Source organism: Orcinus orca, chromosome 17 (assembly GCF_937001465.1).
Source record: "Orcinus orca chromosome 17, mOrcOrc1.1, whole genome shotgun sequence".
In the NCBI taxonomy this organism is placed as follows: Eukaryota; Metazoa; Chordata; class Mammalia; order Artiodactyla; family Delphinidae; genus Orcinus; species Orcinus orca.
The window spans coordinates 74,918,821-74,990,909 of record NC_064575.1 but is presented as its reverse complement, the minus strand read 5'-3'; the positions used below and the strand labels follow the sequence as shown (position 1 = coordinate 74,990,909).

The 72,089-nt window shown below is 43.4% G+C and overlaps 2 long non-coding RNA genes across 4 annotated transcripts; both read right to left on the bottom strand.

Annotated features, from left to right (window-relative positions):
* Positions 1-36,915: 36,915 nt before the first annotated feature.
* LOC125961638 (uncharacterized) lies at positions 36,916-40,700 on the bottom strand. Of its 2 annotated transcripts, none has more exons than XR_007472615.1 (3): positions 38,833-40,700; positions 38,038-38,252; positions 36,916-37,268 (listed from the first exon to the last, which is right to left on the bottom strand). It is a non-coding gene; the product is annotated as an uncharacterized LOC125961638 (long non-coding RNA). The 2 variants fall into 2 exon arrangements; XR_007472616.1 differs by having other exon boundaries at positions 39,397-40,700.
* Positions 40,701-40,713: 13 nt separating this feature from the next.
* On the bottom strand, positions 40,714-57,398 carry LOC125961640 (uncharacterized). Of its 2 annotated transcripts, none has more exons than XR_007472618.1 (3): positions 57,288-57,398; positions 54,872-54,925; positions 40,714-44,376 (listed from the first exon to the last, which is right to left on the bottom strand). It is a non-coding gene; the product is annotated as an uncharacterized LOC125961640 (long non-coding RNA). The 2 variants fall into 2 exon arrangements; XR_007472619.1 differs by lacking the exon at positions 40,714-44,376 and adding an exon at positions 53,489-53,614.
* Between the last annotated feature and the right edge of the window lie 14,691 nt (positions 57,399-72,089).

Genomic DNA, 72,089 nt, shown 5'->3' with positions numbered 1-72,089 from the left:
AAAGATACTTGATATGATTCAGACTCTGTCCGCTGAAGTTGTGTTTATGGTCAGGGAGAGAAAAAAATAAAAAGTGAAATCAACAAAATAAGTGAACATTCTTATGGGAGGACAAAACAGGAAGACTATCTAAGGAAACCCATTCTTCTGTGTGGTCTCTCAGAAGGGTATTGAATGAACAGAACATGGACAGTAGGTGAATGCAAAGTGGGACATGACATCTAAGCACAGGATAAGGACAGCTAGAGTCTTTAATTAGCAGAATATTTCAGACTTGCAAAAGTTATACAAATAGTTTTACAGAGAGTGGTTTAGGATATTCCAAGGAGGGACGAGGCAGATGTGGCCCAGTAGAAGGAGCACAGAATTCAGTCAGGATTCAGGAAGCAGACTCATAATCTAACCCTAGTTCTGTCTTCTACTATCACATACATCCTCAAAGTCAGTTACACACTTTGGGTCTTGGTTCCCTTTCCTATCAAATAACTGTAAGACCTCACTTGTAAGCTTTCAATAGGTAAGTGGCCTGAGCATTCAGAACCATTAAATACCAAGCTTAGGCCTCAAACGTGACTCCTCTCATTTGGGTTGCTCTCACCTTGTGACCTGACTTTTGCCATCATAATATCTTCCCTAGATTTGGGTCAGATTCTGAAAGATTTTGAAAGCTTGGCTGAGGAATTTAGACCTGACTTTCGAGTTAAAGAAGAAACTTCAGACAATGGAGACCATTAAAACCTTGAAGATTGGGTTTGTTAATCCCCGTGCCTAGAGCATTTTCTGAATTTGTGTCCTTCATTTCATAGCGTTTAACCTCACTGAGTAGTATGACTAGAGTCAGCCCCCCTGGTGGGTTGTTCTGAGTGGCTGTGACCCTCCCCTAGTCCAGGGAGGGACTCTTAGGTAAGGGGATCTGAAAGCGGGAGGAGGGTAGAGCCAGCAGGCAGGAGCCCAGGGCTATCCTTTGGGGTCTGTCAGTCAAGAACTGTGGGTGTCAAGATGTCACTTTTCCTCTTAAAGACTGATTTGAATGATCTGCAACCTGATGTTTTTCAAGTTATCATCTATTAACAACTTATCATGTGCCAAGAATTTAGGGGGTTACAGAGCCTCTCCAGGAAACCCAGGCACCCGTTCATTGTAGCACTGCCCAGAGATTCCAGCACAGGATGCTTCATACATACATAACTATTTCTCAAAATCATATGGATGGAACTTATGTCCACACAAAAACCTGCACATGGGCGTTTATAGCAGCTTTATTCATAATTGCCAAAACCGGAAGCAACCAAGATACCCTTTAGTTAGTAGGTGGATGGATAAATAAACTGTGGTACATCCAGACCATGGAATATTATTCAGTGCTAAAGAGAAATGAACTATTAAGCCATGAACAACATGGAGGAAGTTCAAATGATTATTACTAAGTGAAAGAAGCCAATCTGAAAAGGCTACATGCTGTATAATTCCAACTACATGACATTTCTCGTATGAGCAAAACTGTGGAGACAGTAAAAGATCAGGGTTTGCCAGGGGTTGGAGGGAGGGAAGGCTGAACAGGCAAAGCACAGAGGATTTTTAGGGCAGTGAAACTGCTCTATAAGATACTATAATGGTGTGTGCATGTCATTATACATTTGTCCAAACCCATAGACAACACCAAGAGTGAACCCTGATGTAAACTATGGATTCTGGATGACTATGATGTGTCAACGCAGGTCCATTGCTTGTAACAAATGTACCACTCTGGTAGGGGATATTGATAATGCAGAAAGCTGTGCATGGGGGGGAGCAGGGGGTATATGAGAAATCTCTCTACCTTCCTCTTAATTTTGCTGTGAATCTTAAACTTCTGTAAAACTAAAGTCCATTAAAAGAAGGAAAGGAAGAAAAAGAAAAAGGACATTGTGATGACAAAACCACAAATTCATTTATACTTTACACGATTAAAAAAATGCCATAATGTGCCAATAAAATGACAATATAAAGAAAAGCAAAATTATGAGGAGACTATGTTAAATGGGGTTCTCATATCTGGAAAGTTGGTGAATCACTGAAGTAGATGGTCTTGGAGACCTCTCCCATCTCTCCCATCCTGAGGCCTTACTAAAACCTGTAAGGATGCTATCTATAAATATAGTGGCTGTTGGGCGACCTGATGAGGGTCGCTGTCTATTTAGCTTCATCTGCTCACCTCGTTTTTCTTAAGGGGGAAGAGCCAGCACGTGTGAGCAACTGCACTGGGTCAGGCACATATTTCATCTCCACTCCAAATCTTCGCGTGTGAGGTTCTCGTTACTTAAAACCCTCTTTTCCTTCTCAATTTGTCAAATCATGCCCACTCTCTCCTGTCCTGGGTCCAGCTCAGGTGCCTCTGCTCCTTGACTCCTTGTATACTTTCCAGTCCACCGGCCTGACCCCCTTGGAGGTACTCCAGCTCTCACTGCCAGCAGCACTCCCTCTGCCCTGGAACTAGAGAATTCAGCATCCCCTGGGGACCCCTGAGCCCCTTTTCTTCTTTTTCAGAAAAGCCAATGGAGGCGACTTGCCCAAACAGTGCTGGTTAACTGGGCAGAGCCAAGATGGCATGAGGTCTCTAGACACCATGAACATGTGTCCTCTCCCACACGAGTGTGTCAGCTCTTGTGGAACAGGAAATACATAGACCTCACTTTTCCTGTACCCTCTTTAGAAACAGAGTGGGATTTGGGACCTCTTAGGAATGCAGATACTTGAAGATTAAAAAGTGGCAGGACAAAAATGCCATGATAACTTGCCCTTTATTAGTAGAAAGATCTCTCTTTCCTTTTCTTTTTCTTCCATTCTATAAAGCTGGGTTTCTGAACCTCAGCACTATTCCATTTTGAGCCAGAGAAGTCTTTGATGCGGGGTGCTGTCCTGTACATTGTGGGATGTTTAGAAGAATCCCTTGGCTTCTACCCACCATATGCCAGTGGCCTCTGTCCCCCAATCTGTAACAATCAGAAATTTCTCCAGACTTTGCTGAATGTCCCCTGGGGAACAAATCACCTGTGTTGAAAACCACAGTTCTGAACTCACAATGAGTACCTGCTTTGTGCCTCGTCTTCCATTCTTGAAACCTGCATGGGGTCCCCACTCCATACCAAACAGTACTCTAATTGCTAGGAAGCCGCTTGGTCTTCCCTTCCCAATCCTGGACCCCTACTTTCTTTCTCTCGCATCATAAGAAATCATGGCTTTGGGGAAGGCTACTTACGGGAAGCCATAAAGTCATTCTACACTCTCTCACCTCGGCTGCAAAGATAACACAATCACAATACAGAGGCAGAGTTTGGGGAACTTCAAAGCTGAGCCAGAGGGAGTGGAGGGACAGGAGCTGGGGAGCTGAGGTCTTATCTATGGCTTGAATGTTCTCACCCTTATCAATCCAGAAGGAGGGGTGCCTAGGGGACAGGAAGGGGGAATTAAAAGACCAGATTGCTTTCTTTCTCCCACCCATCATTAGATTGAAAAGGACCAGGGAATAAGGAAGGACAGAAGGAAGAAAAGCAAAGTAGGAAGAATGCTGACGGGAGAGTGGATTTTGGGGGAGTGTGGAGGGGGCTTTTCTGACCCTACGCTAACCCATGCTGACCTGGATTGGACACCAGGGTTCTAGAACCAGAGGACCTGAGAGTTAGAAGGTCTTGGCAACAGCTTCATGAGTATCACCCAGATGACAACTGGGCCTCAAGCCCAGTTGACAACTGGACCTTCACTGGGGTAGGTGTGGAATGAGGTGCAGCTGCTTTGAGAACATCTGCCGTAGAAAATGAAGGCCTGAACACAGACAGCAGCAACTGGAATGCAGAAGTGAGAATCTGAACAGGATGAATTTGCTGGAGTTGAGGGCCAATCATTTGTGGGGGGTTGAGGGAGTAGGAGGGATCTAAGACAGTAATAATTGCAAACCCTTATATATCACTCCCTGTGTTCCAGACACTGTTGGATGCCCTTTTTATAGATGTTAACTTGTCTCACCCTCCCAACAAATTTATAAGAGAGTCCTACTAAAGCACTCATTTCGTAGGCGAGAAAACTGAGGCACAAAGATGTTTACGCATTTACACATCACAGGGCAAATCGGGCAGAACTGGGAACTAAACCCAGATAGGCCAGTTGCTAGCACTTGTGTTTTAACCAAGTTAAACACAAGTTTGTGCTCTCTACCACTTGGTTAAGAAAACTTGGGCAGCTAAATGGACAGTAAAGTCATGAACCTGGGCATGGCCTGAAGGAGGAGTAGGTTTGAAGGAAAAACAATGGATTCAGCCTTGGAGATATTGTGTCTGGCGTGTGTGTAGGGCACCCAAGCATTGTCGCCTGGAAGGTGGAGTGGCAGTTCCATTCTAACCTCAGTATGGAGGTCCAGGTAGCTGTCCATGGAATTGGAGCTGTGGATAAGGAGCTATGTGCAGTGAGAAGAAAAGAAGACCAAAGAACCCTGGGGAAAACCAACAGTTAAAGACATGGAAGAAGAACCAGGAAAAGAGGCTGGAAAAAAATGCATCAGCATGAAGAGTGGCTCCCTGGAAATTAAGGGTGAAGTGAGTTTCAGGAAGGAGGGCAAGGTCACCAGGGGCAAAAGCTATAAAGAAGTCTAAGATAAGAAATGAAAAGAGGTATTGTTCTTCAGTGGTTTCATGGGTTTCTGATTTATCTCCCCAACCAGACCGGAAACTTCTTGAGGTCAAGAGCTGCATCCAACACTTTGCTGTGTTCTTCTTTGGGCCTCCATCCTTTCTGATGCAGGGCTAGGCAGGCAGAAGGCAACCGCCGAATACCTATGTGCTGATGGTTGTTCAGGTTCCTGTTGGTTTTTCTCCTTGTTAAGTCAATGCCACTATTTATAAACCGCCCTCACCTGACAAAGAGGATGTATGATGTTCCGAGTCTTCCACAATGTTGGGTAGCCCACAGCCCCTGGACTTGGCATTGCCAATGCAGATGATTAGCAGATGCGGCATCTCGGTCGTCTATTCTTCAACAATAGGGATAAACATAAAAGCTATTGTGCATGTACATGGAATCTAGAACAATGGTTCAGATGAACTGTCTGCAAGGCAGAAATAGAGGCACAGACGTAGAGAACAAACATAGGGACACCAAGGGGGGAAAGGGACGGTGGGATGAATTGGGAGATCGGGATTGACATATGTACGCTAATATGCATAGAATAGATAACTAATGAGAACCTGCTGTACAGCACAGGGAACTCTACTTCACTTCGCTGTACAGTAGAAACTAACACAACATTGTAAAACAACTATACCCCAATTAGAGAAAAAAAGCGATTGTGTGTGGAGGACCTCCTGCGTGCCTGACCCTGTACTGGACATTTGACATTTGTAGCTCAAATCCTCACAATCTGGCAAGCTGGGCATTATGATCTTTTTCCAGATAAAGTGCCGGGATTCAAAGCTGGTTGCCTTGCCCAGGGCCACACCAGTAGGCAGAGCACTGTCAGGATAAGGATCCAGGTCCATCTGACTCCAAAGATGCTCTTGACTAAGCTCTGCTCCCTTCCCTCAGCCGCACTGCCTTATTCCAGGTGTCACCATCATTTAGGTGGGTTTTATCACAGCTCCTTCTTTGTTCTCCAATCTTCCATCAAACCTCCTTCCCCAGAATCCATCCTCCAAACTACAGCTGAAGAATTTAGCTATTTAATTTAAATGCATTTAAATGCAGCCCTTATCACTTTTAAAGTCCTTCAGTGGCTCCCTTTTTAGGATCTAGGGGATATGCCCCTTTGTTTTATGACATCAACCCCAACCCTTCAGCACACCCTTCTAGGCTTTCCTTGTCTGACCCCATTCGATTTTCCCAGCCCTCCTTGGCTGTCGCCTCCTACTCACCCTTCTCGCAGCCAAACCAACCTCCTTCACTTCCCTGAAGATGCCCTACTCTCATTTAGCTCATTCTCTTCTCTGGGGTTGCAGCGCCCTTCTTCCCTTTTGTCCTGGGTTAACACACACTTGTTCTTTAAGACTCAGTTCACCCCCTCCCGTCACATGCCTCCCTGGACCTTCTGAGACCTTCCTGCATGACCCTCCTCAATTTTCTTCCTCTGAGCACCTCGGTACCCCAGGAATAGCTGCATCACCCTGCTTCCTGCTTGATGTTTTCTTGTTTCTCTTACTTGACTCTGGGGTCTTGGAGGACACGATCACGTACGTTCCCAGCTCAGAGCAGAAGCTGAACCCCTGCTTGTTAAATAAGTAACTGGATTTGGATGTTTGGACCGCACCGAGGTCGGAAGGTAGGAGAATGCCGGGCGGCAGCTGGAAGGGCAGGCAGTTGGGTTGACTGGAGTGTGGGCGTCGCGGTAGGGAGCTGGTATCATGCTTCTTCCACATTTCCTTCTTCCCACCACTGCTAAAGGCACAGGGCATACCCCGCCTCTGCTTCCAGACAGTGATAATACTGCTCGACCAGTCTAGGCGAAAGCTTTGCCTTGAGTCTTATCTTTGGAGTCTAGTTTTCTTTTGGCAGGACTGCAACAGGAAACACTTGCACTGTGAGGCTCTTCTCGCATGGAATGTGTGCTGTGTGGGGACTGAGAGCCTCGGAAGTCCTAAGCCAGCCTGGAAAGATAGGTGGATGACAGTGAAGGCCATTCCTCCACTTAAAGAAGAGACGGCCGTGAAAGTAATCCAGGATCCTGCATCTGAAGTGTTGCAAAAATTAACAGGACTTGGGGGCTGAAAGGAAGGAAGCTGAGCAGAAGAGAAAGAAAGCTATCTTCTCCTGCATTATCTCTACCCTCCTGTCTTCACACCGAGGGAAGCGTTTCTGTTTTAGTGGAAACACGATGCCTTTACTGAAAGGAATGTCTAATGGTGGAATTTTTAGACAGTCAGACAGTAAGGGAGAATCTTTCTGGGCAATCGGGCTCTTCAAATCACACTCAAGGGGCAGCCACTGGCTTTCTCTGCTTGTAGGACCAGCCCTGTGGGAGTGTTATGGTACCATAACCATGAGCATTTGATGAAGTTATTAGCTGGTGATGTACTTCCACAGACGTCGTCTGAGTTGACCCTTACAACAGCCTGGTGAGGAGGGAATTATTGTCCCCTCTCCCCATTCTACAGAAGAGGACAGCAAGGCTCAGAGAAGTTAGGTGATGTGTCTAAGTTCTCACAACCACTTACTTATTCTTTCATTCATTCTCTCATTGCTTATTAAGCACTGCCATTGCACCAGGGCACCATTTCAGCCCTGGTGATACCACGCTCCACAAAACAGGCAAGGTCCCTGTGCTCACAAAGCTTCTATTCTAGTGAAGCGGACAGACAGTAAACAAGAGACTAGAGAGGTAAACAGAGCCATGTGCTGTAAAGAAAATAAAGCTTTGGACCTGGATAGGAAGTGCTGGTGGATGGCGGGTAGTGGTGGGGTGTTTGTGCTGTTTTGGGAAGGAAGATGGGGAAGGCCAGTGGAGAAGATAAAGACGGAATTTGGAGGAGCACAAACACTATACTTCTTTCATCACACCCACACTGCAGTGGGGTGGGCTCCTGAAGGGACCTCCCTGCCCCACACCTTTCTCTTTTTCTGTTAGAAGTCCCCCAAACCTCTCATAGGAAGTGATACAGCCAGAGGCATATTTCTCAGGGACCTGTAGAGAGGACGCTTGAACCCTTACCAGTGACACAGAGATGGGAACATGCAAGTGCCGGCCTCACCCTGGCAGTGTATTGGCAGCTGTTCTGAAAAATAAAAACACAGGCTGTTGACCGATGCAGGAAGCTGAAGTGTTTTACAGGCACAGTCATCGAGGACAAACACAGCCACGTTTCTTGACGACATCTCCCAGAAGCCATTCATCTGGACAATAGCAGGCTGTGAGGAATCTTAACAGTCTTCAAATATTTGAAAGACTCTCAAGTGGCAGGAGGCAGGAGGGAGGTCGGTGTCAGCCTGGTGCTGGGAAAACTTTTCTAACAATCTCCACGGCTCAACAAGGGAACCAGATTTCCCTGGGTGGGAGAGGAATGCTTCCCTCCACCACCAGAAGTGTTCAAGGAGGGGCTCAAAGATCCCCTTCCACCAGTTCAAGGAATGATTTGTTGATTGATACCTTCATTTAGCTAGTATTTATTAAGCATCTTCTGTGTGGTTGGTATACGGATGCAGTGCTGGAAAAGACGTAACAGGATCCTTGCTTTCATGCAGCTTCTATTCTCGTGGTGGAGACAGTCAAGAAAGAAGTGAAAAATAGATACGAAGATAGTTGCAGTTAGTGATGGGTGTTATAAGCAATAAAAGAAGGGGGTGTACGAGAACAACTGTGTGTGTGTTAGTCTGTGCATGTGTGTGCTTGTGTGTATGGAGTGCATCGTACTTTATATCACGTGGTCAGAGAAGGTGTCTCTGAGGAGATAAACTTGAGGCAAATCCTGAGTGACCAGAAGGGCCAGCAAGATCAAAGGCCCAGACTGATGGGCTCAGGGATGAAAAGAGGCCAGTGTGATTGGCTTAGAGAGCAGAGGGATGGGGCAGTAGGAGGTGAAGGCAGGGGCAGATCACACAGGGCACTTGTAGACCATGGCAAGGCAGGTGGGTACTTTATAAAAAGGGCCATGGAGAGCCACATCAGGGACATGGTTTTTGGATGAGAGCTTGGACTAGATGAGTGGTTTTCAACCCTGGTGGTACATCAGAATCACCAGGAGATCCAGAGCTGGAATCCAATGGACTAAGTGAGCTCTACAGTTCCTTTCATGAGGAAGATGTAAAGTACCAATATGAGCTTCCCTGTGGGATCACACATTTTGCTGAGGACATATGAGAAGGTCATGGCCCAAAGGAATTTTGCTAACATATTGTCTGTCAACCACTTCGTTAGTGTGGCTGGATTCTAAATCAGTTTAATTCACTTCAACAATTACTTGGTGGGTCCTCTTCTGTGTGTCAGTTTCTAAGCATGCACAGGGGGGAAAGGGCTGTGTCTGGCACACAGCAGGTGCTCCGTAAATACTTATTGAATGAGTGAATGTTTGAACATGTCTGATATTCCACTGGGCACTGGGGAAAAGACATGGGGGGAAAAGACGTGGGGAAAAGCTAGTAAAGATGCCTCTCCCTTTCCTATCTCATAGGAGGACTGTAATAGGATTATTTGCAAATTGCTACAAGGATGAGCAGGTAGAAAGTGCAAAGGAAAGGCTTTTGGTTTGTTCTAGCAGCAGGATTCCACAAGGTGCTCACGGGGAAGGCAAAATGCAGAGTCAGCCCTGGGACCATTTGGAGAATCTGATTTCTTCACTTCCCAGGCTCCTGGTTTCCCAATGGAGTTTGCCTCCCAATTCATAGGGACAACAACAAAAAAAACCCTGGATGGTCAGAAGCAGGGACGCTGAGGCCCCTCGGGAAGATCAAGCAGCTTAGAACCAGAGTCTCCCGTTTCTCTGCTTCGGCAGGAAAACGAGGGTTTTGCCAAGGAGCTCAAGGCTCACAACATTAGCAGCTGGTGTAGCCTGTCACAGGGCCAGACCTCTGTGTGCTGCAGCCTGTGTTAACTTAGTCAGATTACCACCAAGTGGCTGGAAGCCACAGCCAGATCAGCCCCACTGTTCCCCGACCCTATTTGAATCATCCAGGAGCAGATTTCCAGAACTGCCCCTAAACTAGTGAACACGTGTTAAAGAATCTAAGCTAAACAATTAACCCCTTTCCAGGGCCAAGGAGCCATTTATAGAAGGTACAGTTTTGGTTTCTGCAACTGGATTTAAACTTGTTGCAAATTCCAGGAGGGAGGGAAGGAGAAGAGCTTTTGATCGCTCCTATGATGGTCCAGAAACTCTGCTAGATGTTAATATCCATGACTTACACACACCAGTTCTAAGATAAGTATTACTATCTCCATTTTAAATACAAGAATCCAGAGCTTCAGAGAGGTTAAGGGTCCTGGCCAAGACTATGCAATTTAGTAAGTGGCAAGATTTGATCCCAAGACTATCATCAAACCCCAGGCTTTTCTCATTATATCTCTTTCTGGTCCAGGACTGTCCAGTGATCACAGACCCTTTCTTTTCTTTTCTTTTCTTTTTTTTTTTTTTTTTGCGGGGGGCGGGGGCAGTGGTGCGTACATCTTTATTTATTTATTTATTTATTAGCATCTTTATTGGAGTATAATTGCTTTACAATGGTGTGTTAGTTTCTGCTGTCTAACAAAGTGAATCAGCTATATGCATATGTATATCCCCATATCCCCTCTCTCCCACCCTCCTTATCCCACCCCTCTAAGTGGTCGGAAAGCACCGAACAGCCCTTTTCTTATAATGTCTGCACAGTGGATTGAGCCCTATGGACGATCTTGAGGATTTCAAGTGTTGTGGATGGGGCAATGCCATTCCTGAGTACTTATGCCCTACAGTAGAATGCCTAGGCTTTACTCCTAAGAAATTCTGATTTAATTGACTTGGGGATGCAGCCTGGACCTTATATATATATGTGTGTATATATATATATATATATTTTCTTTCTTTCTTTCTTTCTTTCTTTCTTTCTTTCTTTCTTTCTTTCTTTCTTTCTTTCTTTCTTTCTTTTCTTTCTTTTCTTTCTTTTCTTTCTTTCTTTTTTGCGGTACGTGGGCTTCTCACTGTTGTGGCCTCTCCCGTTGCGGAGCACAGGCTCCGGACGTGCAGGCTCAGCGGCCATGGCCCACGGGCCTAGCCGCTCCGCGGCATGTGGGATCTTCCCGGACCGGGGCATGAACCCGTGTCCCCTGCATATGCAGGCGGACTCTCAACCACTGCGCCACCAGGGAAGCCCTGGACCTTATATTTTTATAAGCCCCATTGTTAAGGATTGGAGGCATGCTGGTCCCTCAACCGCAACCAGGAGGAAAGCGGGAGCCTAGTGGAAGGAATGGGACAGAGGAAGCTGTGGGGCTGCAGAGGGTCAGCTCTGTAAGGGCATCAGGGTGGTCTAGGACATGGGGTCCAAGGGATGAAACAGGATCAGGACCCCAGGTCTAATATCTCAATAGTTGGTGGGACCCAGAAATGGGAGGCTTCAAGCGGCTGGTGGTGATGAAGGAGAAGAGCTGCAAAGGTCCAGTGAGAATCCAGTTAGGAATGGGAGTGGAGAGGACAGGGCACACCAGGGGAGCTCCAGCCTCCTCACAGCGGAGGTGGCCACCAGTGGGTAAGGGAGGGGGAGGGATACATCGGGAGATTGGGATTGACATGTACACACTACTATATGTAAAATAGATAACTAATAGGACCTACTATATAGCACAGGGAGCTCTACTCAATACTCTGTAGTGGCCTATATGGGAAAAGAATCTAAAAAAGAGTGGATATATGTATATGTACAACTGATTCACTTTGCTCTGCACCTGAAACTAACACGGCATTGAAAATAACTATACTCCAATAAAATTTTTAAAAAATAAATGCTATCGAATGCATTAAAAAAAAGATAATAGGACTTCCCTGGAGGTCCAGTGGTTAAGATTCCGTGCTTCCACTGCAGGGGGCGTGGGTTTGATCCCTGGTCAGGAAAGTTCTGCATGCTGTGTGGTGCCGCCAAAACCAACAAACAAAATACATAATAAATACAGTAAAATATGTGGAAAAAAGGAGGTGGAATGTGTGTGGCCTGAAGGGAGCTCCTGTGAGCTGAAGATTTTAACCGGCTGCTGTCCTACTGTCCTAGGACATGGCCTAGCTGATAATGAGGATGACAGCCGTGACAAGGATGACGACAATGATGATCATGAAATACCTGACGTTTACTAAGCGCCGAAAAAGAGATCTACCTGGATTATCCCCTGCACTAAGTTGAATGATGACCCCTCAAAAGATACGTTCATGTTGTAATTCCCAGAACCTGTGGATGTGACCTTATTTGGAAAAAGAGTCTTTGCAGCTATAATTAAGGGAAGATCATCCTGGATTATCCACCTGGGCCCTAACTCCAATGACGAACGTGCTTATAAGCAAAAGGCAGACGCAGGTTGAGACAGAGAAGGACTGGGGGAGGACCATGTGAAGAGAGAGGCAGAGACTGGAGTGATGCAGCCACAAGAGAAGAAACATCTGGAGCCAATAGAAACTGGAGAGGCAAGGAAGGACCCTTCCCTATTGCTTCTAGACGGAGCACGAACTTGCCAATACCTTGATTTCGGATTTCTGGTCTTCAGACTGTGAGGGGATAAAGTTCTGTTGTCCTAGGCCACCTGGTTTGTGGTCATTTGTTATGGCATCCCTAGGAAATGAATGCATCTCCCTTGAGTCCTCACAACAACGCTGAGGTTGGCACTGTTATTCTTTCCATTTCAATGGGGAGGATTCTGATGCTCAGAGATTTTGAATGTGTTGCACAGCGATCACAATGACACAAGATGCACACCCAGAGAAGCTAGCTCTGGAATTTGGGAGTGCTGTGACCATCTGTGAACTTCACAGGGTAGGAACTGTTTTCTGTATTTCTGCTGGAAACTGAAGGCTAGACAGGTGCCCAGGACTCCTGCCTGGCACTGTGGTTTCTAGGACACATTTCAAGCCAACCAGGGCCAGGAAAAAAGTGAAACCTGACTTATGAAAAATTCACATAAAATAAACCATTTTAAAGTGAAAAATCCAGTGGTATTGAGCACATTCACGAAGTTGTTCAGCCACCATCTCTATCCAGAGCATTTTCCCAAAAGGAAACCCTGTACCCGTGAAGCATTTGCCCCTCACTCCTCTCTCCCCCAGCCCCAGGAACCTCCAATCTGTGTTCTGTCTCTACGGGTTTACCTATTCTGGATATTTCAAATTAATGGAATCCTACAACACGTGGCCTTTTGTGTCTGGTTCCTTTCACTTAGCCTATTGCTCTCAAGGTTCCTCCATGTTACGGTATATGTGTCAATATTTCATTCCTTATTAGGGCTAAATCATATCCCATTGTATAGATAGACCACAGTTTGTTCCTCCGTTCATTGTTGATGAACATTTGGGCCACATTTTGGCTGTTGGGAATATGCTGCTGTGAACACCCATGTCCAAGTCTCTGTGTTCACATGTTTTCCTTTCTCTTTGGTATATACCTAGGGGTGGACTTGCTGGGTCATATGATAACTGCTAACTCTATGTTTACCTTTTTGAGGAACTACCAAACTCTTTTCCACAGTGGCTGAATTTTTTCTTAACCGCTTAAATTGAGTCCTTATAACATGCCACACAGTGTACTTGAAGTCTTATTAAGTTGGATCTTTGCAACAAATCTATGAGGAATGCATTATGGTCTCCATTTTACAGGTGGAGAAACTGAGGTTGAGAGAGAGGTGGAATAACTTCCTCGAGATCACACATGTAAGGAACAAGGACGCAAACTTAAGTTTGTCAAAGCCAAAGCTTGTATGCTTGGTCATGATGTCCTATTGTCCCCTGTGCTGTGCCCACTGAGGTGGACATGTTTAAAGTAAAGGACAGGATTGAAGGCTGACCTTGTATTTTCTGCACAGAGTTGGATATTGAATAGACTCCCAGCAAACATCTGCTAAAAAGGGCTAAGAGTTCATTTGCTGTGTAAAATAGCATCTAAAGGTGCAATATTTTGCCTATAAACCTGTGGAAATCTTAACAGAAATTAGGACTAGGCTAAACCTCCTTGGAGGATGACAAATCTGGTCTTCTAGAATAGTTTTTTTTTTTAAAATAAATTTATTCATTTATTTATTTTTGGCTGTGTTGGGTCTTCGTTGCCGTGTGTGGACTTCTCATTGCGGTGGCTTCTCCTGCTGCGGAGCACGGGCTTCAGGCACATGGGCCTCAGTAGCTGCAGCACACGGGCCCAGCAGTTGTGGCTCACAGGCCCAGCTGTTCCGCGGCACGTGGGATCCTCCCGGACCAGGGCTCGAACCCGTGTCCCCTGCATTGGCAGGCGGATTCCCAACAACTGCTCCACCAGGGAAGCCCTAGAATAGTCTTATGGCCAATAACTTTAGGCTATTTAGCAGGACTGTGGGGCTCTGCCTACCATTTTTAAGAAACTGTTGGAGCTTTGAGTCCAGGGTTCCCCCTCAAGGTGTTTAAATGTTGAAGTTTAAGATGTGGATGAGATCCCCGAGAGTTAGAGTAGAGAGAAAAGGAAGGCACTTGACTTTTGGCAGAAACTTGGGAGACATTTACATTCAGGAATTCCAGGAGAAAGAGAAACTGAGAAAGCAGAGAAGACAATCATGGAAGCAGGTGATTGTCAAGCTTGTGCTCAGCCCCAGAGCACGAGCAAAGAAGGAGAGGTGGCCTCCAGTGACAAATGCTGCTGAGAGCAAGGATACAGAGCACAGCCTCATTTGAGTGGGTGCAATGAGCTCACGCTTGGATCAGAAATGCTCAACCTGTTCCTAAAACACAGAACTAATTGTATCACAGCCCTGCCTAAAATTCTTCCGTGTCCACAGTTGTCCTCAGGATGAAGCAAACTGCCCACGAGGCTTGCTCAGCCTGGCCCCTGTGCCTCCTCCAGGCTCACTGCTCCCAGCTCTTTTCCCAGGTCCACCATCACTGGTCTTAACGCTTCCTGCTCAGCCGTGCCTCTGGGCCTGCTTCCCCTCTCCTGGGGACGCCCTTTCCTTCCTTGTTCACCCAGTGAAGTCCAGCCCAGCTCCAGCCTTTCCCTCTGGAGGAAGTTCCCTCTGATCCCCCTTCTTGTTCCCAAAGTAGCGAAGACCTCTCGCTTCATTATCTCCCAGGGGAATCTTGGGCAAATCTCCTTTAAGACCTGCATTGCTTTATACCAGGATTATTTATTTATAGGTCCATGTTGACTGGTGAACTGTGAGCTTCAAGAAAGCAGAGCCTGAATCTCTTTACTTTTTGTCTCCTCTGTGGGTTTGTGGGTTTGCAATGAATCCTTGATGAATGAATGAATGAATAGATGAACTACCAGTGAAGATATTCCAAAGGTTAGGGCTGGTAACGCAGGACACCTCAGATGATGACAGGGTACCAGGTGCACCTGCCTGGACCTGCTCAGTAATGTGAACACACTCAACCCTCTTCATCCCTCAGACAAAAGCCTGCCATGACCTTACCTGTCCCTCTAAATCATTTCTGGAGATGAGGCAGCTTAGGGTAGCTGTGGCTTAGTGAAAAGTCACGGGCTGGAGACAAACAAACTGGGGTCACCTTATTCCTCAGAGCCTGGCAGTTGTGATGACAGGGATGATCCCAGCTACCTTTACATCTTCAGTTGACATCGAGTGGGTGCTCCAATGTGAGGTGCTGGGACTGCAAAGAAATCAGAAACCAATTTTGCCTTTCGGGTGCTCCCATTTCTTGGAGAGAGCTCAGAGGATAGCTGTGCAGATGAGTGTCAAAAACGAAAATCAGGGGCTTCCCTGGTGGCGCAGTGGTTGAGAGTCTGCCTGCCGATGCAGGGGACACGGGTTCGTGCCCCGGTCCGGGAAGATCCCACATGCCGCTGAGCGGCTGGGCCCGTGAGCCATGGCCGCTGAGCCTGCGCGTCCGGAGCCTGTGCTCCGCAACGGGAGAGGCCACAGCAGTGAGAGGCCGGCGTACCGCCAAAAACAAACAAACAAAAACAAAAAACCCCCCGAAAATCATAACAGCAACCACTTATGGAGCGTTGCTAGTGAGCTGGGCAGTGATCAGTGATAAGCACCTTCATACATTACCTCACTGAAGGCCCACAGTAACACCATGAGGATGGCATCATTAATAATCCCATTTTGTGGATGAGGAAAGTGAGGCTCAGAGAGAGACTGAGAAACTTGAACCCAAGTCTGGCATGTACTCCCGAGCCAGGGCTTCCTTACATGTTCTATGGGGAGCGGCACTGCTTGGCTGTTGTATCTGGGGTTCAGGAGGGTCAGATCTCAGCTCCCCTGCTTTTAGCCATGGCTATCGAACTTGATGGGTTGCGGTGACTTATACGACTCAAGCCCTACATTGGTGTTTCTTAACAAAATTTTTATCTTTCAAGTCTTAAACCTTCTCTCCTGTGTGTGTGTGTTTTCTTCTCTTAGTTTTCCCTGGTCCTGCACGAGAGTAGCTGAGCTGATTCACCTAATATGGTCCTCCAGCCCCGCCCGCTCCAGTGTCCCTCTATTTGGAGAGGGGAGCTTCTCCCTGCTGGCTTATAGGGAAAGGGAAATGATTGTTGCTGGCTGCGAACCAAAATTAGGGAAAGACAGGGCTTGGGGAGTAGGGAAGAAGAAACAAGTTCACGGAGAGAAGGCTGGACTGTTGGACTTGCTGTCTGGGAGCTGCAAATATTTAGGTAAAAGGGACTCAGAGTGCATATCTTATTTGTATCCAGACACTTGCCTGTTTCTGTTGAAAAGACCTGGCAGCCAAGGAACTTGGGAGAGGCATGCAGGAGGCTGGAGGATGGCTAAAAATGAGGCAGGCCACCAGAGGACTGGAACCCACTTTGTATCTGACACAAAAATACTTCCTCAAACTTCTGCTAATGGAGGGGGAGGGCGGGAGGGGGAGGGGAAGTGGAGAGGGGCTGTGAGCGGGGCTTGGTGGGGGAACAGTTGGGGTGCTGATAGGAGTGCCTGGCTCACAGCAAGCAGCTCAGGCTCTCGTCTGGGTGGAATGGGTGCAGTTCAAGAAGGCTGGGAGGTGGGAGCTTTCGGTCCCAGTGAGGGTTCCTGAGGCTGGCTCTCTGCAAGGGGAGCCCTGGGGTAGGATGGAGGGGATGATGCAGGGAATGAGGAAGGGCTAACAGGAATCCAGCATCCACTATGACCAGGTATCGTGCTGCCCAGTCCTGAAGTCAACCTCTCATCCCGAGATGCCATCACTCCCCCATGACAACTGCAAACCCCGACGTTTGAAAGGTCTCATGACTTGTCCCAGGCCCTGCAGCCAGGTGGCAATTGGGACTTCAAACTCTGGATGTCACTGATACAACTGGTAATACGAATACTTGTGTAAATACATGCAGGGACCTCTGGAGCCCAGAGGAAACGTGCCCGACCTTATTGCAAAAGCACAGCCTCTCTGCTGGGAATGCTTCTTTCCTCTTTGTCTGCTTGGGAGCACCTGCTCATCCTTGAAAAGTCAACTCAAGCTTCACTTCCACCTTGAAGCATTTTATTCCATCCCCAGGTAGGCTCAGGTGTGAGCTTCCCTGCACAGATTTTAGACACAGCCCTTCCTGTGCTTCTGTAATCATCTATTTCCATCTGTCTTCTGCCCCCAAGACCGTGAAGCCCTTCGGAGCAGGGCAGAGTGGCCATTTCTGCATCTCTAGCACCTGCCACGAGTGATAATCACTAATAATGGCTGACAGTCCTTGGGCACATACTGGGCGCTAAACAGTTTGAGTATGGCATCTCTTTTTTGGGGGGGAGGTGCTCAAATAATTTATTTTCTTTTTCTTGAAAAACAATAGATTTATTAGAACGTTGCTATCTTGACTGTCTTGGGTCTATTTTTCCCAGGCACGTGGGTCTCTTTCAACAGCTGGTTTAAACATTTTTTAAATGAAAGCTTTTATGAATTGTAATATTATTCTGATCACTTACTCTCCAAAAGATTTTTTTGCAGCTTTACTGACAGCAGAATTGATAACGAAAAAAACTGTACAATTTTTTTTAATATTTATTTTATATTGGGGTATAGTTGATTTACAATGTTGTGTTAGTTTCAGGGGTACAGCAAAGTGGTTCAGTGATACGTATATTCATTCTTTTTCAGATTCTTTTCCCATATAGGTCATTACAGAATAAGCTGCACATATTTAACGTATATAATTAGATGAGTTTAGACATATGCATATATCTGTGATACCATTACCACAATCAAATAGCACCTCATTCAATCATCACACAACTCCCAGAGGGAGATATTGTTTCTTATGTTCATTACGGTGAAGCATAGAAACCCAGGAATCTCAGTGGCTTAACAAGGAAAAAGTTAACTGTTGCTCACATAAAGTTCAGGAGGAACTCCTGACTGGGAGATGGGGCCTGCTGTAGGCGCTACTGGTTCCCAGTCCGTGCCCATCCCCTGCTGCTGTGTTGGCTGCAAATGACTCGTGGTTGCCCCCTTTTCCAGAAAATTGACTTCTGCAGAATGGTGGGGGGAGGGGAGGCTTCCTTGCCTGGGGCTTTATACTCCCCACCTCCTAGGGTGCTGGAGGCTATCCTTGGTCGATGACAGGTGCAAAGGCCACACCCCCCAACACACATCCCCCAAGACGGGACCAGATCTGTGGTGTAATTCATGCTTCAGAGGCCCCCATACAATCAGGCCAAGGTTAGTCCCCTGCTGAAACCTCATCCTTGCCTATGTCCTTTTCCTGTCCTAGCCTGCTTTTCCCTGCTCCCCTTCCCCTGAGATCCCTTCTCCAGGGAATCATATACACTCTAATCTCTGTCTCAGGCTCTGCTTCAAGGGAACTTGACCCAAGACAGGAGCTCTCTGATGCACGCAGGTGATCAGGAATTCCAGCTGATGGAGGCTCTGGGTTCAACACAGACCTTCCGAAGTCACCCCGGGTCTCAACATCCTGCCAGCAGACTAGGAAGGCGAGACAGTGGAGGATGGCGATGGAGGGTGATGAGTCAGGCCTGGAAGTGGCACCCACTGCTTCTTCCCTCATTCTATTGGCCAATTCTTAGCCACAGCCGCACCTGATTGCAAGGAAGGCTGTGTAATGTAGTCTAGCTATGTGTCAGGAGGGGAGGAAAATGGGTTTTGACCAGTTAAACCAGTCTCTGTAGTGATATCTCATTTTAAAGGTGAGAAAACTGAGGTTTAAAGGTTTTAAGTAATTCACCCAAGGTCACAAAATCAAGACTGAAAACATGGTCTGATGCCAGAATCTGTGCCCTTGACCGCACCTCTCCATCATCACGTGCAATCAAAGCTCACGGGATGCTGTCAGTGACTGAAGATGCTGAGGTTCCTACTTGTGGCAGAGCCCTCGGCCTCACAGCTGTATGGGCAGGTCCTTGCATTGCCAGTGCGTGGAATCCACTCTGGCTCGCCTGAGACATCTCTCATTTGAATTATAAATCAAATTATGATAAAATGCCCCTCCTCTACTTCTTTCCAGGGACCACATGAGCAGAATGTTCCCAGATTTCAAAGATGAAGGAACAAGACACTTGTAAAGATGAGGGTGGGAGCAAAGAGGCAAACTAAACAGAGCTTTAACGCGGCACCAGTTATCCCCCTTCAAGGCTCTGAAATTCCTACAGAGACCTTCGCAAGGCTCGAACCTCTGGCCCCATATCTTACCCCCCCTTCATGTTAGCCTCCTGATGGCTCACTCCACTCCAGCCAAAGTAACTTTTTCCTGGGTGAGAAAGCTGAAGGATTTCCATAATGCAGTGGGCATGAGATTGCCTGGGTTCACATTCTAGCTCTGTCCCTGCGTGGTTGTGTGACTTTAAACAAGTGGCTTAATCTGTGTCCTAGTTTTTAATCTTTAAAATGAAGATAATAATAACTGCCTCATAGGGTTTGTGGTGGGGATGAAATGAGTGTCTGTTTCACCGAGCACAGTGCTCTGCCTTTAGGCTTATATATATTTGCCATTATTGTTGTTATGCTTTAATGAGATTCTTCCCAGATCACGCCTTAACTGCAGGCAGGACCCTCTCCAGACCTCACAGTCTCACTCCCTCTACAGGTCTTAGGTTCAAAGTCACATTCTCAGGGGAGACTTACTTAACCCCCAGCCTAAGACTGACTCCTCTAATCTTCTTTGGCAAGGCTGGGATTAGGGTAATGTGAGGGAGGCACCCGCTTTGTGTACAAAATATAAGTGAGAGCCCCCCAAACCCCTTAGTAACTGAGATAAATAATATTCTAATGCAACACTTTAAGATACCACAATTAACACAAAAAAATCCACAGTGAACAAAATAGCAAATTCTAAATAAAGGTCTATTTTGTGCTGAGCCCAGCTGATGCCTGAAGCCGGAGGGAAAATGTGTGCTCCTGGCTTTGTTGAAAGTAAAACTCTCTGGGACTTCCCTGGCTATCCAGTGGTTAAGACTTCGCCTTCCAATGCAGGGGGTGCGGGTTCCATCCCCAGTCAGGGAGCTAAGATCCCACATGCCTCGTGACAAAAAAAACCGAAACATAAAACAGAAGCAATACTGTAACAAATTCAATAAAGACTTTAAAAATGGTCCACATCAAAAATAAAAATCTTAAAAAAAAAAGGAAGTAAAACTCTCCATAATATTTTCAGTGTCTATTTCTTTGTTTCTCTTGCTGTCATCGGAAAGGATTGTCACATGTGACAACTTCTTGTGACCAAGTGACAACCTTAATGATTTTTTAATTAATGCAAGCTGAAGTAAAATGACAATATATACTGTTTTGGAATACATAAAGTATTTAAACATAAAATAATGTTGTGAGTTTTGTTTTTTTTTTTTCCCTGCGGTACGCGGGCCTCTCACCATTGTGGCCTCTCCCGTTGCGGAGCACAGGCTCCGGACGTGCAGGCTCAGCGGCCATGGCTCACAGGGCCAGCTGCTCCACGGCATGTGGGATCTTCCCGGACCGGGGCACGAACCCGCGTCTCCTGCATCGGCAGGCAGACGCCCAACCACTGCGCCACCAGGGAAGCCCTGTTATGAGTTTTAATACACCCACTTTTAACATTTTCAATAGTTTTCATCTACTTTAATGTTCTATGGAAAAAATAACCATTAAAATATGCAAGAATATGGGTACAGGGCTACACATTTTGCTTTTCTCTTATGTTCTAACATTGCTGGGCATGACACTGGTCTATGTGTACATTTTGGATATTTTGTTGTGCATGGATGTTTTTGTATCAATTTTGATTAAAAAATATTGCACTGAAGTAGCTATCTTTTTTTTTTTTTTTGGCAGCTCCTTAAATTTTGCAGCCCAGGCAAATGTACCTCTTGCTTCCCCCTCATCCTGGCCCTGCTCTTTGGTGGCACTAATCACGGCGCCGTTGAAGTAAGTAGCTGTGCCATTGCTTGTTTGATTTGCCCGCACATAATCGTCCTGAGGGCAGGAACAAGGCCTGCTTTGCTCACCACTGCGTTCCCGGTGTTGTTTCTCCGTATACCCCTCAGGTATGCAAAAACATTTTCTAAACAAATGAGTGAAGAGATTTCTAAAAGGGACTGCTCTGGATCTGGTCTGTAGATTCAGTTCATTTCTTCACGCTGTTTAATTAGGGAAGCATTTATTGTACATCTCCTGTGGCTGAGTGCCTGCCGTGCAGCTGTAAGGATGGTAAAGACAAGACCTCTGCTCTCAGCGAGCTTGGCTGGTGGTGAAGACTGGTCTGAAGCAGTTTCATTCCAGAGGAGAAGTACTGAGAAACAGAGGTCACGGTGGGGGAGCTGCAAGAGCACAGAAGAGGGGTACAAGCTCACCCAGAAGATTCAGGGGAAGGTTGGCTTAGAGACAATGTGTGAGCCAAGTTATGGAGAAGGAGTAAGCAATAGGCAAGTGGACAAGCAGGGAAACAGAGTTTTGGACAGAGAGCACAGCACGTGCAAAGGCCCAGGGACATGCTCTGTACGTGTGGGAACTCCTAGCAGCTTGGTGCTCTTGGAGCAAAAAACAAAACCCTAGAGATCAGCTATGACAGCCTCCTAGAAATGAGCTAGGCAGACTCCCACAATCTGCAATGCAGGGTCTTCAACATTTCTCTGTGGTGGGCAATGTAACTCCTTTCCAGAAGGCAACAAAATAGGATTCCGCAGTCTGTCAGGTCGAATGCACACCCAGTTGTTTTCTGGAATGGTTAGACCCACAGCCAAATATCAGGAATTGCAGGGAGTCATTTGTTATGGAGAATAGGAAAGCCGGGAACCCTTCTCCGTGGAAGCCTGGTTATAGAGCTCAAAGTGGAGACGCCCCAACCCAGAGCTCAACCACAGCCAATTCAGCTGGTGTCCCTTCATCCCTCTGACATGTATCCAGGGCTGTCACCTGCCACTAGGTTGTCACTCACACCAAGTAGGGATTTAATAGTATCTATTTCCCTCTTGAAGCAATCTCAGCCTGGCCCTAACATCAGATAGAGTGTTGTTACCGGCCCGAGGCACCTATGTCTGTTACAACTCTCTGGTCCAAAGTCACAGTTGAAGCAGTGGACACCACCCCTTTGCCAAACAATTGTCATTCCCCGGCCATGGGCCTGGAGAGCTTATCGCAAGGGCCTGGTGGGGCTTCCTGTCATAACTTTGCACAAGGCGTGGGCTTATCTTTCGGGAACCTTTGGAGCTGTGAGTTGCAAACCCTTCCCTGCGGCCCATTTCATCCTGGGATGAGTGTCCTCGCTCGCAGGGAGATGAAAAGTGCCCTGCCTGGGTTATTAAGGTTTACATTATCAGCTCCTTGAGCTTGTATCAAAAAGACATTTGTGGTGGCATTTGACCTCAAGTAGGAATCTGGGTCATCTGATGGTAATTACGGCACTTTTATCTGCCTCTGTTGAGCATAAACTCTCCAGGGCCGAAGGCTCCCCCCAGTAATCTGGTTTCAGCCATCAGAGCTAGACAGAAGGTGTCCTGAAGACATTCTGCCAGGGAGGCAAGATTTGGCCATGTCTTTCAAGCTAAGAGGAATCCAGCTGGTCCAGGAGAAAGAAGTCCTTTCTGTATTTACCCACTGTAACCCTCCTCCAGTGCAGAGGCATCTGGAGCTCGTTCTTTCTAGATGCATGACTGTGTGGTTATACAGTCAACCTCAGCCTCAGTTTCCACATGAGTAAAATGGGAATCATTTTGCCTGTCAGGATCCTCATCAGGAGGAGAGATGACAGTGCACCCAGGGAGCCCGATGCATAGCTGATGCTTGCTCTGGGGTTGGTGACCTCTGCACACGGCTCTCTTCTCTGTCCTCCACTCTCTGATTCTCTGGTCAATCAAAACTGGAGAAGGAAAGGGAATTCCCTGGCAGTCCAGTGGTTAGGACTCCACACTCTCAATGTCAAGGGCCCGGGTTCAATCCCTGGTCAGGGAACAAAGATCCCATAAGCCACGTGGCGCGGACAAAAGAAAAAACAAAGAAACAAACAAAAAAATGAGAAAGATCTTTAGAGCAGCTTTCTCCATAATTGCCCAAAACGAAATGAAACTCAAATGTCCTTCATACAGGGAATGGATAAACACATGGGCACACACTCATGCCTTGGAATACTCCTGAGTGTTAAGAAGGAAAGAGAATCAACTATATTTCGATTAAAAATTAAAAAAAAACTGGAGAAGAAAGTACAACTTGCACAGAGAAAGTAAGTGGCTCTCGGGTTCTAACTGCAAATAGTGGGCTCTGAAGTTGGGTCCTTCTCATAACATTTCCTTTCCAAACAGATCACAGTTTTATATACACAATTTTTTTCACAAATATTATTTCACTGGTCAAATACTAAATTTATTTTATCTTCTGGAAATTTGGGGAAATAAGGGCAGTGGATCCGTCGCAGTTTGGCCCCTGACTCACGGATTATCTCCTACTTTGCCCAAGTGGAACTGGAATCCACTGGCCAGAGCTCATTCCTGCTAGTGAATTGTCTTCTGGCTCAGTTTCTGCAGCAGCCCCCAGCTCCCATGTCTTGGGGTTGATGATGTGGTGGTTTCGACATCTCATTCTGACTGACTGGATAATTTTGGGCAAATTCTCTCCTATTTTCCCTCTCCCCTCCTATAAAATGAAGGGCTTGCATGGAGTATTTTTTAATACCTCTTTCTGCTTTTGTTGAGTTCTCTTCTCCTGTTTGTACATTTTACTTTATTTATTTTTTATAAATTTATTTATTTAATTTAGTTATTTTTGGCTGCATCGGGTCTTCATTGCTGTGCACAGGCTTTCTCCAATTGTGGCGAGCGGGGGCCACTCTTCATTGCAGTGCATGGGCTTCTCATTGTGGTGGCTTCTCTTGTTGCAGAGCATGGGCTCTAGGAGCGTGGGCTTCAGTAGTTGTGGCATGCGGGCTCAGTAGTAGTGGCTCACAGGCTTAGTTGCTCTGAGGCATGTGGGATCTTCCCAGACCAGGGCTCTAACCCGTGTCCCCTGCATTGTCAGGTGGGTTCTTAACCACTGCACCACCAGGAAAACCCCTACATTCTGCTTTAGATTCCCATTGTTCACTGATTAAAGGTGAGTTGTGTCTCAGGCCTGTGTTCGTCTTGGTTGTCCGTATTTTTGCCCCCACCCATCCACTCACCTGAGAGGCACCTTCTTTGCCTCCTTCAAGATGAAGACTTCGGAGCAACTAAGCCCGTGCACCACAACTACTGAGCCTGTGCTCTAGAGCCTGTGAGCCACAACTACTGAGCCCATGAACCACAACTGGAGCCCACGTGCCTAGAGCCCGTGCTCTGCAGCAAGAGAAGCCATGGCAACGAGAAGCCCACACACCGCAGCAAAGAGGAGCCCCTGCTCACTGCAACTAGAGAAAGCCCACACGCAGCAACAAAGACCCAAAGCAGCCAAAAAAAAATTGTATATAAATACATATATATTTATGTATATAAGTATATATGAATACATAAAAATATAAGTATATATATAAATATTTATATAAGTATATATAAATATACAAAAAATATATAAAATATATATAAGGGTATATATGAATTTATATATAAGTATACATATAAATATATATAAAAGTATATATAAATATAGATATAAATATATAAATATAGATATAAATATAGATAATAAATATATATAAATATATTACAAATATATATAAGCATAAAAAATATAGATGGAAATATATAAATATAGATAAAAATATATAAAATATATTGAAAAATATATAATATAGATATAAATATAGATACAAATATATAAATATATAAAAATATAAATATAGATAAATATATAAAATATATAAGCATATATATATTAATAAATATATGAATATGTATAAATATATATAAGTATAAATATAGATATAAATAGATATAAGTATATTAAAAATATAAATACACATAAGTAAATATTAATAAATATATAAAATATATAAATACATATTTAAAATATATATATATAAGTATATATAAGTATATTTGTAAATGTATGATAATATGTATAATTATAAATATAAAAATATATAAAAATATAAGTACAGATATAAATATGTATAAATATGTATATAAATATATATAGAATATATATATAACTATTAAAAAAAGATAAAGACTCGTCAGAGTTACGATGTTTCTGTTGACGGGTAGATCTGGGCTCAGCCTATCTGGGGATAACTTATTTATTTCACTTTCCTGGACCTCAGTTTCTTCATCTGTAAAATGGTGAACAGCCATAGACAAAACAAAAACGAATGGCCTTGGCTGCGTTCCAATAACATTTTACTGATGGGGACTGAAATTCGAATTTTGTATAATTTTTACACATTACAAAATCTTCTTTTTTGAGTTTTTTGATCGTTTAAAAATGTGAGAAATGTTCTTAGCTTGTGGACTGTACCAAAATAGGTGGCAGGCCACATTTGGCCTGCTGGCTGTAGTTTACTAACCATGTTCTAGTCTTTTCTCTCTTCTTGGGGCTCTGTACCTGGGACTGCAGACGCTGACCCCATCCTTTGAGAATTCCTTGTCTTCAGAGCCCAGCACTTGAGGCTGGCAGGAAGGCAAGAGGCACTGCTCTTGGTCCTGTTTACGCAGCTCTGGCTTCCCTCTGCTAACAGCGCAGGGACAGGTGCATCTGGGTGTTGCTTTGCTCCCAGCCTCAGCTGCCCCCAGCTGGTTAGTGCCACGTCAGGTAATTACACTAACCAGTGGCTAGTCCACACAACCTCATTTACATCGATCCCTGCACATCTAGAAGCAAATCTCTAAGGTGAGAGACCCCTGCGGCTATTAGCCTCTAAAAGTTTGTGCTTCTGAAAACAAATTTGCACAGACAATGCATATACACATCACCCAGAATCACACCCACCTACCCCGTTCCTATCATACACATCCCGAGAACATGAAAAGTTACATGGTTAAAAAACAACTTGGAAAACCCCAAACTTTATTTCGGTATTAAAATGCAACTTCCTAAATTTTTTTTTTACATCTTTATTGAAGTATAATTGCTTTACAATGGTGTGTCAGTTTCTGCTTTATAACAAAGTGAATCAGTTATACATATACATATGTTCCCATATCTCTTCCCTCTTGCGTCTCCCTCCCTCCGACCCTCCCTATCCCACCACTCCAGGCGGTCACAAAGCACTGAGCTGATCTCCCTGTGCTATGCAGCTGCTTCCCACTAGCTATCTATTTTACATTTGGTAGTGTATATATGTCCATGCCACTCTCTCACTTTGTCACAGTTTACCCTTCCCCCTCCCCATATCCTCAAGTCCATTCTCTAGTAGGTCTGTGTCTTTATTCCTGTCTTACTCCTAGGTTCTTCATGACATTTTTTTCCCTTAAATTCCATATATATGTGTTAGCATACGGTATTTGTCTTTCTCTTTCTGACTTACTTCACTCTGTATGACAGACTCTAGGTCCATCCACCTCATTACAAATAGCTCAATTTCATTTCTTTTTATGGCTGAGTAATATTCCATTGTATATATGTGCCACATCTTCTTTATCCATTCTTCCGATGATGGACACGTAGGTTGTTTCCATCTCCTGGCTATTGTAAATAGAGCTGCAATGAACATTTTGGTACATGACTCTTTTTGAATTATGGTTTTCTCAGGGTATATGCCCAGTAGTGGGATTGCTGGGTCATATGGTAGTTCTATTTGTAGTTTTTTAAGGAACCTCCATACTGTTCTCCATAGTGGCTGTACCAATTCACATTCCCACCAGCAGTGCAAGAGTGTTCCCTTTTCTCCACACCCTCTCCAGCATTTATTGTTTCTAGATTTTTTGATGATGGCCATTCTGACTGGTGTGAGGTGATACCTCATTGTAGTTTTGATTTGCATTTCTCTAATGATTAGTGATGTTGAGCATCCTTTCATGTGTTTGTTGGCAGTCTGTATATCTTCTTTGGAGAAATGTCTATTTAGGTCTTCTGCCCATTTTTGGATTGGGTTGTTTGCTTTTTTGTTATTGAGCTGCATAAGCTGCTTGTAAATTTTGGAGATGAATCCTTTGTCAGTTGCTTCATTTGCAAATATTTTCTCCCATTCTGAGGGTTGTCTTTTCATCTTGTTTATGGTTTCCTTTGCTGTGCACCTAAATTTTTTTTAATTTTTATTTTTTATTTGAAGTATAGTTGATCTACAATGCTGTGTTAGTTTCAGGTGTACAGCAAAGTGATTCAATTATACATATATATATTCGTTTTCAGATTCTTTTCCATTATAGGTTATTATAAGATATTGAATATAGTTCTCTGGGCTATACAGTAGGTCCTTGATTTATTAAAATGCAAGTTCTTAAGAAGTTTGCATTATTGACAATAACTCCTATGGTCCTGGGGTACGTGAAGGCAGGACAATGTGTGTGCCTTTCCAGGCTGGGAGGGAGCGGGAAGGAAGGACTCAGCCCAGACAGGGTGTCATCATTGTTTCCTCCAGGAATTTTTCTTGGCTCTCAGAAGGTGAAGCGTTGATGGGGACAATGAACTCAAGGCGCAGGTGGCAAAATCTAATTAAGCTCATTAACAGGGCAGCCTTGCCTTGGGTCAGCTCTGGAGCAGGACGTGGGAGAAAGAGGAAATGCCTTCCTGTGCCCAGGGCCTCCGGTTCCCCATCGGCATCTAGGGAAGCTGTGTGTAGGGCATTTCCAGGTGGGGCGGGGTTGTGCCCTCACCTGGAGTCTGTGCTGCAGGATCTAGAACTAAGGTGGCCAACTGTCCTGATTTGCCCAGAACTGGGCAGGAAAGGGGTCTTCCCTGAAAAAACCAGGGAAGTTCCAGGCAAACTGGGACAAGTTGGTCACCTTAAATCATGCACTGGGGTGGGAAAAAAATGAGGTCTGTAGTGTCCTTGAGTCTGGGATATCAGTGATACTTTACCCTGGTCCTTGAGGACAGACATCAGCAAACTTTCAATAAAGGACCGAATAGTGAAGACTTCGGACTTTGCGAGCAGGTGGTCTCTGTCGCAGCTACTCAACCTGGCCACGGTCATGTGAGAATAGCCACAGACAGCACGTAAAGAAATGAGCTTGACGGCATCTCAGTAAAATGTTATCTATAAATGCAGGCTGGATTTGGCCCGTGGGCTGTACTTCACTAACCCTTGCCGTAGGAGGTATATATTTTTTCTACACTTCCCTCCATGTCACACGTACATGTACCCTCAGCACTTTTGTTTAGGAGGAGAGATACACAAGTGGTTATGGAGGGCTTGGACTTTGGAGTTTAGACAGACTTGGCTCAAATCTTGGCTCTGCCCCCTGATAGCTGAGTGACCTTAGGCAAGTTCCTTCACATCTCCAACCCTCGGTTTCTTCTCTATAAACTAGGGATAACAAGAATGACATCTGCCTGCCCAGACTGAAGGGAAGGGGACATAGACCCTCCCCCCTCTCAATGGGAGAAGTCTCAGAATACGGGGCCGTCTTTCATCAACAACAAAAGTGGTCCTGGAGAGGTGATGTGGATGCCCAGCACACGCTCCTTTACACCCGGCTCCGAGCTAGTTACTGGAGCCGAAACACTAAATAAAATGACACACTGCTCTTCTCCACAATCTGGTGGAATATATAAGTAGGTAAATAGGCAATGAAAATAAATAGGGTTAAATTCCAGATAGAGAGGAGGCAATGAGTGGAGGAGGCGTCAACCCTCCTTTCATGAGAAGGAAATTTCAGCGAGGGGAATATATCTCTTAAACTGTCTGGAAGAGCTGAGAGCATCCACCACTTGGGAGCTGCTGGGGTCTGACACCGATGCTGGTGGTTTCTCCTGGTGTGGGAGCCTGGGTGGGGCTGTTTGCTGCAGGGGGGTGGGCTCAGCATGTGTGTGTGAAGGTGTGTTTTTGTGTCTCCCGGTGGGTAATTTGTGGGTGTGTTGCTGTCTGATGACAGATGAAGGGTGGCTCTGATGTAACAAGGGACATGTCTGTATCTGCGACTTGAAGAAACACAGAAGTTTATGGCTGGAAGGGTCTTAGAGATGCCTACTCACGTTCCTCAGCCTCTTCTCCTGGTGCTACGGGTGGCTACGTGGAGGCTGGTCCCAAGACGCCCTGCTAGTTAGTCTCCTGACTCCTGACCCAAATACACTGCACAAACTAGGTCAACTAGATTTTGGGTGAACTTGGCCGTTGAGTTCAGACAACGCTGTCTGGCTCCGCCTGGTTTGGGGTTGACAGAGGAAGGCAGGGTGAGTACTGGGAAGACAGAAATGCATATTTATGGCAAAGAACTAGGCACAATGCCAGGCACTGTTCTCAGTAAGGGTCAGCTGAATTTGAACCTACATTTTATTTATGTTTCCTTGAAAGCAAAATCAAGACCGGCTATTTAAACATTTCAACTTGCATTAAAATGATTGCATTTCCCTTTCCATTAATAAAAACTCCAATTTAAAACTTCATAAGCTAGGGGTGTGATCTCAGGAGAGATGCTATTGTATTCTAAGAGGCCCTTAATGTGTTTAAAGTATGAATTGGTTTATGAAAGTCTTAGAGGAGTTTCAGAAGATAGAAAAAACCTTTGACCAGCATCAAGTTTCTTCTGTCAAGAGAGGTAGGCAGTATTTTTGACCTGGGGCTTGTGGTCACAGTTCTGTACAGCAAATGCCAAGGCACAGTGCTCAGTGACTTCCTGGCCTCTTCATGCCCCCACCTGTGACGTGGCACATCCAGGACCTTCTTAGACAATGTCGGTTCCTCTGCTTGACGTGATGTCTGATTCGACCCCACAGTGTGGGAATCTCATCTCTCAGACAAGGTCATGCCAAGTATGCAACCCTTGGTACGTGCCTGACAGATATTTGGTTTGTGCTTCCATCCAGGAGATGACACCCCTGGGCTTGTCCTGAGAAAGGTCAAGTCCAAGGGCTTATTAAGGTGCTTTGAGAAAGCTTTATTAAAAAAATACTTTCAATGTATCAGCAATGCATAAGATGAAATCAAAGCACACGGATAATCTAATAAAGTTAAAAATCACACTATTCAAAGACAACTACTTCTAAGACTTCGAAATGTATTCTTCTAGACGTTTGTATGTGGTGTGAATGGATTTTTTACATGAAATTGAGATGGTGCTGTAAAACTCTGTAGAACTGAGAAAATGGCTTAGACTTCCTGAGCTTAGGTTTCCCGTTGCGGAGCACAGGCTCCGGATGCGCAGGCCCAGCGGCCATGGCTCACAGGCCCAGCCGCTCCGCGGCCTGTGGGTCTTCCCGGACCGGGGCACGAACCCGTGTCCCCTGCATCGGCAGGCAGACTCTCAACCACTGCACCACGAGGGAAGCCCCTATCAACTCCGTTCTTGAAAGGACTTTCCTTCCTTCCCACCTTGACGCGGTACAGTCTGGCTCATTCTCTGTCAAGTTCATCACAAGACTGCACCCAAAGGCCACTCCATTCCACTAGCTCCCTCTCGGCTCACTGAAATTCTCCTTCCCCTCGGCTTCCAGGCTACCTGTGTCTGCCCTGCTACTTCTCTTTGCTTACTGAGTGGTCTTGGGCAGTTTCTTAGTCTTCTGTGTTCATACATTATCCCTGGATAGTTTCCTTTTCCCTTCATTGTGGGGACAATTCCTGAATCTTGTGAGGAATTTCCTCTAGCTCCAAAATTTAACCTGCCCATCTGACCTCTCCAATTGCCTGCCGGATGCTTCAAACTTTCTTCAGCGACTTTCAGGTCCTTTTTATGACAGCACTGGGTATTCAGTCAGACCTTAGTGTCTGAGTCAAACAGATGATGGGCTCAAATCATGACTTGGCTGCTTAATAGATGTATGTGGTCGAGAAGGTTACTTCACTTCTCTGAGCCTCAGCTTTTCCTCTGTAAAATGGGGATAATGTCCTTACCTCCTAAAAATGTGAGGATGTAGTAGTTGTTCAAAAATGTGACTATTATTATGGGTAGTAATTTAAAAATGTTACCATTTCTGATTATAATATTGATACATGCTCATTTTAGAACATTTGGAAATTTCTGGAAAGTAGTTTGTCATTCAAGGCTAAGTACAGCTAACACGAGGGTATGTTTCCATCTGTCTCGTATTATTGCATTGTGTGTGTGTGCTTGGGTGTTTGAGAAATTGGGTGTTCTCAATGACCCTACTGTTTTCCCAGCCTCTCAAGGTAGAAGGCTTGCTGTCACCTCACATAACCTCATCCAATTCGTCACTAAATTCTGTTCATTGCAGCCTCAGATTTCTCTCAGAGGCAATATCCTTTCTGCACTGTTGCTCTCATCATTTACCTGGGTTTTCAGTTTCCAGACTCCTTCCCCACTTTTTATTCCAAATCCCACATGGCCTGTCTCCTCAAATCGCAAAGCAGAATGTGGCAGCCCCTTGCTGGAAACACTTCCCTGGCTGTCCTTTGCTTCTGTTGTCAGGTCCAGCTACCTCCTCCCCAGCTTCCTCTCTCATCTGTCCCCTGTCCCCGCTCCTAGCCACATTCCCTGGAATCGTCAAGCCTGGCCGCATCTGTGCTCTTGTCCTTTCTGCCTCAAATATTTGCACTTCTTGGTTGGCCTGGAAAACTCCTCCTCTCTGTCACGTCTTAGCCCCAGTGCCAGCTCTTTTAGGGAACCTCCCCATTTTCCTATACCCCCATCACCCAGCCTTTGTTGCTGCTTCCTCGGAGTACCCCAACCCTTAGCATTTTGCTACCACCCTGGTTATAGCCCCGACCATGTGGTTCAAGAATGAATCAGGGTGTTTGCTCCTGTGAATTCCTTAAAAGAATTGCATCTCCAGTTCTTGGAACAGTGCTTGGCACATAGGAGTTGCTCAGTAAATATTTGTTGAATAAATGGACTAAGGGATAATGTGATGGGGTGTATCAAAGAGAGGAAGGGGTTCTCTGGAAGAACACCTGACTTTGTTCCTCCATTGTTTTACCTGAGTAGCTTTGGGCAAATGACATGTCTGAGCCTTGTGGGGTTCTGTTGTTGTTGTTGTTTTTTCTGGTTTTTATAACAGAGTTGTTGAGAATGCTTCAATGAGATAATGGAAAGGAGAGTGCTTTGGAAAATAAAAATGAAACACGAGGCAAGCATTCTTTGTATGGTTATTATTAACTGAAAAATAAGTAGCAGGTGAGTTTTGGTAGCAGCTTGATGGCCGTGGTCTGTGTCTGGGGCCTTGGTTGAGGGTGGAAAGTCCCATGTCTAATCCCAGGAGCTGGGTCCGTCTGGGAGAGCCCTCCTGTCCGGCCCCTCTGGGTCAGGTGAGGATATTTCTGGCCACTCCCACCTCCCTGTTGTTTGTCATGAGGCTCAGATGAGACAATGCACGTTAAACATCCGTAGTTAAAGTGTCTGGAAAAGGTACTGGAGCTACACAAATGCACGGTGCTTCTACCCCGAGCCTGGCACCCTCCTGGGAGTTCTGTGTTCTTGGCCCTGGTCTGAGATTTCCAGTCGCAGCCCTGTTTCGAGTCTCCCTTGATTGATGCCACATCTTCTGGCTACAAATGAAGCTGCAGGCTAGTTCCTGCTTTTGATTTCATCCCCGTGCTGGGGCGGCTCGATTCCAAGACTAACCTCCCTCAGGAGCTGATTGCTAAACTAATGTTTACCCCGTATCCAGGAGGGGAACAGCCCTATTTTCATACTCACTGTCATTCCCACAGATTCTATTTCTAAGAAGCTTTCCCTTTCCTTCCAGACAAGGCGAGCCCCCTACGTCTCCACGATCTCGTGTTCTTGCTTACTAACTTTGTAATTTTATCACAGTTATTGTGATATCAAAGTGTTTGTTACCAAGCTCCCTCCTGGGCCGTTTCTGATTCTTTGCCCTTTCCCTTCTGCCTGATACATAGACGATGTCAATAAATATTTGTTAAGCAAGGAAGTGAAAGAATGTTCTGAACGTATTCAGTCTTCTTTACATGCATTGCACGTTCCTACCTCAGAACATTTGCTCCTGCTGTCTACCCAGCAGGAATGTTCCCTCTCTGTCTCTCTCTTTCTCTTTCACACACACACACACACACACACACACAAACACCTATTAAATGAGATAATGCATGCAAAGCAATTAACACAGCAGCAAGCACGGTGAAAGCACTTAGTAGGGCTTAGAAGCACTGCTGCACGTCTTCTTGCTGAGCCTCTAATTATTCGCATCTCCCTAAGTGTCTGTGCACCGCTCACAGACTAGCACCCACAGCTATGCTCACTCGGCCCTTGTGGCATAGACGTGCAGGCCTTGTCTTCTCTCCTGGAAACAGAATGGAATTTGTGGCATCTTGTGGTGGGTGTTTTTAAACTCCATTTTCCAGATGAAGAACTGGTGGCTCAGAGTGGAGAAGAAACTTGCCCATTGTGCCTGGCCCACTGCTTGACTGGTGGGTGGATGGGGAGTTTGTCAGATAAAATGACAAGCAGGACAGGACAGAGCCCCTGTGCTTAAGGATCTGGAAGTCTGTCCCTACAAGGACCAATGCACTGTGGTGAGTACCCACACCAACCCTGGAGTCAGACAGAGTTGGCTTGAACCTTGAACCTCGGTGCTGTTGCTCATTATTCTTGGGACCTCAGGGACTTGCTAAACCTATCTAAGGCTGAATTTCCACCTACCTAACAATGGGATAAAAGTAGCCCAACATCTCCGGGTGGGCGTGGCATGGGATGCTGTGCAGTAAGGGCTAGAATGAGGCCAGTTGCCTATTGTTAGTGATCCTTCCTGCCGTCCTACGAAGAGGGGCGTTGCATTCCCTCTCCTACCCAAGTGGAAGTGGAGGAAAGATTCCCCTGTGATCTCCCCAGACTCGCTTCTCTCTCCATCGCTCAGTGGGTTCTCGAGTTCTTCTCCCCGGCATTTCGAGCAGGTCAGTGAGTGCAGCAGGGAGAAATCACTGTGTGTGAACCTAACTGAGACGCTTTTGTTGGCAGCGGCCTCTGCATACAGGTGCCTCAACAGAACTGCCAAATGGCTTCTGGGGTTTAATGGTCCTCTCGGGGGTAATCTAGGCCTCCATCAATTCGTATCTTTGAGAACTGTCCCTTGCTGCCTAATCAGCCATCTGTTGCTCAGAGCCCAAACTAAAGTCTGTGCCACGGCGCCAGCACAGAGATGGGAAGGTGTCATTTTTGGCATTTGAAAAGTAGAGTTTTGACTTTAGAAAGGCCTGAGCCAGGGGACTGAAGGCATGGCAGGGAAGAGAACCCCTCCATGATTAAATATTCATTGAACAGTCATGCCATTAGTGTCAGAAGATGACAGATAAGATAAAACGATGAATGCAGAGGCTCCAGGAGGTACCGAGGGAACCTTGCTTCCCTCCCACTCCTGGTTCCCGCCCCTTTCATCTGATGAATATATTTCTCCCTGAGCTAAAATATTCTTGCTGTCTGAAGCAACTTTTCCAAAGGCTAACTCCTGACTTTTCAAATTATGTCTAAGAGACAGCTGCATGCTCGTTGTGTCCCGATGAGATGAGTTCACTGGCTGGAGGGATGGGTGGAGGTAAGAGGCAGTGGGGAGGTTTCCCGTGAGCAGTGGGTTTGGGCTGAGCCAGACCATGTAGTGTGGCTTCTGCCGCCACCACCACCCCCTGCCCATTCCTCCCTCTTGCTAAGGTCGCTGGTGGGCTCCCACATGACATGGCATCCCTCTGCCCTCTCCTAAGTTCTGAGAATTTGACTCTGTGCCTTAAGAGTTTGGAAATTCTCTCTTTGAAGGCTTCTGGGATAGAACTCCCACTTGGCTTTTCTGCAACTTCTTTTTCTTTCTCTGCTAACCCTTCATTTATATGCTTTCTTTAAGCTCTGTTTTCATCTCATGTCTCTTTTAGATCCAAACATCCCCTCTAGATGATCTCATTTATCTCCTGGATTGTAATCAATAATTGTAGTGGGCAGAGAAACGGCCCCACAGAGATGTCCACATCTTACTCCCTATAACATGTGGATATGTAACCTTACATGGAAAAAGGAGCGTTTGCAGATGTGATTAATTTAAGGAACTTGAGATGGGGAGACCACTCTGGATTAGTGGACCCAAAGCATGAGGGCCACCAGGGTTGGGCCTGAGGTTTCTGAGTTGTTTTCACTGTTGGCTTGGTGAATCCACTGGCATCCTCAACCGTGCTGGCCTCCTTTGCATCTAGCCCTTCCATAATTAGATAATGAAATCAGCCTCCCAATGGATACATGTATATCTATGGCTGAGTCCCTTTGCTGGGCACCTGAAACTATCACAACATTATTAATCGGCTATACTCCAATATAAAATAAAAGGTAAAAAAAAAAAATCCACCTCCCAAGCCTGACGCAGGTCTCTCCTTTGGTGTGAGCCCCTTTGTATGATAAAAAGTGTCTTTGCCAACTTCCTCCAAGCAGGAAAGTGGGTGTGGATGATCAGAGATCAGATTCTTGGCGATGTCAGGTCCTGTGGGAAGAGGCTAGAGTGAGGTAGGGGTGAGCAAGTGAGACCTCTCCCTCCTCTCAACATACACATTTGGAGGTCCAGACAGAGCTGGAAGTGACTTTCCCCTTCCACGTGCCCTGAGCAGCAGTGTGGGGATGGGGTAAGTTCAAGCAAGACGAGCCAGGATGTTGGCTTTAATCACGTAGCCTGGTGACCTGTGACATTCAAAGAAGAAGAATTTGTATCAAGGGCTTCTCCTGATGGGCCGTTGCCTTGGGCTCTAGGACACAATGCCTCAAATACTTTGGTTCATCCTCTCTACCGACACCCATGAAAGATGTGTTGACCTTTTCGGAGCTTCAGTCGTCAGATAAAAATGAGCATATAGCTGATACGAATTTACTGCTCACTATTTGTCAGACATTGTGCCCATCACTTAGCACCTCCTGAAGTCCTCATGACAACTGCCTTACAGATGAGGGAACTCAGAGAAGGAACTTCCCCAGGGTGACAGAGTTATGAGATGATGGAGCCGGGACCCAGACCTTAAAGTTGGCTTTAAAACTCATGATCTCAACCAGGATTGCTTTGTTGTTTGTTTGTTTGTTTAGTTGTAGCTCTCAGAGAGGGAAAGAATAAGCACAAACTGGAGGTGCAGACCTCATCCACAAACCTTATAACAAGAGCGAGTGCTTTTAGCCTCGTTTTACACATGGTGAAATGGAACATTTTACGTCCACGCTGTGATGAGTGGCCGTGGTGGTACTGCATTGAAGAAATTCCCATTTGTCCACTGAACGCCAATCATGCAGAAGAGGCATACACATCCTTGGAGGGAACAATAATGAGAGTGTGATTTCTTTTTTGTTCCCTCCTCTGTTTATCTTTCTCATAAGTGCTAAAAATAAGCAAGATGTAATATAAAATTACTTTATAAGAAAATAGCTTTTCAGTGCAGATACTGCCTGTTAAATAGTTATAGCTTAGGGCCCAAACACCATCAATCTGAAAATTGTTGTCCAGCTCTGCAATTACTCTGAGCTTTACGTCTGAGCTCTTTCTGACAAAACAAGGAAAGAGAAATAGCTCCAGATATGGTGGTTCCTGACACTCTTATTTCAGCCTGCTATTCGTGATGGATTTAATTGGCTTCAGGTTCTTGAAGAACCCACTGAGCATTTTGTCCTGTTCACACTACCGCACTATCCTTCAGAAGAGAATTTTATCAACTCGAGATAACATGGTGCTTTCAATCTTTTCAGGAGCTCTGTTGGGCAGTTAGTCCCGTCTCTAAGTAACACATGATACTGAGGTCTGTAATTATTACTTAATAAGGATTTATTGGATACATCATTTCAAAGTATGTTGTATAGGGGAAAGAAGAACCAAAAGGTTATGGAGATGGGGAAAGATTGTGATCACACTAACTTAGAAAATGTGACAGCCCATCGTATGTAAAGTTTACATTCTTTTTTTTAAAAAATTAATTTATTTTATTTTTGGCTGTGTTGGGTCTTCGTTGCAGTGCATGGGTTTCTCATTGCGGTGGCTTCTCTTGTTTCGGAGCATGGGCTCTAGGCTTGCGGGCTTCAATAGTTGCAGCACCTGGGCTCAGTAGTTGTGGCACATGGGCTTAATTGCTCCATGGCATGTGGGGTCTTCCCAGGCCAGGGCTCGAACCCATGTCCCCTGCATTGGCAGGTGGATTCTTAACCACTGTGCCACCAGGGAAGCCCACGGTTTACATTCTTAATAACTCCTTTCTTTGGTTTCTTGTCCCTTCATGCCTTCGTTGGTCTTCTTCATAGTCTACCAACATTTTCTACTTCTTTCCTTACTGTAGACATAAGCACAAAATCTCATCACTTTCATACATTGGTGGGAAGAGAATGTGTTTTTGAATAGCGTTACCCTAGTTTTACCCTGTCTTTGTTGCATATACTGTAACAGAGCTACCTGCTGAGATAGCCCACTAAAAATGATGATAAGATTAATAGCTACCACTTCGACTGTTGAACACACATCGTGTATATGAACTTGAATTAAGTCTCATAATGACTCCATGAGACAGAGAGCATTACTGCCCACATTTTCTAGGTGAGGAAATGAGATACACAGAGCTTGATTTATTCAAAGTCACTTGGATAGCAAGTGGCAAAGCTGGGATTTGAATCCCAACAACCAATACCCCACATCACCTTTCGTTAGGTGGGATTATTGTGCTAACCAGGCCACCAATGAACCAGCCCGTATTCAGTTACACGGTCTGAGCCTCTGTCACTGTTTTTTTTTTTTGACACGTAGCATGCATTGTCAAGCACACAGTGTAAAATGTTTCCAAATTAGAGTTCTTCCCTGTTCTCTCTCTGACAGCCTGGTGTCAACACCCCCTACCTCCCAAAATAGCTCTTGGAAAGTTCTTGTAGCAAAATTACAAAAATATTCTTTTCCTCCCTCCTCCACTGTCTGGTTTCCAAGTCTTGGGTTACGGGTTTGGGAGTCTAAACAGCGTGAACCTATGGGATAAGACCCAATTTGGAGGTGCAGAGTCATCCGGCCTGTATCCCTCTGGATTTTCCCTCTATAGAGAGGATGTGGGTACTTGCACAACACCTATCCCCCAAACACTCGGACAAATTGCTCTGTACAATAGTCAGCAGTATTATCCAAAGTAGAAGCTGAAATCCTTGTGTGGAGTGTTTCATCATGGAAAATTTCTGAGCTTTGAAGTCAGGCAGACACGATCTCTTCTCAGCCCCGCCCTCTCTGCATCAACTTAGGGCAGTTATGTAACCTCTAGGACCTCAGTTTCCTCATCTGTAAAATAGGAGAAGATTAGCTTTCTTAAAGGGTTTATTTTAGAGCCCATGTCAGCTATTATACATTAAGCACCCAGCTAAGAGGCTGATGTATGGTAAGCAGTAAATGTTCCTGCCTCTCTCTTTGATGATATCCCTGTTTCTATTCCTTCTACATTCAGATCAATAGGCTTTCTCTACTATTCAGATACTTGTCCACACAGAAACTGGCTCATGGGGAGTAGGACCTAGATAAGCACGTGTTGGAGTCACATCCACTTCTACAGCCATTCCTTCTGTGCCTAGGGTTGTAGTGACTTCTGGGAGGTGGTGGTGGGTGACTGGAAAATGGGAGACAATGTCATCTTGTGCACAAAGAATTTATTCTCTGATCTAACCATATGTAAGGGTAATAGAAAAGGGTTAAAAAAAAAACTTGGCAGGAAATGGATGTTGTGGAAACGATGTGAACTGTGTAAATAAGTGATGGCTATACTTTCCCCTCCTGGAGTGCTGCCCCTCCCCCTATGATAGGGAATTGTGTCTAGTTCAATATGCGTCATCATTTGACTAGCTTTGTGTGTTGATGCCATGCCCACCTTGCTGAATCGACCAGTACTGTCCAACAGGAATAAAATGTAGGCCACACATGCAATGTGAGATTCTCTAGTAGCCTCATATAAAAAAAGTAAAAAGAAATAGATGAAATTAATTTTAATAATATTTTTAATTTAACCCAATATGTTAAAAATATGAATCAGTTCAACCAGTAATCAGTGTAAAAATTTCACATATTTTTTTCATCTTAAGTCTTCAAACTTTGGTGTATATTTTACAGCACATCTCAATTTCAACCAGCCACATTTTAGGTACTCCTAACCACCTGTGACAAGTGGCTTCCATGTTGGCCGATGGAGAGCTGGACAGTGAGTTCCTTAAGGGAAGGGATAGGTCTTCTATTCTTCTTTATATCTCAATTCTGCTCATCTTTGTGCCTAGGACATGCCTTCTGCTTACTCAGCATTCGATGCTTTTGTTGCATGGGTTTGAGTTCCATGTTCACACTTGTGCCCAAGACAGCTTACCTCTATCTACCTTTCTTGCCACTGCTTGAGTGGCACTCTTCACTTCTTCAAGGTTTCCCACATGCTCTCTCTTTTTACCTTGAACCATGAATTGACACCTTCTCATTGCTGGAATCAGTGAGACACGTGTTCACGATGCGCCAGGTAACAGCTCAACTCAATGCTGGCATGGCTTCCGATCTCCTGGCAGACAGCCTTTGGTCCTGGACACTCTGGCAGACGCTGAGAGATTGGAACCAGTTAAAAGGAGAGCAGTAGAGAGTGATAAAAGGTTTGGGGAGTTGGATTGATGTGAGGAGGTTGAGAAAGATGGGCCTCATGGGTCTACAGAAAAGACTGAGCCAGGTGAGGTGCTCAGACACATGAAAGGATGTGCTGAAGGGGATGAGGACCAATTATTCTCATTAGCCAGGAAGCAGGGGCTTGATCTCTGACAGGACAATGGAGATTGTGAAGGAGACAAAATTCAGCTATTCTGTGGTAGAGGAGGAAGAAGAGAGCTGTGACATCAAACACACTTCTCTCCAAACTCTACTCTGCCCACGACAAAGTCTGTGACCCTGAGTAAATTACTTAATATGTCTGGGCCTTGTTTTCTCCATCTCTAAAATGGGAATAAAGTTTCAACCTTATTGTTGAAAGTTATCTTGAGTATTAAATAATACAGAATATATATATAGTCCCTAGAGCTGAGCTTGGCCTACACTCAAGATGCAAAGAAATATTCTCTTTCAGTCCCTTAGAATTCCATGAGGGTGGGCACTGTGGGGTGGTCAGAAGCAGTCAGGGATCCTCAGACCCAAACTACAGAACCCAGTCTCGTAACTGGACAGCTTGTGGAACTTGTAGGGAGAGGGTTTTTGGATGTTTTTGCTTGTCTCAGAAAATAACTAAAGCATTTTCAAAATTAGAACATGTCTCATTTGTTAAGGGCTCTAAGAACAGGTAAGGAAAGATAGTATTGAGGGAGTTAAAAAACAGGAGAAATCCATTCTGGCTGGGAAAGCACAAGGAGAAGGAAGGAAAATTACCTTACTGGGTGCCACCTATATATCAGGCACTTTCTCATATGCTATCTATTTAATTCTGTCTAATAGCTATCGTTAATTACTCCTGCCTGTTTTTTCTTTTATTATTATTATTTTTTAAATTTAATTTTATATTGGAGTATAGTTGATTTACAATATTGTGTTAGTTTCAGGTGTACAGCAAAGTGATTCAGTTATACAAATACATATATCTATTGTTTTTCAGATTCTTTTCCCATATAGGTTACTGCAGAATACTGAGTAGAATTCCCTGTGCTATACAGTAGGTCCTTGTTCTTTATCTATTTTATATATAGTGGTGTGAAAATGTCAGTCCCAAAGTCCTAATTTATCCCTCCCTCCTTGCTCCCCTTTGGTGACCATGAGTTTGTTTTCTATGTCTGTGAGTCTGTTTCTGCTTTGTAAATAAGTTCATTTGCATCATTTTTTTAGACTCCACATATCAGTGATATCATATGATACTTTTCTTTCTCTGTCTGACTGACTTCACTAGGATGATAATCTCTAGGTCCATCCATGTTGCTGCAGATCTGCCTATTCTTTTAATACACAAGAAAACAGACTCAGAGAGGATACATAACCCACCCAAAGTCATGCAGTCAAAAAATGGTAATCAGGACCCAAATTCAGGTCTGACTCTGATATCCAACTCAAGTACATACAGTGCCATTTCCATTGGGGCTAACAAATGGAGATCACGTGTCTGCTATGCATGAGACTCCAACAAGGAAGCTACAGGGATTTAATCCCTTTTAGGGAGGGGATCTTCCTTTCTTATTTTCTACCTGCTATGCCCAACTCTTTGGCTGGCTTTGTAATTCTCATGAAATCAGATTGTATGGTTTTAGTGTTTCCCAAATATCTGGGGAGACTACTACTAATGGTATGAGATTTTGAGAAAGTTACTCTTTTTAAAATTCTCTTTCTATCCTTCTGGAGAGAGTCTCAGTTTGGTGTTGTTCCTAAAACCTTTCCAACATTTGCTCCATTCTTTCTACAGGAAGAAAGAAGAGGGTTCAGGAACAGGGCGAACCGTGTTATCTACCTCGAATTGAATAACATTGTTATAGCCACATAGTATTTTCTATTTAGGGTAACTGACACTGATTTTCCATTTATGGAAATGGTATAGTTTCTTTGTACAGTAAATTAAAACAAAAGTGACTCAATTAAATATATGAAGTCAATGCTAGTATGTGCAGGTCACAGACCCGTCAAAATTGTAAAGGTGTTTCAGAAATGTCTGAAGGTTGGGAAACACTGATCCAGGCTTGTATTGTCCTTTTAGGGCAGAGATCAGGATGCCAGTGAGAAGTCTCTTGTTCGCTCACTGCTCAGACTCACACTGGAGCAAGATCTGCTCTGGGCTTTGGGAACGTGGGTGATAACTTCTGTTCTATCATGGCCACATGACTTTGGGCAAGTCACTCACCTTCTCAGAGCTTCTATTTCTGCTGAATGATGTTGATCTCTGGAGTCCTTCAGTAGTTCCAAACTTTGATATCCCCCCTTCCCTTGCACTTTGATCTCAAGACTTCTAATGAAAGGCTTCGTGCTCCAAGCTTGCAGGCTGGTCGTGGGAAGGAGGGTGATTGGGCAGTGGGACACTTACCACTGATTCAGCCTCATCAGCATTTTTTCTTGCCTTAGTGACTGGTTCAGTCGCCACACAGAATGGGTTGGGGGGCAGCTCTTTTGAATTAATATGCCACTGACTCCTTCAGGTCTTGGTGTGAGACTTAACGCTTCGGAGAGTTACTTTACTTACGATGGCTCTCCACTTAATGTCCGGTTTTAGTTTACTGATAGCTTCAGCTCTATTAGTTGTTTCCCAAATACAGGAACTATGGTGGCCCTATTTGTCCTGAAAATGGATGTTAATTGTGAATATTATTTGGTAACTTACAAATTCTTTTTAGTAGTTTAGCAAGGTTCTCTAGAAAAGTTAATTATATATTTCTAGTCTCAGACCTGCAGTTGCCATAATGCCGTATATTACCTTGGCCTTAGAGAGCAGGAGCCTGCAAACATTTTCTCTAAAGGGCACGATGGTCAATATTTTAGGCTTTGCAGACCATATGGTCTCTGTTGCACTACTTGATTCAAGTACGGTAGTGTGGAAGCAGCCGTAGACACTATGTAAATCAATGAGCATGGCAGCGTTCTAATAAAACTCTACCAAATCAGGTGGCATGCTGGATTTGGCCCATGGGCCATAGTTTGCCAGCCCCTGCTCTAGAATGTATTTACTTTTCTACCCTTTCCTCTATGACACATGTATACACACACATGCACTCACACCCTCAGTGACTCTGTTTAGGAAGCAAGATAGCCTAGTGGTGAAGGAGGACTTGGACTGGTACCAGACCATCCTGGGTACTCGACCCAATGTTCTATGAACCATAAAATGAATTAAAAATATGCATGCCTTTCAGGACTCTTAGAAGAATTAAATGAGATACAGGTGAAACATACCTGATAAAAGGCAAGTACTCAGCAAACATTATCTACCCAACTGCAGTCCCCACTGCACTCTCCCAGCGTAATATGAAGCCAGAATGGTGGTCTCTTCTTCCCTTTGTTGCATTCACCAGGTCCTTGCAGAACAGCCCCTTCCACTCCCACAAGAGCCTGGGTCGTACAGATGCCATCACCTTGGGTGCAGCGTGTGGTTGTTCTTGGCTTTCTGGCCAACTGGGCTCCTCTGAGTCTTGGGCGTGGAGAAAATCAAGGAGCCTCTTCCAGGAATTCAGTGCAAAAGAATTTCTAGGCAGACTGCCTAAAACTACACTGTGTTCTTAGAAAGCAGCTGTTGTATCTATTAAGAGCTGACTATGTGAGACCATTGGCAGGAGCCTTTCTTTGAGGACTGACCCTGAGACTTAAGGCTCCAGAGACTGTGGATGACCATATCACCACCATCTCCATGACCAAAGACCCACACCACCACCAAAACAATCCTGGGATGGTGGCGTGCTCCAGAGCTCTGACAATTGTCCTGACAACTTCTACCTGCTCCCTAAAGACTGGAGACCTATCAGCTCTGCCCAATCTGAGAATGAAATCCAGTCCCAGACAGGATTTCAGCAGGTGGCATAGTCTTCCTTCCTCGGTTCTATCACAAAAGGCCCCTGGGTAAGCCAAGCTGAGTTCCATTCCCACCTTGCTCTGTTTGTACCAGACCTTCACCAAGCTCACTATCTTGGCATCTTTGGAAGTTAGAGTTGACAAGAACTTTGAAAATACCTTAGTCTAACTCCTTTGTTTCCTACACAGGAGGCTGAGATCAAGGGAGGTTTTGACACTTGCCTAAAACTGTGCTGCTCTAATGCTAGCACCAGGGCTCCAAACTTCCCAGTTTGGGGCCATTGTCACAGTGAGATATTTGAATTGTTACTTGAGAGACTTATAAGGACTTACGTATTGAATAACTTAGAAGGAGTGTTTCTCCTCTCTTATTTCATAATCCAAATGATCTGCCAGCCCCTACAGCTGTATATATTTATGTACATATATATACACAGGGAGAGAGAGAATTTATATTATTCATTAGTTTACTAGTTATCCATTTTATAATGTTGAGGGCCTTCTATGTTTCCAGTGCTGTAATTAGGATCCTTGTATTGTGTGTGTGCATGTGTGTGTGCATGTGTGTGCATGTGTGTGTGTGTGTGCCCTATGCATGTGTGTTGGGGAGAGTGTGACACAATACCAAGCAATTCAGTTTTCAGGAATTTAGAGTCTCATGGTTTCTGTAGGTTAGAAATTTGGGAAAGACTCAGCTGGACAGACCTCTTTTGTAGTCTCTCACTGGATTGTAGTCAGATGCTGGCTGGAGCCTCATTCTTCTGAAGTCTTAACTGGAAGATCTCCGTCCACGCTGGCACTCTCACAGGGCTGGCAAGTCGGTGCTGGTTGTTGGCCAGGCACCTTAGCGCCTCTCGCAAGTATGCTTGAGTGTCCTCATAGCATGGTGGCTGGCTTTTCCCAGAGGGAGCAATTCAAGAACCTAAGGCAGAAGACCCAAAGCCTTTTATGGGCTAACCTTGGGAGTCACATATTTTCACTTCTGCCATACTTTATTGGACCAACCATGATTCAATGCGGGAGGTGCTACAGAAGGACATGAACACCAGTAGGTGAGGGTCACTGGAGGCCATATTGTAGAATGGCCTCCATGTATTCTAAGTGGGAAACGTATGGATAACTATTATAACTCTCTGTGTTAAATACCATAAAAGAGGAAGTATAGAGTATAAGAGAACAAATAATAAGTATAACTAACTTTCTTATAGGGGTTGGAGGGCAGTGACAGTAGTGGTTCTGTTAAAGACTTTCTGGAAAAAATAATATTTAAGCTGAGGCATGGTGGCTGAGTAGTAATTGGACAGGCTGAGCATGTGGGGATATATTCCAGGTAGAGAGAAGAACGTTCTTTAGGTTGCAGCTTGAATGACACTTCCTCCAACACTCTAGTCCCAGGAGATGTAGGATCAAAAGAGAGTCCTGTACTTAAATAAGTTGGGAAAATACAGTATATTTCAGCTTTTGTGAAAGATCTACAGTTCTTACTGATACACTTAAGGTTTGAGAAATTTTGCACTATAGAAACCTTTTAACAGTTTTACCCTCAACTTGTAAGAATATGGGGAAATTTAATATTCTGGGGAGCAGATTTTGGGAAAAGTGTTTTTAGACAAACAGATCAGTGCTTTCAGTTGTCACCATATCCTTCTCAATAATTTCGAGGGCAAGGGGAGAAGCCATGCTTGTTTCCTTTAAGTTTTCTTACTTGAAGAGTAAGGAGCAGATAATTCATTCACTTGTATATTAGTGAACACTCTTGACTATACGAGTTGAAATCTGATTCAAATAGGCTTATGTCAAAAGTGGAAAATTATCAACCCACATAATGAAAGGATCAAGAGTAGATGTTCAAGCCCACCTGCATCAAGTTGTTCACATCAGATCATCAGGAATCTGCCTCGACCTTATTCTCAGCCAGAGTATCCCCAGTTGATGGCTAATAAGTCCACCAGCAGCCAGCAGCTCCAAGTTACCATATGCCAGCTGAGTAACCAGGGGCAAACGTGATGTCTGATTGTTCTAGGAAAAGGTTACGATGGATATTAACTGGCCTGGCATAGGTCATAGGCAAAGAGTATATATACAGTGTACACATTAGCTTGATCTGGGGCAGGTGACATCTTTTGGAGCCAAGAGGTGGAGGGTAACCCTATCAAAAACCACATGGATATAGAGAAGGAGGAAGAGGTGTTCTTCAAATGGTAGAGAGAATTCTTGGAAGAAGGGATCCAGGTAAATCAAAGCAAAATGTGTTCATTCCCACCTCCATTTATTAACTGATCACTTATTTAGTGTCAGTTTCTTGGCTATGCACAGAGAATGTGGAGATCGATGTGAATCCCTTCTTCAAAGGGCATGGAGTCATGGATACCAAAGCATCACCCAGGCTGGGTCACTCACTAGCTGATGACTTCATTTCTACACTCAGGCTTCCAATTCAAGAGTTCCAACTCATGCCTTAAAGAAGCTACAAATGGCCACCTGACTCACATAGACAAAATGACAAGGATCTTTCTTGTAGGTGCCAGGGGTCTCCTATAATTATAATGAAGTGTTCTAGTGAACGCTTTGCCAAAAGCAGAGGGAAAGGGCAATTCATTCATTCCGGACCAGTGGTACTCAACTCTCTCTAGTAACACACTCATTTAGGGAGATTCAAAAATACAAGTGCCGGGGTCCTTCCTTCTTAGATTTTGATTTAATTGGCCTGAGGCGAGGTCACTGGGCATTGGACTTTTTAAGTCTCTGAGGCCATTGCAGTGTGCAGCCAGGATGGAGAACCACTGCTCTAAATAGACATTGAGCTGCTTAAGAGCTGTTTGAAGGTGTGTTTTACTCACCAATGCCTCCTTAGCACCTAGAACAGTGCCTGGCATATAGTAAGTGCTCAAGAATTGTTTGTTAAATGAATGAATGAATGAGAGGCTTATGCAAGCAAGACTTGGTGACAAACCTTGGCTTTCCATTTCCTCTTACACACCATGCATCCTGATAATCAACGGGCAAGTTTTCTTTGAAGGGAATAACATACCTCCAAAGTGCAGGTATCTTGTGAATTCTCACAGTAAAGTGGTGAGGAAGGTTTTTCCCTTTTCCGCACTTAACTAACAGGGCACTCAATCAGAGAGCACACAAATGATTTGCCTCAGGGCCTCAGAGAGAATAATGATAGGTTTGTGGGGTCTCTGATGAAATTATTGGTAAGCTGATGGAAAGAGATTAAGGTTGCAATTTGGAAGCGTAAAAGGTTAATATAGACTAGATGCTTTGGACCTGAATTTGACTTCTGGGACAGTTGACCAGTGCTAACTCCAGTTCAGAATTGTTATTTATGTTGATGCTGTCTGAGGCCCCTGTCAGGACCAGTCAGCTGCCCCTACCCCAACCATTTCTCAGGAGCATCCAGTGAGATGCAAGTTATTCCAGTGTTTTCCAGATTGACAGAGGGCACTGTATCAACAGTCCTGATCTCATGAACTGTTGGGTTCCGAATTAGGATTTTGTTGCATTATTCCCGAGAGGATGGCTGTGTGCCCCAGGACCAATAGGCACAGCAAAATGTGCTGGTCCCCAAACTGAGAGGAGGGATGCTTCTCTTAGCCCTTCTCTGCTGGACCACTTAGGTCCTTGGTGATTAACTCTCCCTTCCCAGGGCACTTTTTCTCATGGACTCCGGAGCTAAACTTCCTGGTTTTTGCCCAGCCCCATTCCTAGCTATCTGACCTTTGGCAGCTCATTGTACCTCTCTCAGTCTCAGTTTTCTCATCTGTCAAATGGGGATAAAATAGTACCTATTTTATAGGACCGTTATGAGGATTAAATAAATACTTCTACACACACACACAAAATGAATATCTATTTTAAGATACCTATGTTGAATGTTTTATTCTAAGATATATGTACATCTTAGAATAAGGTGGGCACATTGTAGGTGTCAGGAAATCTTAGCTGTGTTATTGTTGATTTTTGTACCCAACATATAGGCCAGCATAACATTCATGGAGCTCAATTCTGTTCTCCCCTCCATGCCTTATCCTAAAAAAGTCCCCTTGGCGAACTTAGCACACATCTGCTACCCCTGTCTTTTTGGCTGCAAAGCCATGAATGGAGGTCTCTGGAGCTGTACGCACTGATGTGGCCGTTCATGGTGGCTCTGCTCCCGATCACCCTTTGTAAGCTGAAGTCTCACGCTGTTCCCCAGAGAAAATCTTTCTTAGCTCTGATGACTGGATTGCAACTTGACTGCACTTGCCATTGCTCCTGAGGGCTGGGGTCTCTACCCAGGCTCTCCCTCCAGCTGCTGCCTCTGTGTCCATCAGTCCCATCCCAGTGAATTGTCTCCTCTTTGTGTCCACTCTCCCTTCACTCCCAGCGCTTTACCAACAGCAGTGCTTTGAAGAATTACTTGTAAGTGCCTGTCTTCACAGCCAGCCATAAGTTCCGTGAGGGTAGAGACTATTCCCGTCTTTTCAGTTCATATTTCCCTTGCCAAGCTCAGTGCATGGCACACGACAGATCTAAGTTTACATTTATTAACCTTCTGATGGGGGCTGTGCTTAATCCTGACTCTGCACTGACTATCACAGTCAGAAAGAGGGAAGGGCAAGAAGAGTAGTTAAAATTAGAGAAATTTGAAGTCATATGCAATCATGCTACTAATCTTTCATGCAGTCATTCAAATTGAGTCTCATGGATCTTTCCTGAGCTAGGGATCTACAGGAAGCAGTAATGACTCTGAGAACTTGTTCTTAGTCACCTGAGGGCCCTCAGTATCCAAAGGTTTAATAACTCAGAGAGGTTCCAAAGCTTTCCCAAGTCTTGAGGACTTTCCTTTCCCTTCCAGATTCACGGTGTCTCTTGTCATCTAGCGATCCCTGGCTGTAACGCATTCCTAGCTCCGGGTTACCACCTGTATGGAGTGTATGTTCATTCCTCCATCTTGATCTGATTTCCATCATCAGCTCATGTGTGCTGCACCTCTGACCCTCATTCATACCTGCTAATACCTTCTTGTTTAAGACTCTAAAGTTGGCTTCCATTCCTGGCCATACTGCTCCTCGCTACATGCTCAAATCCTTTCCTCCATGGCAGCTTGGCACCTGCTTTAAAGAGGAGACTGCAAGAGGATGGCTACTTAACTCAAAGGAATGTTCCTGGTATTCGGGAATACTTAAGATCCAACTCTGAGGTTCTGTATCAGAAGAGTGAAAAATAGACACTTGTCACCTCAATACACTACTCATAGCAAGCCCTTGAAAAGTCATTTAAAAATGGTGTAATAGTGTACAGTTTTCAAACACCTACACATTTTTTTTCCATTTGGTCCACACGTGTAGTAGGCATTTACAGTCCCATATCACGGCTGAAGACGGAGTCCCAGAGACACTGACTGATTTATTTAAAGTCAACAGAAGTAGAAAGTGATGAAACCTCAGCATCAGAGCACAGAGCTTCTGTTTCCAAAGTTCATTCTCTAACGTTGTTTACATGGCAACATTTGAAGAGAAGGGAGGAAAAAGATAATTCGGGAGGGGAGAGAGTGGTCCCCTTTATGACTTTGCTAAAATGTAAGAAAATCCTTACAATATTGTATAGTTTCCCAAGAATTGACACCACATAATTTCTACATTTAAATGTGGGGGAAAAGTCTTCATAACCAGAGGCCAAGAAAGCTTGCTTACAGAAAAAATTTCTTCTTTAATTATGCTGTTACCAAAAAAAAAAAGCATATATTATTACACTTTTACCTATATTGGCAATTAAGATCGTAATCTGGATGACTACTAGAGCTTGTAATGAGATTATATCCCCTTTTCAAAGTGATCCAGTAGTGTAATAATGAACGTTTCAGTTCTACTTAGTATGCTCTTGGCCTTGGGGGGGAGGTGCTAAAAGGCATTGAAAGGCATCATATATGTACGTATCTCTTTCCAATTCAGTTGTTCCAGATTTGGAAACTTTTACTGTCTCTTTTTTCTTTTTCTTTTTTTGTTAGTGTATTCCTGAAAGGAAGTACTATAATTTTTAAAAATAATCACCGGAACCAGTAGAGAAATGTGTTCCCCTTTGATGCCTGGGGAGGTGCTTGCTAAATTCTCTCAGTACCATTATGATGAAAGGTTTCTTTGTTACTATTATTGTCCAGGTTTATTTTAATCTTTTTAGCATGTCAAATATTATTTTTTATTTTTTTAACCTAAAGATGTCCAATTGTTATAAAAATAGACTGGTCTCAAAGCTTCATTGACATTGCTCTTTTGTCTGGAAACCACCTCTCATTTTATGCTTGAATTTCCTATACAGTGTCCATGATAAGGATTCTTTGGCGGGCAAATGACAATAAACCTGTCTCAAACTGGCTGGCTAAAGATCAAAAAAGGTTTTTTCTTTTTAGATACAGAGGTGAACTCTTGGGATACAACCAGTCTGAGGGGTAGCTATACACGGGGTTCTCTTGAAAAAGGTCTTTGGATTTTTCTCTCTCCCTCTTCTTCTCTCTCTCCCCTCCCTCTCTTTCTTTCTCTCCCTCTCTCTTAACCTCTCTCTCTCTCTGAATCTCTAATCTCTCTTTCCTTTGTCTCAATCTCTCCTTCCCTTTCTCTCTGTCTCTCTCTCCTCCCCTCCACTTGGCTTTCCTGTGTGTTGCATTCATTTCCGGGCCACTTTCCCTAGGTTGTAGCTGGCTGGCCCCCGGGGTACCTCCACACTTATTTTCTGTCTTCCACAATAGCTGTTCCACAGGAAGAGTGCAAATCTTCCTTATGATTCCTGCACAGATTCTGATGAGGACCCTTATATGCCTGGTTTGGAGTATGTGCTCACTTGATGGCCACTTTTCTTTTCTTTTCTTTTTTTCTGACATCTTAGCTGGAGTATAACTGCCTTACAGTGCTGTGTTAGTTTCCGCTGCACAACAAAGCGAATCAGCCATACGCACACACACATATCCCCATATCCCCTCCCTCCTGTGTCTCCCTCCCACCTCCCCATCCCACCCCTGCAGGTGGTCACAGAGCACTGAGTTGATCTCCCTGTGCTATGCGGCTGCTTCCCACTGATGAGGTTCACAGCCATTTCTGAGACTCTCCACGGTGCAGACTTGGACCGCGGACCACCCTTGGAGCGGGAGTGTGGAGCATCTCACCTGAATCCCATGGACAAGAGGCAGAAGGGGTGTTTCTCCAAAGACAAGCAGGACGCTACCAGAAGAAGTGGGATGAGGGGGGCAGTCAACCTCTATAGATGTCCTCTAGGCTAGCCACCCAGTGTCACCCTGGTTGCTGTCTTGATGAGCTCACCACCTCGTGCAGAACACTCATGGTAGTTTTTGGATAGCAATGCATCTCAGAAAATTCTTCCTGCCATGCAAGAAAATGTTTCTTAACTTCCAATCCTGGTCCTAGAGTTAACCTTTGGTACCACACAAAACATACCCCACACGTTTTTCACAGGATAAAGTCCTTTATACATGGAAACAACAGGCTTACCTCCCCGAAGTCTTCTTCCTGAAGCCAAACTTCCCATGTTATCTCATCCATTTCTCACGTTTTAAGCTAGGGTTATCCTGGATGTCTTTCTCTCCCCTTCCTCTGTCATATTTATCCAATCACCGATTTCTCATGATTCTACCTTCCAACTGGTTCTTAACACATCCCTCCCCTCCATTTCCGTTACCACTGCTTTAGTTCACGATCTCACCACTTCTGCCATCAGGGTCATCTTTCTAAAACATAACTCTACGGAGGCCCAGAACAGAACTCCTAACTCAGGAGTCACCCCTTTATACATTTTTGTTTGTTTGTTTGTTTTGTTTTGTTTTGTTTTTTGTACGCGGGCCTCTCACTGTTGTGGCCTCTCCCGTTGTGGAGCACAGGTTCCGGATGCGCAGACTCAGCGGCCATGGCTCAGAGGCCTAGCCGCTCCGCGGCATGTGGGATCCTCCCAGACCAGGGCTCGAACCCGCGTCCCCTGCATCAGCAGGCGGACTCTCAACCACTGCGCCATCAGGGAAGCCCACCCCTTTATACTTTTTATTTTGTGATTCCCTAAACCTCATACAACACAGACCTGCTATTCAAAATAACCCTTTATGTTTTGTGATACTGTTAACACATTTGCTCCCTTCACCAGAATGTCAATTTCTAAAAAGAAGGGTCAACGTCCCATTTAGCTCTGTGTCCACATGCATGGGCCATAGCAGGTGTCCAGTTACGCTTCTTGGATTATTGGAGAATGGAGTGGACCCCATCCTGACTGCTCTCCTTTGCCCCCGTTACTCTTGAAATGAGATTACCAGAACTGAATCCAGTATTCCCTGGTGTGCTCTGATGAGTATAGCACAAAATACAATGATCACCTCCCTCTTTCTGGATTCTTTGCTTTTACTAAAGTAACTAGAGATCAAATTAGTGTTTATGTCAGAATCATCATGTAGTTGCCTTATACTGAGATATTTCTATGCTCATGACTAAGGTTTTTTTCCTTCCTCCTTGTGTACTCCAACTTTCACACTTTTTTTGCATGGCTGATCCCTAGTTGTTTCAGACTAGTTTCTAGAACGTACTATCTTATTTTTAGGGGAAAAAATGAGACTGAGGGAGAAAAGAAATTTTAACTTTGGAAGTAGATTGTTTTCCATAACTAGTAACTTTGTCTGTCTCTGTCAAGGGGTCTTCACTGATTTTATGGTATTTTTTATTTAAATCCACTTCCTTCTTGTTCTATAACAGTTGTTCCCAACTGTGTTCATGTGTGGTGGGGATAGGGGAGAATTTTCTCTCCCAGGGAACATTTGGAAATGTTTGAGGACAGTTCTGATTGTCACAATATGTGTGTGGGTATGTGTGTGTGCGTGTGTGTGTGTGGGGGTGCTATTGGCATCTTGTGGCCATCATAGAGTTCTATGACAGCAGTATGCACCAATTCTTACGATAACTCAGCAAAAGGTACCTAACACAGCCAGGAATGTTAGGAAGGATGCTTGCAGAAAGTGGTATTTGAACTGAATCTTGGCAAGGGGAAGAAGGAGCAAGACAAGATTTTGGAAAGAGAAAATTGTACCATCAGAGATGAGGAGAAACGGGTTGCAGAAGGCAGTTAGCACTTCCTGGACCCTTAAAGGCTTGAGCAGAAGCTTGGTTCAAAGACAGGCCATTCCCTGGCTCATCCGTGCCCCTGGGGAATCTGGATCCCTTTGCATATGTGAGTTCTAGGGGAGCACACTCCCATTACTCTTTAGAGCGTTCAAGATTCTCAGGAACTTTCTCTTTTTGTCCATCAGATTCAGTCAGTGGTTACCTAACACCTTCTATGAGCCAGACATTTTGCTAGTTATGTTACATCCATTACTTCACTGGCCTTCCATAACAACCCTCTGAGCTATATCTTGGATTAGAGATAGCCAGGTATCCTCCAATTTCCATTCTCCATTTTCATACAGAGGTAAAGCCTCCCATCCTGTCCAGAATAACACTAAATTTTCCAGCCTCCCTTGCAGATGTATGTGGCCACATGACTAAGTTCTGGCCAATGGGATGTGAGCTGGAGTACTGTCTAGAAGCTTCCTTAATAGAGATCTGGTGTAGATGCTTTACTTCTTTTTCTTTATGCACTTATTTCCATTGGATTGAATGTGGGTTTGAAGGCTGGTGTTGGAGCAGCCTTTTTAGACTATGAGGCCATCTTGGAATTAGAGGCTCATTGCATGGAAACAAAAAGAGATAGAATGAACCTAGGCTTGGAAATTTCTGTGGAGCTGAGCTGCCATCAGTCTTCAACTGTCTACCTCTGGATCTTTTACAAATTAGAGAAACAAACTTCTGTCTTGTAGAGACCACTCTTCTTTTTGTGTCTCTGTCACTTTCAGCTGAACTGATCATCTTCATTTTACAGAGGAGAAAAGTGAAGCTCAGGGAAATCAAAGTATCTGTCAACAATGACCATAATAATAAATGTTTCAGACATAGGTATTCTGATTTTAAGACCAAGGCTCTTGTCACTATTGCAGACTGTTTCACTTGCTGTGATTTTTTTTTCCTATTCTGCTTTAATTAAATTATGATTGACCCAGAAGTCCTTTAATGTTGATCTGATTTAACTCTAATTTTCAGAAAATGGCTCTTGGGTTTCTTTACTTCAGAAATCAAGGCACTGAAAGATTACTAGGACAATAGGATAAAGAACATTCATTAGGCACCATGACAGTAAATTTCACTATCTTCATTTTGTAGTACAATCTATTGTTTATCCAATCATCTCTTAATTAATTAGCAATTAAGGTTACTAAGAATGTGAAGATGCCCATTAATAAAGCTTGGCAAATTACTCTCATGGTCTGAGGAAAGTTGAATTTCAGTCATCTCTTTTTTTTTCAGTCAAAATCAGTTACTTTTCCCATTATAATTTGCTGTTCATTTTTGCCAGTAATACTCAATATGGCAAATAACTTTGACAAAGAGCTTGACCCATGTCTTTGTCCTATAGCTTACATCATGAGCTTCCTTGATGACCTTGAGTCATACGCTAATCTGAATTGCTAGTTCAGATGACACCCAAAATAACTGGGTAGTCAAATGAGATAAATTATTTTATCCTATCTTAGGACAAAATCATATTTGCATAGAATAATAAGGACCTAAGAGTTTGCTCTCCCCAATGTCCTCACTTTGGAGAAATACAAAACAACAAACAAAAGACACAAAGAAAGAAAATCAGAGTGTGTCAAATATTTTAAATGGCTGGCCACCCAAATTGGCCTCTATTTTAGTTAAATTGCATAGACATAACCCTGCTTTCCATTTTATTTAAATAAGCTCTAAAATGCAGTCGCCACAGGCTAAGGGAAGCAATGCACCACGGGAAATGAGATTAAAGTGTGTTCCATGAGATCTCAGCAGGGGTCCTTATGCAAAATATATTGACCAAAGCACAGATCTTTCCTCTCAACCCTCTTTGATCAGCCATGTGGACTCTGACCCAGTTAGACTGTGTTAGTCATGATCCAATTTCAGACTAGACAAGCTAGAGTCTTCTTTGACATTCTCGTTCCTCATCTTCTTGTCCCAAGAGCAAGCCTTTCTCAGTGTCTTGGCTTATATGACTTTCTCCAAATGGAAACACTTCCACACTTGCCCAATCCAAATCTGACTCTTACTCTGAGGGTCTCTCAGATGAAATAAATGGAAAGTAGGTGGCTGTGTAATTCTAAACTTTTGCTCACTTTTTTGGCTCTGGGCATGGTCAGACAGAATGTGCCTGCTGATACTGGACAAGGATTCTGTGGCTAGAGTGGAATTACAATGCCATCGACACAGACTGGCTAGAAGGTGAGATAAATATCAGTTGGTTATTTACTCTGTAAAATTTAGAGGTCCGGGGTTTATTAATATTTGAGGGTATTTCTGCCCTCTATCTCTTACCTTAATGCCAGTCTGTTTGAGATTCTCAGGTTGATCTCCTTGTATTTGTGATTCCTAAAAAGAGAATGTACACACCCATTAGAATGCCAAAAATCCCAAACACTGACAACACCAAATGCTGATGAGGATGTAGAGCAACAGGAACTCTCATTCATCACTGTTGAGAGTGTCAATTGGTACAGCCACATTGGAAGACAGTTGTGCAGTTTCTTGTAAAGCTAAACATACTCCTACTATGCAATCCAGCAATTTTGCTCCTTGGTATTTACACAAAAGAGTTGAAAATATATGTCCATACAAAACCTGAAGAAGGATGTTTACAGCAGCTTTATTCATTATTGCCAAGACTCGGAAGCAAATAAGAAGTCCTTCAACATGTAGATGGATAGACTGTGATACCTCCAGATAATGGAACATTATTCAGTACTATCGAGAGATGAGCTACCAAGGCACAGAAATACATGGGTGTGTGTGGGGGGACTTTAAATGCATATTGCTAAGTGAAAGAAGCCAATCTGAAAAGGCTACATGCTGAATGATTCTAACTATATGACATTCTGGAGAAGGCAAAATTATGAAGACAGTAAAAAGATCAATGATTACTAAGAGTTGGGGGGAAGGAAGGATGAATACGTGGAACACAGAGGAAACTTAGGGCAGTGAAACTATTCCGTGTGATACTGTAATGATGGAATACATGTCATTATACATTTTCCAAAACAATGAAAGTGCAATACTAAGAGTGAACCTTAGTGTAAACTATGGACTTTGGGTGAGAAAGATGTGTCACTGTAAGTTCATAGATTGTAACAATGTACCCCTCTGGTGTGGGAAGTTGATAAGGAGGAGGACGTGGGTGTGTTGGGCTGGAGTATATGGGAGCCTTCTGTACTTTTCACTTAATTTTGCTGTGAACCTAAAACTCCTCAAAAAAAATTTTTTTTTTAAAAAGAGAGGAAATTAACATTTTTGTACCTACAATGTTTCAGGTATTGTGGTGGACACTTTGCACACACTACCTCATTGATCCTTTCAAAAGCCTTGAGTAGCAGATTAAGGATTTTAGGCTCAGAAAATTTAAGTGATTTTTTTCAAGGTCATAGAAAAAATAAGCAACAGAAAAGAGATATGAATGCATGACTGTCAGGCTCCATTCAATCATCGTAGCCCCTCAAACCATGAAGCTTGAAAAAAACATCCCTCATCTTCCACTCTGCTCCCCACCAGTAAGAGTCTGCTTCACTACATGACAAGGTGGATCCATGGTCCATTGTGACTCACAAACAGCAGCCGGAAACTGGTACCTGAGAAGTCTTATAAAAATCAGTCTGGCTTTTTCCCTTCCTCATGATTGCACCCAGGATAATTATAACAGCCCTTTGTCTGTGGAAATTGACATCAAAGGTCCTGACAAAGAGTATCTCTGGTGGGAACTATGATTATCCTCATTTTATGACTGGAGAAACTGAGGAATGGATTTGCTAAGTGGATTGCCCAAGGTCAGCTGGTGAGTCAGGGAACTGAGTCGACATCTGTTGGACTCCCAGGCTACATGCAAGCCATAATCCTGCTCTTGGCTCCAAACATCTGCCGTGTTCATTAGACTCATATTACCATTCCCTGGGTAGAAATTAAGGGATTAAATGTAGCCAGATGACAGCATCTGTATCGCTGTGAGGCCCATAGGAAAGAAAACTCTGTCTCTCTGCAAAACAGGTCACCAGACCTACTGTTTTGCTTAAGATTCTGGAGTAGGGATTGTGGGAATGAAATCACACCAACTCAAGAAATCCTCAACCACAATCATCAGTGGCCATTTTTCTCCTCCAGAGGGGGTCAGCTTTCTGGACATGTAGGAACCCAAGACCACCTTGCTTTTGACCAACACTTTGCTTTTGAAGCACACCAAGGTACACACCACCGTGTAGAGAGGAAGAGGCAGAAACTTCAATGTGTTGGAAGATGGAGCTGGCTTTGTAATCTTCATTCACGATCTGGAGTTGTGTTTGAGAGAGGGCAGTATGACTTGCCCTGCGTGGAATTTGCATATCTGAACATTAATGAAGCATGTATATGTTGAGTGGTTTAATGTGTTAGTTAATGCGGAATTCTAGAGTTTTGGTCACAAGACAGGTTATACGACAGAAGCTTGTCTTTAAGACTCAAAGCTATATAAAATACATTTGCTAGGATTCTGTTCCCAGCTGGGGAGGGAGACTGCCAGGCAAATAAATCTCACTGTGCAGAGAAACTAGCCTCCTGTAGTCCTGGGCCAAGGAGTGAGAACAAGGCTGTCATAGTCAACCCATGAAGTCTGGAGACTTAAATGTCTCCTTGAAAGGGAGCTGGAAAAGGCTAGTCTGAATCCATCTAGATATGAGATCCCAGGTGGCAATTAACTCTTTTTGTTACTTACTAGTTAGATGCTATTTCACTCTGCCTGCAAAATTCTCCTCATCCCTCAAATGTCATCTTCTCTGAAGTCTTTGTTTTAAGGTGGAATTAAATTCTCCCTCTCCCATGCCCCTTTCAGCACTTTGTTATTTCCACAGTTGTGGTACCTGTCACAGTCCTGCATTGCCTGTTTATGACATCTCTGTCTCCATCGTAAGACTGTGAGCTCCTTACATAGCACACCCCATTTAGACTAGAGCATATGGAATCAATAAATCTGTGTGGTATTGACTTGGCCAAACAAAAACCACGTGGGAGATCCCTGGTGCTGTCTTAGGTTCTCACCCAGCTCTGGTTCTACTCTGATCTCTGCCCATCTTCTATTTGGATTTTCCTGTCACTTGTATCTTTAAGGGTCTGTACAAGTACCCAGTGGCATATGCTAATTCTGTAATTGGGGAGAGTTCCAGCAAGTGACTATTTATATAAATGTGTGAAGCCACAGTATACCTGTGCAGTATCCTGAGCTAGCACAGTGGGGCCGTGTTATCTCATGGCCTGAAAAAGTGAGGTGTGTTTTAGGACATGGAGAGACAGCATCTCCAGACAGGAGCTGCTGGATGCAGCCAGCACTTAACCCAATGCGTTCACTTCACTGTCTCCTCCTTCTGGTCTCTTGCTGCCTGGTAGCCAGATGGCAAGAGATCCATTGATGCAGCCCACACAGGAAAACCTAATGGGCTGAGAACAGGTAGAGAAGGAGGTTGAGTGGAGGTGAAAGGGCACACAGGAGATACCAGCACATCATCTAACCACAGGTAGTCTCACCTATGACCCCTCTCCTGAGCCTACACTCTGGGGAATAATGGCAAGAATTCATAGTGGAGTGAGTTAGATAGACTTAGTCAAGACATGCATCCTTAGACACTTCACTCGAGACTGTCTCAGAGCCTCAGTTTCCTCCTCTGTAAAATGGGGATGGATATAAGTGTCTCATAGGGTAAGTGTGAAGACTGTATGAGAAAATATATGTAAAATGCCCAGGACAGTGGCTGGCACACAATGGGTATTCACAATTCATCGATTATTCCACATATGACTTATTCCGCCCCTTCCTTCTTTTCTTCGTTATAAGTCATTCTGCAATGAATATTTCTGTGCAGATTTCCCCTTATATTTTGGATTTTATTGTATTGCATAGTGGATTTTATTCTAAAGAAAGAGTTGTACAATAGGACTTGCTAGGAATATAGACAAGCATCTACAGCACTGCATCCTCCCTCCATTTCCCCCTCCTATTTCCTAAGACAAGGATATGACCTCACTGGAATTAGACACGGTGCTCAGTGTAAGTGTGAATCTGATCTTGCTTTGGAAGGCAGTAGGTTGCAACAATCTTTGTCATTTCTCCTTAGATATCATCTGCTGTTTTTCTTCCAAAGGGGAAAGGAACCACCCTAAAATTTTATTTTGAGACCCCAGAATTTAAGTGTACATGATTGCCCATTTAAATTGGTCTAAGCCAAAGATGTCACAAAAAAAGAAAACCACAGGCCAATATCACTGATGAACATAGATGCAAAAATACTCAACAAAATACTAGCAAACAGAATCCAACAGCACATTAAAAGGATCATACTCCATGATCAAGTGGGGTTTATCCCAGGAATGCAAGGATTCTTCAATATACGTTAATCAATCAATGTGATAAACCATATTAACAAGCTGAAGGAGAAAAACCATATCTCAATAGATGCAGAAAAAGCTTTCAACAGAATTCAACACCATTTATGATAAAACCCTCCAAAAAGTAGGCATAGAGGAAACTCACCTCAACATAATAAAGGCCACATATGACACACCCAGTCAACATCGTTCTCAATGGTGAAAAACTGAAAACATTTCTGCTAAGATCAGGAACACGACAAGGATGCCCACTCTCACCACTATTATTCAATATAGTTTTGGAAGTCCTAGCCATGGCAATCAGAGAAGAAAAAGAAATAAAAGGAATCCAAATCGGAAAAGAAGAAGTAAAACTGTCACTGTTTGCAGATGACATGATACTAAACATAGAGAATCCTAAAGATGCTACTGGAAAACTACTAGAGCTAATCAATGAATTTGGTAAAGTAGCAGGATACAAAATTAATGCACAGAAATCTCTTGCATTCCTATACACTAATGATGAAAAATCTGAAAGAGAAATTAAAGAAACATTCCCATTTACAACTGCAACAAAAAGAATAAAATACTTAGGAATAAACCTACTTAAGGAGACAAAAGACCTTTATGTAGAAAACTATGACACTGATGAAAGGAATTAAAGATGATACAAACAGATGGAGAGATATACCATGTTCTTGGATTGGAAGAATCAACATTGTGAAAATGACTACACTAGCCAAAGCAATCTACAGATTCAATGCAATCCCTATTAGACTACCAGTGGCATTTTTCACAGAACTAGAAAATAATTTTCACAATTTGTATGGAAACACAAAAGACCCACAATAGCCAAAGCAATCTTGAGAAAGAAAAACGGAGCTGGAGGAATCAGGCTCCCTGACTTCAGACTATACTATAAAGCTACAGTCATCAAGACAGTATGGTACTGGCACAAAAACAGAAATCTAGCTCAATGAAACAGGATAGAGAGTCCAGAGATAAACCCACCCACATATGGTCACCTTGTCTTTGATAAAGAAGGCAAGAATACACAATGGAGAAAGGACAGCCTCTTCAATAAGTGGTGCTGAGAATACTGGACAGCTACATGTAAAAGAATGAAATTAGAACACTCCCTAACACCATACACAAAAATAAGCTCAAAATGGATTAAAGACCTAAATGTAAGTCCAGAAACTATAAAACTCTTAGAGGAGGGCTTCCCTGGTGGCGCAGTGGTTGAGAGTCCAACTGCCGATGCAGGGGACACGGGTTCGTGCCCTGGTCCAGGAAGATCCCACATGCCACGGAGTGGCTGGGCCCATGAGCCATGGCCGCTGAGCCCGCGTGTCGGGAGCCTGTGCTCCACAACAAGAGAGTCCACAACAGTGAGAGGCCCGCGTACCGCAAAAAAAAAAAAAAAAAAAAAAAAAAAACTCTTAGAGGAAATCATAGGCAGAACACTCTATGACATAAATCACAGCAAGATCCTTTTTGACCCACCTCCTAGAGAAAGGGAAATAAAAATAAACAAACGGGACCTAATGAAACTTAAAAGCTTTTGTACAACAAAGGAAACCATAAACAAGATGAAAAGATAACCCTCAGAACGGGAGAAAATATTTGCAAATGAAGCAACTGACAAAGGATTAATCTCCAAAATTTACAAGCAGCTCATGCAGCTCAATATCAAAAAAATAAACAACCCAATCCAAAAATGGGCAGAAGACCTAAATAGACATTTCTCCAAAGAAGATATACAGATTGCCAACAAACACATGAAAGGATGCTCAACATCACTAATCATTAGAGAAATGCAAATCAAAACTACAATGAGGTATCACCTCACACCAGTAAGAATAGCCATCATCAAAAAGTCTACAAACAATAAATGCTGGAGAGGGTGTGGAGAAAAGGGAACACTCTTGCACTGCTGGTGGGAATGTAAATTGATACAGCCACTATGGAGAACATTATGGAGGTTCCTTAAAAAACTACAAATAGAACTACCATATGACCCAGCAATCCCACTACTGGGCATATACCCTGAGAAAACCATAATTCAAAAAGAGTCAAGTGCCACAATGGTCATTGCAGCTCTATTTACAATAGCCAGGACGTGGAAGTAACCTAAGTGTCCATCATCAGATGAATGGATAAAGAAGATGTGGCACATATATACAATGGAATATTACTCAGCCATAAAAAGAAGCGAAATTGAGTTATTTGAAATGAGGTGGATGGACCTAGAGTCTGTCATACCGAGTGAAGTAAGTCAGAAAGAGAAAAACAAATATCGTATGCTAACACATATATATGGACTCTATAAAAAAGGTTCTGAAGAACCTAGGTGCAGGACAGGAATAAAGACACAGACATAGAGAATGGACTTCAGGACACAGGGAGGAGGAAGGGTAAGCTGGGACGAGGTGAGAGAGTGGCATGGACATATATACACTACCAAACGTACAATAGATAGCTAGTGGGAAGCAGCCGCATGGCACAGGGAGATCAGCTTGGTGCTTTGTGACCACCTAGAGGGGTGGGATAGGGAGGGTGGGAGGGAGATGCAAGAGGGAGGGGATATGGGTATATATATATACATATAGCCGATTCACTTTGTTATACAGCAGAAAACTAACACACCATTGTAAAGCAATTATACTACAGTAAAGATGTTCAATATATAAATAAATAAAAAATAAATAACTTGGTCTAAGCTTTTTCGCTGTTTGCTTTTTTATATAATAAACCATTTGACACACACAAAACCTCATAGATCAGTGGGGCAGGTATTGTGTATGATGATACAGAGGGGCTGTTCCCTTCCATCGTTTGCCCAAAGTAACACAGTTGCTGACTTACAGTGTTTAGCCTAGCACTCACTTCTATTTCCCCTTCTCTGTGCTATGGCCGGCATATAAAACTGTTAGAAAATATTAACCTATGTCTAATAAATATAGAATTAAATGAGTTTACCCAGTATTGAAAAATCTGGCATATACCTAACTTCAGGGAGCACATAAATCATCTATAAACTGGTGATTCTTCCCTCTGAGGACTTGTTGTATATGGAAAGTACATTTCATTAGGTTCTCTAAAGCCCCATTTATCTCACAGCTTTCTACCAATCTAATGTCTCCCGGCTAATGACCCTGGTGCTGTGGTAATAGACATTGTGGAAATGTAGAGCGATAGAAAGAGGTAGATGAGTACACCGGTTTATACGGGGTAAGTTATACATTAGAATTGTCCTTTCTCTGTTTATTTGGAAGTTCATTTCTTTACGTGATTCACCTCTTAAATGCTGTTCCCATTTTAAGGCCATCTTTCACACGGCAGAATGTTTGGATGGTTTGGGGCAGAATGAATATTGGTAACAGGCTTATTCCTCTAAAACAGCGCTTTCCCTTTAGAACAGTGTGCTTTGAGGGGGTCATTACCAACATGTGAATTGAAATCCCCAGAACCTAGGGCAAAAGTGATTAGAGCTTATGTAGAATTCAGTAAAGAAGACATTAGGTACTTTAATCTAAAATAATGAATGTCAATGTGCTTATCTATTTTATTCTCTCTCGCTCTCCATTGCTTCCTCGCCAGCCACTCTTCCCCTGCATCCCTCCATCCTCTGCTCCATTTTTTTGTATGTTTATTTTTTATTCTGCTCCATTTTTATTTGACCAAATTTTTTAAAAATTTTATTCTTTATTTTTATTTTTTACAGTAGATCCTTTTTGGTTATCTATTTTAAATAATATTTGATCAAATTGCAGGCAAATGCAACAGCCTCTATTTTTCTTTGCTTATTTAGTTATTTAATTCATTAACACACATTTTTGAAATAATAAAGAACATTTGTGTATCGACCCTCCAGCTTAAGGAACACACCATGATTTCTTTAGAGGGTAGCTGCCACCCCTCTCCTATTGCACGCCTCTCCTTGCCCTGTGTTCACCGTTCCATTGTGTTTCTTGATGACGTGGCTGCCTACATGTAATTCCCTAATGATTTAATGCTTAGCTTTTTCTGTTTGAGGGTTTTAGTGACCAGAGTCATACTTTATACATTCTTCTGCAACTTGTTTCTCTTTCTTGTCATTGTGTTTTTTGAGATCCATCCGTAATCATGCACATAGCTGTAGTTTGTTTCTTGTTACTACCGTGTAGATTTCAGAGTGTGGCTAGACGACCATATATTGTGCTGGTGGTGGGCAGTTGGATGAGTTTCCATTTTTTGCTATGATGAGCAATACTGTGAAGAACATGCTTGAATGTGTGTCCTGGTGCGAAGTGCAATTCCTATCCAGTGGGGATTGCTAATCCTTCTCACCTCACGAAAATGATAATACTGGTAGTGGAGCACAGGGGGTAAATTAGAAATTAGGGATTAATGCTATATCCATGAATTTTATGTAGGGTATATAAATATGATAGGAAAAGTAAGTCAAAGGAAGTATTTTCAAAATTTTAATGAGGAACGTGAGCCTGTTTCCATAAATACAATTTCTTTTTATCAGGCTTTATGCCTGAAATAGTTATATATAATTTCCCATGAAATCTTTTAATGGCAGTCTCTTCAAATTCTTGATGGTCACTATATACAAGAAACTGCACAGGTAGGTGATACAAAATGAACAATATATTTTCAACTCTAAAATTTTACAACAGTGACAGGACCTAGTAACTATCTTACTGATCCCATTGCTTGTCACAATGCAAATAAGTTTCAAATCCTAATAACAGTTTCTTATCAAGTACTTCAAAATAATGGTGAACTCTAGTTTTAATGTATGTGGAGGTTCAGGATGAATGCACCAGTTAGGGTGCACGTGCAGCTGATCTGAGCTGGCTTGGGTACTACTGAGAAGGCACAGCAGATGCAAACAGACATGAGTATGTGATGTCTGTAAGGAATGGTTGGAGATGTGGAACCACCATTGGAAGCTGTTCCCAGTGGGACTTCATTCCCAGCCTTCCTTATTCCAGTCTCTGACAGCCAGTGGCCACATGTTGGCCACGTGTTGCTGGACAGTGGCCCTGAGGCACAGACCCTGTGTCCATGGTAGCATCTTTGTCCTTGCTAAGCATGTCTTTGTGGTGATCACCAGCTGTCACTTATCTGCTCTTGTGCAATATCTATAGGGATCTCTCAGAAGGAATATGGAGCACGCTACTGGAGGGGGGTGGGCTGGTGGGGGGAAATTTATGGCTACCCCAGGCCTCACCTGGTCACCACAAGGTCTCAGGATATCAGAATCTTGTAGTACATCCACTGGGAAGCTCTTTTCAACAACGTACCACCGATCATAGAGTTACTAAGGAGAAGAGAATGCACATGCTCAACTTTACTGTTTAATGCCAAAAAAAATTCCCAAATGGCCATAACAATGTGCCCTCCCAGCGGCAATGGGATAGAGGTTCCATTGCTCCGTAATTTCACCAACACTTGGTGTGGTACACCTTTTAAATTTTTGCCACTTTGTTACGTGTGAAATGGTAACTTGTGGGTTTTATTTGCATTTCCTTGATGAAAATTTCCCTCAACCAAAGAGACTGAGTGTCTTAGGTTTTTGGATCGTTTCTTGGTCTTCTTCTGTGCAATGCTTATTTTGAATTTTTTCTCATTTTCTGTTTGGTCATTCATCTTTTAAAAAATTTTGATTGAAGGAAACATTTATATCCACTAGATACAAAGCCTTTATTGGTTTGTTTCAAAAATCTTCAGCCAGATTAAAGCTTTTTCCTTTTTTTTTATTGAGTCTTTCAATGAACAAAATTCTTGATTTCAAGAGAGTGATATTTATCAATATTTCTTTTAAGGTCTGTGACATTTGTGTTCTGTTAAAAAATACTTCTTTAACCCCAAACTGCAAATATGTTCTCTCCTATTGCTTCTAAAAGCTTTATAGTTTGATTCTTTACATTTAAATCTTTATTCCACCAGAGCTGGTTTTTGGCTAGGGATCAAATATCATTTTAGTACTTATGAATAGCCATCATCACAGTATAATTTATTAAATAGTTTATCATGTCCCTGCTCACCTGCAATGACTATTCTTTGATAATGAAGTTTCTGCTTTTGTGAGTATGCCTATTCATAGGCCCTCTATTTTCTTCCTTTTTGTTAGTTTTCTTGTTTTTTGTTCATTTCTGCACCAGTACCATGCTTGCTTAATTAGTGTACCTTTATAATAATTCTTTTTTTTTTTTTTGCTCTACGTGGGCCTCTCACTGTTGTGGCCTCCCCCGCCGTGGAGCACAGGCTCCAGATGTGCAGGCCCAGTGGCCATGGCTCACGGGCCCAGTTGCTCCGCGGCATGTGGGATCTTCCCAGACCGGGGCACGAACCCGTGTCCCCTGCATCGGCAGGCGGACTCTTAACCACTGCGCCACCAGGGAAGCCCTATAATAATTATTGATGTCCAACAGGCAAAGTCCATAACTTTGTGCTACACCCTCAGGAGCGTCTTGGCTATTCTTGGACTTCTGCTTTTTCATACAAAATTTAGAATCAGTCAATCAAGTATATGAAGAAATGCTGTTAGGATTTTTGGTGAAATAACATTAATGCAATAGATCAGTTTGGGGAGAATTAACATCTGTAAGATATTGAGCGTCACTCAGAATATTTTATAGCTCACATTTATTTGGACTTTAATGACTTTCCATTAAGTTTTATAATATCCATAAATGGCATACACATTTTTGTTAATTATTGTATACATTACATTTTATAATGCTATTGTAAATATCTCTTTAGAATTATATTTTCTATCTCATTTTTACTGGTAAAAATTGATTTGCTCTTTTTCTGTGCCTTTCAGACTCTTTTTTGTTTATAATTCTGACCAAAATATTAACCTTTCCATAGTAAGGAATGATTTAATTTTAGTATTTCACATGTAAATAACAAATTTACGTCGTATTTTTTGGAGGATAGATGATAGGATGCTTTTTCTTTGATAAGCAACTGAGTATGTCCCTCCCAAATTAATATGTTGAAGCCCTATTGGAGATAGGGCTTTTAAGGAGATTATTAAGATCAAATGAGGTCAGAAGGGTGACCAATTCCAATAGGATTGGTGGCCATAGAAGAAGAGGAAGATCGATCTCTCTTTCTCTCTCCAAATGCATGTACCAAGGAAAGGCCGTATGAGCACACAGCAAGAAGGTGGTCATCTACAAGCCAGGAAGAGTGTCGTCACCAGAACCTGACCATGCTAGCACCCAGATCTCAGACTTCCAGCCTGCAGAATTGTAAGAAATAAATTTCTACTGTTTAGAAAGCCACTTAGTCTATGGTATTTTATTATAGCACCCAGAGCCAACTAAGACACTGATATCTTTAGATTTATGTTTATAATTTGGGTGTCCACTTGCAAATTGTCCTGTCTTTTATGTTTCATTTTTTTCTATCTTGAGTTTACTGTGATTGATTCAATTACTTTTCTTTTTCTCTTTCCATTTTTTCCTCTACTCATTTTGCAGTTATATGCTCTATGACTGTAATTTTAGTAGTCACCTAGCTCTTTTAAAACAAACGTGATGTTAACAAAGTCGCAATTTAGTATCTTTACTATACCCTAGAACAACATAAAAATATGTAACACTTTAATTCTGATAAATTCCCATCCAACTCCTTTGTCATAGCTGCACTGTGTCTTAATTCTATCTCATCCATCTCTACTCGGCTCTCCTCCTTCTCCTCCTTTTCTTTTGCTAGTATATAAATAATAGTGTGATGAACATTCCTACAGAGACATCTTTGTCTATGGCTCTAATGTTTCTGTATTGTAGATTTCTAGGAGTAGAATTATTGGGCCAGAAAGTAGAGATACTTTCAGGGCTTTTAATTGTACTGATAAGTGGCCTTTCAGAAAGCTTAACACATGTACATTCTGACCAACTGTGAATGGATTGCCTCATTTTGCCATACCCAAGCCATCATAGAATGCTATCAGTTTAAAAATCATTTCAATTTGATGGTGAATAGTGCTTTTAGTCAGCGTTTATGTTCATAGAACTGTGGGTTCGTTGAACATTGTTTTGTTCATATACTTTTGGGGATTTCAAATTCCTTTTCTCTGAGTTGTTCTTTCAATCCTTTGGCAATTTTACTGTTGCAGTCTTACCACTATGTACATACTTCCTCTACGTGAAAACTTGTTTTATGCAGGCTTGTATTCTTAATATCTACCTGTGTCATGTATTAAATTTCTTAACAAATTTATTTATCTAATCATTCAACAAAATGTCCTGAGCACCTATTAGATGCCAATCAGGGAATCTGGGGAAAATCTTGAATACTAATAGGATAACTATCTCCTCAAACACTTCTTCCAGTACACTAAGATTTTCAGGTTGCAGGGTTTTTATTTTTATTTTTTAAAGTATATCATATTTGATCAAGTTGGGAACCTGGGAACTCATCTTGTGCATCAAACTTCCAGGTGGAGGCCTAATTTCAATAGTAAGTGTAATATGCTGGGCACATGCTAAATACCGTGCTGTGCACTTAAAATATGTTACTTAACTTTATAACGTTGTATAAACATAAGAATTATTCTCCTCATTTTATAGATGAGGAAAGTGAGGCTTAAGAAAGTTTGGCAAGTAGGCTAAGGTCACACAGGAAGTGGGGCTTGAGATCTAGTTTTGGATCCCCGTCTATCTACCCGTAAGATCCACAATTTCCTATTTGAGGACGCAGCCTCTGAGTGGCAATGAGTCCTCCTTGGACTTCTGTGCATGTCAGATTGCAGCCTAGTTCTGTTCCCTCCTCCATGACACTTGGAGGTTTCAGGAACAAAAGTAGGAAATTGCCCTCCTTGGTCAAGTAGTCCCATTAGCAGAGGGGTTATTCAGGAAGAGAGTTTGGCATCGTCTCAGAAGACAACCTTCCCACAGCAATTCTTTCTATATTAATCACTTCCTAATCCCCTTTTTCTTAAGGTGAAGTAGATACCGCGGAGGTTTTGGGAAGTGAGAAAACAATACAAACACTGACCCATTGTGTAAGCCCACATCGGAAAATTATCTTTCTCTTTCCATTCTCTCCTGAATAACTTGATTATCTCTTCTTCTGCTTGACATATATTGGCTGCACATATCATGTTTGGAGAGGATCCAGGCTTGGGGAATGTGAGACATGGCACTGATGTAGGCATGGTTTTTTCTCATAGGCGGGTGTCCCAAGGTCAGAGGTCACATTAGGGGGATTATTCCAGGGTCTTTCATGTGCTATTATTCTTGTCTCTGGTCCAGTTGCTTTTCTGCATTGGCTGCAAGGCCCATGACTATGAGTGGTGATCTTGGGTTGCTTGGGACAAAGAGGCCACTGGAAGCTCTTCCATGGGCCATTGTCACACTGCAGTACCTCATTCTTACACAAAAGGAACAGCTGGAAACTCACCTAATAGCCTGATCAATTGAGGCGTTCAAGCCCCAACTCTGACCAAGTTCTTTCCGGATACCAAATCCTTCAATGGCTCTCCACTTGCTATGGATCAAGTCCAAGTTTCTTATCACAGCATATAAGAACCTGTTACATTCAACTGCATTTTTCTGCCTCATTTCTGTTTGCATCCACAGTCAGCTCCTAGGTGCCGCTCATGTCAAACCATGCCGGGCCTTTGCATGTACGTTTTTTTTTTTTTTGAGAGTTATGTTTTATTCGGTGGAAATTTTTAGGACTTCAAGCCCAGCATGCAGCATCTCAAGTAAACCTGAGAGAACTGCTTCCAGGAGGCAAGGCGGGGAGCCAGTATATATAAGAGTTTTGCAACAAAGGGCAGGTAGTCTGAACATCAAAAGATTACTGTTAATTAAAGAAAACCAGCTATGTCAAGTTAAGGAACTTAGCGCTTTTCTATGTATGGGAAGATGCAAGAGTGCGCTCACTGAAATCATTCCTTTGATAGGTGCCTCAACTGTGTGGGGCCAGTATCCTGTGTTTCCTCATGGCTCACCTAGGGAATGACTGCAGTCTGATGGCTGCTAAATGGCAGGTATTCTTTCTCTTCCTGAGTTCCCTCAGGGTTCACCAGCTCTCCCTCTGCCGGAAATTAGCACCTGAAGTGGCATATCAACGAGAATTTTCGCTTGACCTGGGATGAGCCTCCCAGAGCTGTGGGACAAAAATCAGTCATGAAATGTCTCCCAAATATCGTTCAAATTTCAGATCAAGAGGAGGAACTGATAAATGGAGTATTGCCTCCCATATCAGTAAACAAAGGATGTCACAATCATCAGCGATTGCACGTGTTTTTTTATCTCCTTCACTGTGGTGAATTTTTTCTCCTTGTTAGAAACCCCTCTTTGTGACCCTTTCTGGATAGCCCACTTCCTCCTAAGCAGAGTTGGTTTCTCCCTACTTTGTATTATATGTGAACTCGTGAAAGTGCTCTGACACTCTTGTTTGCATGTCACCTTTTCTTCTAGACTGTGGATCTTAACCTCACTTGTTTCTGAATCCCCGTTCACACGATACACTTTTTGGTTGAGCAAGTGAATGAATAATCTCTGATATTTGCAAGGGATTTTATTCATTTCACAATTTTTTTCTCTATTCTCTAACATCGTTCTTCTCGACAAGCCTAGGGGGGTGAGATTATTTCCTGCATTTTGGACATGAGAACACTAAAGGCCAGAGAAGTGATGCTCTAAAATGGCAGACCGGTGACCAGGGTACAGTTCCTAAGTCTTAATGAACTGAGGTCAGAACAGAACGCTGCTGATTAAACATGCAGTGACTCTATGGTAATACCACACTGGTTGAAGTGGTTGAGCTCTTTGGGTGACTTTGAATGATGCTTATGTAGAGCCGAGTTTTGTACTTTAGGCTATTTGGATAGGTCTCCATTGCCTGTAGAAAAAAGTTCAAATTCCTCTACAAGGTTTCAAGATTCTGGCTTCAGTCAAGAATTTCGCTTTTATCTTGAGCTACTCAAGTGACCAGAGCACAATGCTCCTTTACTGTAAACCAGAAGTTGGCAAAGCTTTTCTGTAAAAGGCTACATAATTAATAATTTAGGCTTTATTTTAGGGCCAGATGGTCTTTGTTGCCACAATTCTGCTACTGTAGAGTGAAAGCATCCGTAGACTTGACTTAAATGAGTGGGCATGGCTATGTTCTAATAAAACTTTATTTATAAAACAGGCAGTGGTCTGGATTTCGCTTGTGGGCTATAGTTTGCTGATGCCTGTTATAAACCTTTCCTGAAAATGCCCTATATTATTTCTTTTTCACCTTCTCTTCAGAGTCCTTCCCCGATTTGTGTTCCTCACTCCCACCTCCTTTCCTTCCCTCATGAAGATAACTACAACCATTTCAGCTAACACTGAGTTTTGTCTTATTTCTAAGAAGTTAGTAAACAAAGGCCTAGAGACTAGTACATTTATCTCTTGACTATATTCTGTTGTGTGGGCTATTTCATTGAGTTAGATTCAGATAGACTTGGGTTTAAGGCCTTGCTCTGTCACTGTGTGGCTGTGTAGTCTCAGACAAGTTATTTAATTTCTCTAAGATTGTATTTCCTCATTGGTAAAATTAGGCTAATAATTTTTCTATTACCTAACATAAAGCCTCCTTTCAGTTCTCACTCATTATCTGATGTGATTACTGTTTGTCTGTCTTTCTTTTAACATCAGTAGGCAATAGTTGATAAGAGATCAGTGAGTTTGCCTAGTGTGTTCGCTGCTATACGCCGGGTGCCTAGAAGATCTCATTGAGTATTTGGTGAATGAAAGATAGTAAATTGCTTACAGGTGGGTTGTGGGTTGAATGACTACCCAGTACTTGGCCACCAGTGAGCTTCCAATAAAGGTGAATTTCCATAGCACAAACTTTGCCACGGATTTCTACCACTACCATTGCTATTGCTAGAAATAAGGCAGACATAACCCTCTCCACTCAAAGGCAATTATGCTTGTTGGGAAAAGAAAACCCATCCACAGAGGAACGAACCTTGGAGCTGAGAGAATGCACCATGTGGATCTTTGAGTGAATACAAATGTTAATAAACTAAAGTGAGCACCAACAAACGGTGTGATTAAACAGCATCCAGAAGCATCAGAAGAGTCAGAGAGGCCATGATTTCATTCAGTTGCTTCCCTGCCTTCTTGTTTCTCTGTTCTTCATCATTCTGGAACCAAATGACCATTTGGATCTAAACCTGAATGTACCGCTCAGCTCAATGACTGAGAGACCCTCCTCTTGTCCTATCAGTTGATACCATCTTCTTTTCCTCTTGATTTATCACTTTGTAGCAATGGATTAGTGCAGCTAAAAGCACATGTTGGAAATTACTTTCATGTCCTTATCAGGTCACCACTGACACATTAACCAACTAATCCCCCCAACTTTTCATCATTTAAATTTGACTTTAGTTATGAGATAGACAACATACTCCCACTGTCTAGATGGGTCCTGAATACTTCAAGCTTCAGATCTAGGCTTCTTTCACTTCCTCACAGTTTCCTTCCAGCCAGATTTTTGTCTGGGATTTACCATCTTCCACAAACATTTATTGAGAGTCTACAACACAGCAGGCAGTATGGTAAGTGTGAGGAGAAAACAGAGAAGAATTAGACATCATGCCTTCCCATTTGACTTTCCAGACCAGTGAGGGAGACAGACAAGAACACATATTATTTCAACGGAATGTGACATGTGCTGTAGCAATGAGACATACAAAGCGCTGTGGTTGCAAAGTGAAGGGAGTGGCTTCCTGATGGCTGAAAGGACAAGTTGAAGAAATTATCATAGATGAACTGTGATTGAACGTTGAGTATGGAAGATGGATAGGAGTTTGTCAGGTGGAGGAAGTGGGAGAGGCATACCAAAGAGTGGAAACTGGGATCATGTGTAAGCCCAGGTACACGGTGAGTGATGTGTTGAAAGGCTCCTATTGGTGGAACATGGAGAAGGAGGAAGTAGGTAAAGAAAGATTTCTGAGGTGGACAGGGACCAGAACAGAGATAGCCTATATGTCATGATGAGGGTGTGGACTTTATCCCTTAGGATCAACTGGACTTCATTCTGTTTCCCATTTCCATTGGTAGCCTCACCCAAAGAGGAATCTTGCCCAACTGGTCCTTGTGACTGTTGTAGTTCATCCTATGGAAATGCTTGGCTAAATAGGCCATAACAGGTCTGT